This window comes from Hyperoodon ampullatus (genome assembly GCF_949752795.1).
Source record: "Hyperoodon ampullatus genome assembly, chromosome: 1".
Classification (NCBI taxonomy): domain Eukaryota; kingdom Metazoa; phylum Chordata; class Mammalia; order Artiodactyla; family Ziphiidae; genus Hyperoodon; species Hyperoodon ampullatus.
The window spans coordinates 121,835,784-121,906,998 of record NC_136914.1 but is presented as its reverse complement, the minus strand read 5'-3'; the positions used below and the strand labels follow the sequence as shown (position 1 = coordinate 121,906,998).

The following is a 71,215-nucleotide window of genomic DNA, read 5'->3' as shown; positions in this document are numbered from 1 at the left end:
ACCAGCAACAGTGATAAAATTTTTCTTAAGGGAAAAAGGAGGAAGACAGTGGTAAATCCACAAATTCCACTCTTGGTTTTGGGCAACACACTCTTCCACTTAACAGGAATTTGTCCCTTTCCTTGGAAATAAGAAGCACAAAGCATGAATCCCGAGAATGCCCTCACAGTGTGTCTTGGGGAAGGAGCGCTGGCCACAGGGAGCAAGTTATAACCTTTTCTGCAAGGGTTGCAGTCAGCACTGCTGTTAAACTGCACTTTTTATGCAGTAACCTCATAGAGAACTGAACTCCGAGAGCTGAAGTTTACTTGTGCTTTCCAACCAAAAGGCCCCAACCCCTCACTAAAGCTATAAATACCAGAATCCCTTCATCTTTGAAATACAGCCAGTTCTAGGTCTTGCTGAAATAGCCCGAAGCTGGTACACACAATGCATGTGTGTATGGTGAAAGAGGTCTTTATGAGTTTGCCTCTGCTGGAGGCCGGAGAGAAGGGTGAGCGGAATGTACTGGAATGTCTGGCAAACAGCAGAGGCAGATTTGGGGGTTAAGCTGCTTAGTGGGCCCCGCGGGGCTCTGCTCTAATCTCCGCCATGTGTGAGTCTGCAGGCTGCCTGGGTAACTCAGCCTCTGCACCATCTCCACAGCCGGGAAGCACGGCGTGGGGCAGGGGACCCATCTGCGGGCTCGGGAGGACACCGTGCCCCCCTGAAAGCTGGGCACGTGCACAGCCCTGGTGCTTGCCTGTATGAGGCTTTCCTTCCTCCCAGACCACTCCCCAGCCTCCCCCTTGTGTTCAAGAATGTAGATGACACACGCCCTGAGAAAGACCCCAGGGCCAGCACTTCATCCCACCTACTTATCTGTGGTAATGCCGGCCTCCGTCAATAACAAATGTCAAAGGGGAAGGGGGGTTGGGATGAATTGGGAGATGGGGATTGACATATACACACTACTGATACTATGTATAAAATAGATAACAAATGAGAACCTACTGTATAGCACAGGAAACTCCACTCAACTCTGCTCAGCTCTGTGGTGACCTAACTGGGAAGGAAATCCAAAAAAGAGAAGATATATGTATACGTATAGCCGATTCACTTTGCTGTACAGCAGAAACTCACACAACGTTGTAAAGCAACTCTACCCCAATAAAAATTAATATAAATAAATAAATAAAATAACAAAGGTCATTTAGGACCTACTATGTACCACACACTGTGCTAGGCTCTGCAGAGAGAACAGTAAACAAGGCAGGCGTGGTCTCTGCTCTCCAGACCATACTTTCACCCAGGAAGCAAACCACAGAAAAGTCAATAAACAGAAAGCAAGAGAATTGCAGACTGTGAAAAGTTCTTTAACTAAAAACAAAACAAGGCAAACCAAAAACCAAAAAAACAAGCCCAGGATAAATAAAGTAGGGGCTGGTCAGAAAGGCTCTCCTGGAGCAGGTGGCAGTGGAGGAAATTCCCAGCAGGGGCTCCTCCTTGCAGGGCAGGAGGTAGGAAGGGCTTGCAGGGTCCTGGGAGCTGCAAGGAGGCCGGTGGGGCAGGAGCCGGGGAGCGAAGCGGTGAAGGACAGAGATGAAATGGGAGTCAGCGGGGTCTCTGTCTTCACAGGGGTGAGGCCCTACTGGGAAGCTGAAATGTATCACAAGAGCAGGGGAGGCACCAGAAGGATTTCCAGCCGTGGTAAGAGTGCTACAGCGTGAGAGTGTGTGTGCTTTAAGTCACTATGTCTACTGAATAGTGAGGGAAGGAAGGAAGCAAGAGTAAACTAAATGAGATCAGCTAGGAAGGTACTGGAATAGTCCAGGGGAAAGACGATGGTGGCCTGGACTAGAGAAGGGAGGAGGGAGCTGGGTGAGGGAGGGCTGACTGCAGATCAGTTTTACAAGTAGAACCAACAGGACTTGGTGGTGAACTGGGATGTGAGATAAATGTGAGGAATCCAAGGCGAGCGCTGGGTTTTTCCTTAGGCAACTGGGTGTTCCTTTCCTTTTTTTTTTTTTTTTTAAATATTTATTTATTTATTTTGGCTGCCCCGGGTCTTAGCTGCGGCACACAGGATCTTTAGTTGCGGCGTGTGAACTCTTAGTTGTGGCACGTGGACTTCTTAGTTGCGGCAGGCATGCGGGATCTAGTTCCCCGGCCAGGGATGGAACCCAGGCCGCCTGTACTGGGAGCGCAGAGTCTTACCCACTGGACCACCAGGGAAGTCGCAGTGCAACTTTCTGATACGGAAAAGCTTGGGGGTAGGAATATATCTTAGCAAAGCAGTAATGGGGGACAGGACAGTTTGGAGGAGGAAAGATGAGATACAAGTCAACAGTGGCTCTCTGGGGTGGGTGTCTCTGCCCACCCCACCCCAAAGCTTCCCGTCCTCCCAGGCACCTGGCCTGAGCAGCTCCACCCCTGGGAAGCCTCTTCCCTCCCTCTTCACCACCCAGTGCTCCTTCCCAGCAAGGCTTGTCTCCAGGGTGAGGAGGGGACCCATGCGTGTTCATGTCACCTTTACTTGCTTCTTGACCCTCAGCTGTCAGCACATAAGACAGACTAAACCATTCAGAGATCTGGCAGTGCGGGATGGAAAAGGAGGGAAACAAACAGGGCCAGCGGAGCTCATCCTGTACAGGAAAGGCCTCCAAATGTACAGCCTCCAACAGACTCCAACAGGCCTCAAGATGTGTGGAAAAGCCCAGCCTTGGAACTGAGGGATATAAACCAGCAATGGAGCAAGGCCAAGGTGCAGCTTCCTTGTGGTTCTGAGCAATGGTCTTACTGGAAGAAGAACATTGGTGAGCAGCCACAAGGACAAGGGATGGGGTCCAACCCGCAACAGGAGAGGAAAGGAGAATAGCAAGAGTTGGGCAGGGAAGAAAGTCCCGATATGCAGACTGGGTCAACCCAGCAGAGGACAGGTATGTGGTCTCTCTCATCTCCAAAAGGCACCGCACCCCCAGGCCACCGTAACACCAGGCCTCTCCATCAGGTGGAACCAAGCTCCCGTTCACTGAATGCCCACCACTTGCCAGGTGTTGAGGCAGACAGCAACTTCGTGTCATGCTCACCACCCCCTGAGCCCCATTCCGTAGATGTGGACACAGCCTCAGAGCAGTGGTGCCTCTGCTGGGAGCTCAAAGCTGGGAAGCCGTGGAATCAGGAAGGGACCTCAGGTGAGTCTCCCTCCAGAATCCTTGGCCCTTCCACCACGGTGCCTCACCTGAGCTGGCTTAGCTCAGGACTGCACTGGGCTCACTGTATGTGCCAAGGCCTTAGTGCTGGGGGCCCCTTGGGGACAGTGGCCAGGCAACAGCCACAGCAGGCAGCTCATCATTCAACCTGCTCCCCAGTCAGCTCGCAGAGCCTGTCCTGTTCCTTCGTCTGTGGTCTGCGGTGGGGGAATCATATCAATAACCCTTGGTCCTCCAACGCCTAAATCCCAGACCTTTCTGCTGTCTTATAGCTTAGAAAAGATGTGCCAGCACTTCGGTGGGATTGAAGGACAGGTCCCCACCCCAGAACCCTTCCTTACGCAGCATGATTCTGTTTTGCCTAGGTCCTCTGTGTTCTTTCTCACTTCTACAGGAAACTTGTCTTCTACCCCAGACCAGCTCTTCTCAAGCTTTTTTTTACCTGGTAGCACATTTTAAAAAGGACGACATTGGTACAGCTTGCAGGGTAAACAGAGGACACTGCTCTGGCTTCCCCAGCTCCTAACACCTGTAACCCATTCAAGACCCTCCACTGGGAAGCATAAAATGTCTAGCATGTGTCTGGCACATGGTAGGCATTCAAAATATGTTAGCTTAGTCCCCCTCTGTCCTATCCTAAGGTATGCAGCAGGAAAGTAACTAGATCATATGGCAGCAATATATACCAGATTTTCTGGGACAGTCCCAAATGTAAATCGTTTTATCATTTTCAAAAAGGTAATATTTTAAATGTATAATTACATGAAATTTAATTTTTAAAGAAAGATTTATTCAGGTATTGTGGCAGGCAGAATTCTATGATGGCCCCCAGGAATTCCTTAAACTAGGGATCTTATCCAGGTGGGCCTTTTTACAAAGCCTTTTCTTAAAAAATATTTATTGATTTATCTATTTATTCTTGGCTGTGTCAGCACGCAGGCTCACTAGTTGCAGCGCGCGGGCTTTGTTGCTTTACGGCATGTGGGATCTTAGTTCCCCGACCAGGGGTGGAACCCACGTCCCCTGCATTGGAAGGCAGATTCTTAACCCCTGGACCAGCAGGGAAGTCCCAGAAGTCCCCTCACATAAGCCTTTTAAAGTGGAGAGTTTTCTCTGGCTGGCGGCAGAGGAGGAAGTCAGAGGTCTGACCTGCCTCTGCTGGCTTTAAGATGGAGAGGCCACTGGCAAGGAGAACAGGTGGCCTCTAGGACCCGAGAGGTGACCTGCCAGACAGCCAGCAAGGAAATAGGGACCTTATTCCTACAGCTGCAAGGAATTAAATTCTGTCAATGACAAGAATTAGCTTGGAAACAGATTTTTCTCCAGAGCATCCAGACGAGAACTCGGCTGGCTGACTCCTTGGTTTCAGCCTTGTGTTTCCCTGAACGGGGGACCCAGCCACAGCACACCCGACTTCAACACATGGAACTGTGAGCTCAGTGGGAGAGTTTATGGTGATTTGTTAGCAGTAGAAAACTAACAGATATAACTTGCATAAAATAAATTCACTTTTAAGTGGTCAGCTCAGTGAGTTTTGATAAATTTTTTTTTTTTTTTTTGGTGGTATGCGGGCCTCTCACCGTTGTGGCCTCTCCCGTTGCGGAGCACAGGCTCCAGACGCGCAGGCTCAGCGGCCATGGCTCACGGGCCCAGCCGCTCCGCGGCATGTGAGATCTTCCCGGACCGGGGCACGAACCTGTCCCCCTTGCAGGCGGACTCTCAACCACTGCGCCACCAGGGAAGCCCTTGATAAATATTTTGATGCACCTACCATCATAATCAACATACAGAACATTTCCATCACTCCAAAAGCTCCCTCTGCATTCAGTTCTCTTCCTCAGTCCCCAGTCCCTGAACTGTGTTTCTGTTCCTATCTTTTTTTTTTTTCCTTTTCTGGAATGTCATATAAATGGAACATAAAGTAGATAGCCTTTTGTGTTTGATTTATTTCACTTAATGCAATGCTTTTGAGATTCCTCTGTGTTGTTGCATGTATCAGGTCAGTCGTTTATTGCTGAGTAATATTCCCTTGTATGTATCATAATTTATCTCTTCACCTGTAATGTAGGTTTGGATTGTTTTCAGTTGTTGGCCATTATGAATAAAGCTTCTCTGAATATTTGCATGAAATACGTCTTTGTGTAGACAATGTATTTTTATTTCTCTTGGTAAATATCTGTGTGGACTGTATGATATATTTGTGTTTTTCGAAGTGGCTGTTCCATTTCACATTGTTACCAGAGATGGATGCAGGTTTCAGTTATTCCACATCTTCATCAACGCTTCCTATTGTCAGACTTTTAAATGTTAACCATTCATGTGGGTATGCAGTAGTATCTCATGAGATTTTTTTTTTAATTTATTTATTGGCTGCGTTGGGTCTTCGTTGCTGCGCACGGGCTTTCTCTAGTTGTGGCGAGCGGGGGCTACTCCTCATTGCGGTGTGAGGGCTTCTGATCACGGTGGCTTCTCTTGTTGCGAAGCACAGGGCTCTAGGCACACAGGCTTCAGTAGTTGTGGCACGCAGGCTCAGTAGCTGTGGCTCGCGGGCTCTAGAGCACAGGCTCAGTAGTTGTGGCACACAGGCTTAGTTGCTCCGCGGCATGTGGGATCTTCCCAGACCAGGGCTGGAACCCGTGTCCCCTGCATTGGCAATCAGATTCTTAACCACTGCACCATCAGGAAAGCCCCATGAGATTTTAATTTGTATTTCCCTAATCACTAATGTTGTGAAGCTTCTTTTCATGTGCTTATTTGCCATCTATGTATGTTCCTGGGTAAAGGGTCTGTGCAAATCATTCACCCATATATATATTTTTTAATGTTCTGGATACAAGTCCTCTATCAGCTATGCATTTTGCAAATATTTTCTTCCAGTCTGTGGCTTGTCTTTTCATTTCCTTAACAGTGTCATTTGAAGGGCAGAAAATTTTAATTTCAAAGAAGCCCAATGTATCAACTTTTTAAATGGTTTGTGCCTTTTCTGTCGTATCTAAAAAGCTTTGCCTAAATAAAGGTCACAAAGCTTTTCTTCTAATAGTTTTATCACAGTAGCTCTTATATTTAAGTTTATGATCAATTTGAAATTAATGTATTGTATATGATATATGGTAATGGTAAGGGCTTGGTTTTTGCTTATGAATATCCAGTTGTTCCAGAATCACTTAGTAAGAGCATCCTTCCTCCATTGAACTGCCTTTGCATCTTTGTAAAAAAAATCAATTGACCATGTACGTGTGAATCTATTCTGTTCTATTTGCCCATAGATAGATATATATATATCTTTTTTTTTAAGCCATACTTATTGTCTTGGTTACTGTAGTATTATAGTAAGTCTTGAAATCATGTAGTGTGAGTCTTTCAACTGTTTTTTTTGTTTGTTTTCTAAAATCCTTTTGGCTATTCTAGATCCTTTGCATTTCTATGTAAAAAACCTTCACGGATTTTTATTGGAATTGCACTGAACCTATGCTCTAATTTGGGAAGAAATGAAACCTTAACAATATTGAGTTTTCCAATCCATGAACACAGCATATCTCTCCATTTATTTAGGTCTTCCTTAATTCCTGATAACAACGTTTTATATGTTTCAGTGCATAAGCCTTACACATATTTTGCTAATATTTTTCCTAAATATTTAATTTGTTGATGCTTATACAATGGTATTTAAATTTTTATGTCCAATTATTCATTGTTAACATATATAAATACAATTAATTTTTGTAATCTTGACCTTTTCAACATTGGTAAACCCACTTATTAGTTCTAGTACCTTTTTGGTAAATTCTCTGGGATTTTCTATGCTGAAAATTATGTCATATGCAAATACGGTTTTACTTTTTCCTTTCTAATCTGTAGGACTTTAATTTCTTTTTCCTGACTTATTGCACTGACTAGAACCACAAGCAAAATATTGAATAGAAGTAGTAGAAGGCATTCCTTGCAGTGTTCTTGAGCTTAAGGGGAAAGCATTCAGTTTTTCACCACTAAGTACGCTGTTAGCTATAGGTTTTCAGTAAATGCTCTTTATCAGGTTAAGGAAGTTCCTGCTATTCTTAGTCTGTGCAGAATTTTTAATAAAGAATCAATCTTAAATTTTTTCTCATGCTATTTCTTCATCTATTGACATGATCATATCATAGGTATATTTTTTTCTTTTTTAGTATATCAATAGACTGAATTATATTAATTAATTCTCTAATGCTGAAACAGACTTGCATTTTTGGGAAAAACCCCACTTGGTCATGAAGTACTGTCCTTTTTATGTACTGAAGGATTTGAGTTGTTAAAATTTTGTTAAGGATTTTGGCTGCTGTGTTCATAAGGGACATTGGTCTGTAGCTTTCTTTTCTTGTAAGATCTTTGCCTTGTTTTGGCATCAGGGTAATGCAGGTAATACAAGTTGAAAAGTGTTGCCTTCTCATATTTTCTGGAAAAGCTTATGTAAAATAGCTATTTTTTTAAAGGTCCATATCCCTATTTGAACTCTTTTTATTTTATTTTATTTTATTTTTGGCTGCACCATGCGGCTTGCAGAATCTTAGTTCCCTGACCAGGGATTGAACTCAGGCCCGCAGCAGTGAAAGCGTGGAGTCCTCACCACTGGACCGCCAGGGAATTCCGCAAAATTGCTATTATTTTTTAAATTTTTGGTAAAATTTCTTAAATTTTTGGTGGAATTTACCAGTGAAGCCACCTGGGCCTGGAGTAGTCTTTGTGAGATGGTTTTTAACTATGAGTTCATTTTATTTAACAGATGAAGGACTAATCAGATTATCTATTTCTTCTTGAGTAGCTTGTGTCTTTTAAAGAATTAATCCATTTCATCTAAGTTATAAAATTTGCTGGCATAAAATTGCTCATAATAATCTCTTATTATTTTTTATTTTTTAGTGACTAGGGCTCTAGAGTGATGTCCCCTCTCTAATTCTGGCTATTGGTAATTTGTTTCTTCTCTTTTTTTGCTGATTAGTTTTGCTAGGAGTTTATCAACTTTATTGATCTTTAAAGAACCAACTTTTGGATTTATTTATTAATTTCCTCTGTCATTTTTCTGTTTTCTATATCACTGATTTCTGCCCTGATCTTCATTATTTCCTTTCTTATGCTTACTTTTGTTATGCTTCACTCTTTCATTGTGGTCAGAAGACATAGTTTTAATGATGAGAATCCTTTTAAATTTATTGAGAGTTTTTTTGTTTTTGTTTGTTTGTTTGTAGCCCACAGTATGGACTACTTTAGTAAATGTTTTATGTGCAATTGAAAAGACTGTGTATTCTGCTGATGTTGGATGGAATGTTCTATAACTGTCGATTAGATCAAGTTGGTTAATGATGTTGTTCAGGTCTTATATAGCATCTCTCATTTTTTTGTCTATTTGCCTTATCCATTGGAGGGAAGTGTTGAAGCTTCCAACTATAATTATAGACTTGGCTTTTTCTTTTTCAGTGCTTTCCATTTTTTCCTTTATATATTTCAAAGCTCTGTTAATACACTCTGCATTCACATTTAGGATCGTTATGTTTTCTTAAATTTACCCCTTTCTGGGACTTCCCTGGTGGTCCAGTGGTTAAGACTCCATGCTCCCAATGCAGGGGGCACAGGTTCAATCCCTGGTCGAGGATCTAAGATCCCCCATGCTGCAAGGTGTGGCCAAAAAAAAAAAAGTACCCCTTTCTAATTATATAATATTCCTCTTTATTTCTGCCAACATTTCTCATTTTGAATGTACTTTGAATGTATAGTCCCTCTAGCTTTCTTTTGATAAGTATTAACACAGAATATCTTTTTACATAATTTTACATTTTCACCTATTTGTGTGTCTTTAAATTTAAAATAGATTTCTTGCTTTTAAAAATCCAATCTAGGACTTCCCTGGTGGTGCGGTGGTTAAGAATCCGCCCGCCAATGCAGGGGACACGGGTTCGAGCGCTGGTCCAGGAAGATCCCACGTGCTGCGGAGCAACTAAGCCAGTGAGCCACAGCTACTGAAGCCCACGTGCCTAGAGCTCGCCGCAACTAGAGAAAGCCCAGGCACAGCAATGAAGACCCAATGCAGCCAAAAATAAATAAATAAAATTGAAAAATAAATAAATAAATAATAAAATCCAATCTGACAATCTTTGCTTTTTAACTGAAGTGATTAGAACATTGACATTTAATATAATTGTTAATATGACTGGGGTTAAATCTACCATCTTTCTACTTGTTTTTTATTTATCACATCTGCTCTTTAATCCTTTTTCCTCTTTCACTGTCTTCTTCTGAATTGAGAATTTTTAAAATAATTCCATTGACCTCCACTATTGACTTAGTCATTCCACTTTATTTTATTTTTAATGATTGCCCTAGGTTTTACAATATATACCTTTAAGGTATCACACTCTGTCCTGTTCTCTCTCTCTCTTCCTCCCATAACTCAATTACCTGTATGTTAGATCATTTGAATTTATCCCACAGCTCTTAGGGCCACATCACCTGCTTCTAGACTCATTGGCAAGCTTGTTCACATGAAGATGGAGTGGACAAGGATGAAAAGAGTAGTCCAGCCATAGTAGCACCAGGATTTGACCCCTTTGGGCAGGTCAGAAGTTCAGAGTAGATGTTCAGCCAGACTGCAAAGCACATGTCCAAAGGACTCAAGTCTTTGATCAAACTCTTAGCTCGAGTTGGAGAGAGAGGAGGATGAGCATTTAGAAAACTCAAGAAGTTTTAGAGTCTCTCTGAGTGAATTCAGTTTTTATTTCAGCCACGGTTCTGCTGGCGATGGAAATTTGTTGTCTATTAGGTGTTCTCACAGTCATTTCCAGGCAAACACCTTCCCCCACCTCCTCTCCTCCCTGGGGTGAACTTGAGTCCTGGAGGGCTTTCCATCATGAGAGTGTGTGTCTGCACTGGGGCACTAAGCAACTAGTCTCACGTAACTGTCATCCTCACACACATTGACATCTGCTGAGACAGCAGATATCCAGCTTGGCTTCTGGTCATACGGTTCTTGTTGATTCTGCCTACTGGGTCGCTTTAGCTTTGCCAGGGCTCTGGGGTGGATGTGACCCGCAATAAACCACACACGAAAAAAACATTCTAGTGCCTCTGGAGCACTTGCGGGGAGTGCAGGACCCAGCTGGGCTGCCTTGGCCTGTCTGTCTAGACACATTTCAGCTCCACTGCCTTTTCACCCACCAGGCCCGCTGCAAAGCTTGCAGCGTTCTGTCTTCTCCCAGGAATCAACGCGCTGACTCGCTCTGCTCTCAGGTCCCCTGATATGTGTGAAGTGCCTGTGATCCCTTATCCCTTCCTGCAGGGCCAGTATGAGAGCAGGGATCTGTGGCGCCCTGCTGGTGACAAGCCAGTATCTCAGCTCTCCTTCTAACACTGTCCCCTCCTCCCCTAAGGGGTGCTTTCTTTGATTGGTTTCTGTTTTATCCTGAGGCGGGAAAAACTAACCGATCTTACAGTCTTCTAAAACTATTATTTATGACATAAAGTATGTGTCCTGCATTATTTAGAACTCAGAATTTTTTTTTGTATTCAAAATTTGAAATTTAGTTTTTTTCTCTTAAAATATCGTCTTTGCCCTGAGTTCAAAAACCTTACTTGGGAGTCACAGGCCAAGAACCTGACTCTTCTTACTCTCTGGTTCTACTATGAGAATCATCCCTTGGCAGCGGGTACAGAGTTTCAAAAAGAGGACCTGGAGATAAAGAGAAATGACTGAAGAAAAAATTATTGAGACTATTTTGATGAGTGTCTTGAAATACTATCCAGTTACATGTATATAAAAGATGGACAAGTATAAAAGTTGGTCACAATTTCTTTATTTAGCATTGTTTCACAAAAAGTTTTAAAATCAACGTTCAACCCTTAACCTATGAATAGTGTAAATACTTAAAAGTCTCTCCTTGTTTCTTTTGTATTTTAAAAAACCTTTGTTGTCTATTTTTAGCAAGCTTACTACTTCTATGTTTTCTTTGCCGTGACTGTGACATCTGCCTTAGGTATTAGGCTCCTCTGGAGCAGAGGCTGTATTTTTCCCAGGAACTACACTCATTTCCTGATAGGTTGGTTCTGGCAGCTCTCCCATCTCCTCCTCGAACTCCTGCAAGATATGCGGCTCCCTTTTCCCATTATCCCCAAATACAATCCTAGACTCCAGCCAAAATCGTCTACTTGCAGTTCATTTATTCATGAATATCTATGGGGAATCAACCATATGACATTTGCTGGGAGGCAGAAAATTAGTAGAGTAGTAATATGTCATGTTTGCTGAGCACTAAGCATTACCCATTTTTCTTAGTGTTTTATATGTATTTCACTAAGTTGTCCCAACTCTTTAAGGCATATACTGTTATTATTTCCATTTTACAGCTGAGGAGTACAAGTCTCTGAGAGGTTAGGCATCTTGCCAAAGTTACCCTGGCCAGAGCCATGATTCCAGCCCATTCAGTCCAGCTCCAAAACCCACACTCCTAATCTCCACATTGCCTCAGACCCCAGGAGGTTTGTCAAATTTCTACCAAAACTCGAGGGATTCTTAGGTAGAACTAAGTCAAATATGACTGATGTGAGGAAGCTACTGTCTACTTAAGTGTGTAGTGACTTCCCTGACAAAAGTAATGCTTTGGGCGAGTGAGTTGGACAGCAATATTGTTTTGGCTGGTCTTCAGCACTCTGCCATAGGGAAGCAGCCCTTCCTGGAAGCTTATGAGTTCCTTCTCCTTGGTGGTGTGTCCTTGAAGAGACGTTGGGAAAATAAAGTTATCAGAGTTTGAAATCACTTCCCCACAATATTCCACAACTTTTTCTGATCTCTCTTATTCCCACCAAGTAACCAACTTATTATTCCACGCGCAGCACTTTACCATTTACCAACCTAAGGGTCTGCCCTCTGTCTCACTATGGGAGGCTATTGGACTTACAGGTACCACCAAGTACATTCTAACATCCCATTGAGTCTGAGAATATCAAGTGGAGAGAGTAATGACATCACGGAGCCATGGCTCCTGTCATGGTCAGGCAGAGGAAGCTGGGGGCCCCCCAAAGAGAAAGCAATGGCCCAGTACAGTGGTAGTCAGGGTGAGGGCAAAGGGGGAGCGGAAGCTTAGCAGACTGGACAGGTCAAGCTGTGGGAAGAAAACAGCATGCAGGAATGAAAAGAGCAAAACCAATGAACAGTCAAGGCCAGAATCCAATAGAATGAGAGCAGGACAATTTCAACACCCAAAAAGAGGTGACTGAAGTATCCAATTAAACAAGGGCATTACCTCAGTCCTTTGAATAGGTACATGGGTCAACCCAATCTTTTGTTTCTGAACTCCTTTCGGAACCCCTATCTTTTCTGAAAGGAAAATACGGTATCATAATATCATTAGGGTAGAGGGGTGTTTTATGGAACCCAAGAGCATGAGTATAGCTGGGTCTCAGAAGCGTGCAAGGATGTGGGACCCTCAGAGGCCCTCTCTCTTTGCTGTCTCTGCATTTCTGCTTTATTCTTCACTCTCTGTTTCTATTGCTTTTTCTAGGACCGCAACGCTCCTTAACTTGGGTGTTAGAGGCCCATCCAGATTCTCTCTCTGGATTTCAGTTTTACATTTCAGGAAGAAAAGATTCTCGGATTGGCCTAGTCTGGTCAGGTACTACACTTAGACTAAACAATTGTGCCTAGGTTTGGGGTCAAGTTGTAGTAGCATGGCTGGTGAGAACCTACTATGGGGGTTGGGCCCCTCCTTCAGTTTTACCATCTCCCAGGCCAGTCTGTGTTGCTGTAAGGATCAGATTAGAGAATATATATGAAAAGCTGCCATGAAAATGGAAAGTACTGTTACAATTTTCATGGCTGAAATGTGTAACCATAAGGACATATTTGAAGCTTAAATTGCTTTTGTGGTAATAATATTCATTTCCATGCATTATAAAGATACCCTAGATATATAGAGTCCTGTAAATTGGAATCAGTTTGCTCCTTCTGAGATTTTATTCTAAACCTTTTGCTTGCAAAGGATGCAGTGAGAGAAGGACAGGCTTTCCAAGAACAGGTCTCCTGATTTATAGAGAAGAAAAGTCTAGAATTGGAGGGGGCAGGGAGAGACACAGAGACAGTCACTATTTGGCATCCAAAAAGTTAACAGAGGAAACTGTTAAGCACCACTCAAGAATGTGTGAAGGGGAAAGTGGCTGGATTTTAAGTTTCCTCTATAGAATCTATCTTCCAGTTGTACACCCTGGAGAGGATGCTTTGTGTTGCTAGTGATCATTGTTCCTCATTAACTTGGCCATAAAGAAGCGGTGTGCTGTGCATAGAGGTAGATGTGGCTGCTTTCTTCTAGTTAAATGCTAATTATTTTAGACCATATGGTTCTTGGGCTGTAGATTTTTATTATTAAATTTCCTGACTCCTCTTCCATTGTAAAAAGCAAACAAATAAACAAACAAAAGGTAACTCAAAAGAAAAATATCATAAGCTTTCATTTTAAAACGTGTTTCAGGGATTCTTACGCTTGAGATTACAGCATCTATTTTTAGCTGATAAAGCTTTAAATTCCATTCTATTTTACACTTAAAATTCAAAGGGCAAAGTAGATTGATTGTTTTACTTGTAACTTGCTGTGTTGCCCAGAGTAAATTGTTTAACTTCTTTGTACTTTTTGAGGAGGAGAGGTAACATCTTATGTCTTGAGTGTTTCTGGGACTTTAAGCATTAAAACCACGCTAGAGCATAAAGTAACTCATGACACAGTGTTTTTCTCTGCCTTGATGACAGTGCATCACAGAATTTTAATTATTAATATGTTGTTCAGATGTGTCCAAATGCTTCCCTTTTAAAAGAAAAAAGGCAATGGAAAGTGGAGTAACTGGGATGACACTAGAAATTAAAGATAGGGCCACCTTTCTGAGATCTCTAAGTAGTTCAGAATAGAGATGGAGGTGATCAAGGAGGAAAGAACCAAGTAGGAATAATCAGGTTAAACAGTAAGATCGAGAATAAATAAAAGGGACTTCCCTGGTGGCACAGTGGATAAGAATCAGCCGGCCAATGCAGGGGACGTGGGTTCGATCTTTGGTCCGGGAAGATCTCACATGTCACGGAACAACTAAGCCCATGAGCCACAACTCCTGAGCCCATGTGCCACAACTACTGAAGCCCGCACAGCTAGAGTCCATGCTCTGCAACAAGAGAAGCCACCACAATGAGAAGCCCACGCACCGCAATGAAGAGTAGCCCCAACTCACCGCAACTAGAGAAAGCCTGCGCGCAGCAAAAAAGACCCAACACAGCCCAAAATAAATAAAATTAAATCTAAAAAAAAAAAAATACATAAAGGATGTTAAGAGAAGACGCGCAGGGGTGTGTGTGCATGTGTACACACACACACATCCCAAAGAACAAAAACTAAATAACATATTTCAACCTCAGAATTAAACAGAGAAAATTTCCCTGTGGATCTGTTGACATCTTCTACAGGAAAAAAAAAATTACTTCCACCAGAATTTTTCAAGGAAGTGTATGGGGATATCCATGTTCTTGAACTGACAACCAGTCAGTTGGTCCACAAAAATGGATAACTTAGTCAGAGCCAGACAATGGCGGAGGAAATACACCCAGGAAACAAGATAGACATGATCCCAACCCTTGAGGAGCTTCTTGTCTAAAGGAGAGAGACACATAAACAAAAATAGCAGTCAATGATAGGGCTACAGAGGAATAACACAGGGTACTTCCAGGAGCTTATTAGAGGTGCACCTAACCTGGAGGGTGGGGGAGCCTGGGAAGGCAGAGAATTGCATGTTCAATGGCCCTGGAATTGCATGTTCAATGGCCCTGGGTGAGGAAATGTTACCCAATCCAAGCTCACTCTGCTCACCACATGACAGGCCAATAATCGGAGATGAGGTGTTGAGGCAAGGAATACTACTTTATTCGGAAAGCTGGCAGACTGAGAAGATGGCAGACTAGTGTCTCAAAAGAACCATCTCATTGCGGTCTGGATGCCAGTTTCTTTTATAAAATAGAGAGGGGGAGGAAGTGAGGAAGTAAAGTAAAAAGGCCATTAGTCTTGCAAAGTATCTCCTGGAATGGCCACCCTCCGGGAGAGGATATGTTAATTTCTTCTTTCCTGCAGGCATCCACAGGTGGACAGGGTCTGATTGTCTCCCTGTGAGCTGAACAGAGGCACTTTAGTTTAATATTCAGGTGGAGGGGCAGGGTTCCCTGAGGCAGGCCATTATGTATGCCAATAGCTATAGACAATACCCTTTTAGTGATTCTAGTAACAAAAAGCAATGAAGAGCAAAGGTTAAAGTAAAAGAAACAGATCCAACATGGAGTCAGATTTTGTTCTTCCCTGTTACAGAAAGGGAGCATGGACTTCTGCATTCCTGAGCTCCCCTAGACTGTCCACCAGTAACTGTGAGGGAAGTCCTCATTAGCAACTGTGGTTTAAAGGAAAATGTTTTGAACTTGAAGTCAGACCAGTTCTAGATCCACCATTAAAAGTTGTAAGATCTTGGGGCTTCCCTGGTGGCGCAGTGGTTGGGAGTCCGCCTGCCGATGCAGGGGACACGGGTTCGTGCCCTGGTCTGGGAAGATCCCACATGCCGTGGAGCGGCTGGGCCCGTGAGCCATGGCCGCTGAGCCTGCGCGTCCAGAGCCCGTGCTCCACAACAGGAGAGGCCACAACACTGAGAGGCCCGCATATAGCAAAAAAAAAAAAAAAAAAAAAAAAAAAAAAAAGTTGTAAGATCTTGAGCTTCCTCATCTCAGTTTCCTTGTCTGTAAATTGGAAATAATAAAATATTTCCATGATTCTAAGTGACTGGAAGCTGCATTATCAATTTAATAAGAAATTTTCAAGGTAAGCATGGAGAGAGAAGTATGTGTCAATTGTAGTATACGTCCTGATTTCAGCAACATTAAAATGTAAAAATACATACATCATAAAATTAAGAAAATGTGGTGATCTTCCAGAGTTGTGAGGATTAAATGAGATTATATACAAGAATATAATTTCACACTGTGCTGTGGACTGAATGTCTGCATCCCCCAAAATTCATATATAGAAATCCTAACCACAGATGTAATATATTAGGAAGGGGGGCCTTTGGGAGGTCCTTAGGTCATATGGGTGGCTCCCTTGTGAGTTGGATTAGTGCCCTTGTACGGAAAGACAGGAGAGCTTGCTCCGCCTTCCCTTTCTCCATGTGAGGATACATAAAGAAGGCAGCTGTCTGGCATCGAGGAAGTGCGTTCTCACCAGACACCAGATCTGCCAGTGCCTGATCATAGACATCTCAGCCTCTAGAACTGTGAGAAGTAAATTCAGTTGTTTAAGCCACCCAGTCTATGACATTTTTGTTATAGCAGCCTGAACAGACAAGGACACACTGTCAAGTCCTACAGAGGAAGTATTAATTACTTGCCTCACCATCTGCATGAGGCCCAGACTTTAATAAAATACTAATGACTTGAAAAAATGGATATGCCGTTCAATCTTGGGATCAAATTTCTTCGTGAGAGTCATTTTTATTAAGGAGGTTATATCATTCTTAACAACTAATATGCAGAGGCTTTTAGAACTAAAAGGAAATTTAAAGTTCAATGAATTCTATCCTTAAATTTTATAATAGAAAAAACCTGAGGATCAGAGAAGTAAGATTGCTTTTCTGTATACATATGGTACATGACTCAGTTGGGACAGAAAGAGGACTTTTAATAGACAATGTTGACAACCGTTAGTGATTATGGCTATGGTGAACTCTCTCGGAACCGCTGTGTAACCTCAGCTCCTACACAGCAGCTGAAGGATGCCAATCCCCCCCAGTGAGCAATGCCTTAGCAACAGTGCGGTACAAGGTTAAGCTGATTTAGGGGGATTGGGAATGATTTAGAGGGATGGGATTGGGGGGGATGGGATGGGGGCAGGTGGGAAAGGCATAGGTGGAGAATTCTGAAGTATTAGATGAGCTTCCTCCCCATGGAAAACAAAATCATGCTCAGTCTGAGGGACAGAGTTGCTGGAATTGTCGGTCCTTCTGTACAGGGGTGTTTCCATACCCCTCCAGGAGCTCTTCCCCACCCTCACAGCCCCCCCGCCCCACCAAGCAGTCTGAAAATGACAAAGCAGAGGAGGTCTCTCAGACACATGACCACTGGTTGGGGTGGGGAGTGAGGCATGTCTGTTCACACTAGAACCATAAGAGGTTATTATTTTCTTTGTAGTCACCAGGCAGGCTGAGTTGGGCTGGGGTGAGTGATGACACTGCTAGCATCACAAGAAGTGCATTTGTGAATGATTCAATCACATACCTACCTACACCCATGTCCCCCCCGCCCCGGCCCCCCTCAGCAGTGTAGCAACGCTATAGCAACTCTCTTGAAGGCTTATCAAAGCATTGCAGGCAGGATGCAGCACATTGTGGCTTTATCTACAGAAGGCAGATTAGGACGGGGTTGTCACCATCCCCCATCTGGGGATACTGACGCCTGGTTACATCATTGTTCTAAGCTCCCTGCAGATGACGAGAAGTCCGGTCAGTTCTTTTAACTCTGTGTTGCTCTATCTGGCACGCGGTTGGCCTGCTCTTCAACTTCAAGACAAACTGGAAACAGGCTGCCCAACAGTGGGCAAAGCTGAACTGAAGAGTCACAGGATTTTAGAGCAGGAAGTCGGGTATGCAATCTGTGTTTACGTACGACGACTTCGTTGAGTTCTCAACACAGAAGTATCTTGCAACCCTCGCTGACAGACGCAGGATCAGAGACTAGGAAAGCGTAGTCAGACCGCTCAGGGTGGGGGGACTGGTTCGTAAAGGGGCTGAGATTCCCACCCGGGATCCTGACTCGCAGAGTTCTGTCAGGGCCGCGTCAGCACGCCTGTTCCCCAGGGGTCCCCCTGCGCGCGGCCCCGTCCCCAGGCACCGGGCCTGCCCAGGGCTTCGGCTCCGCGCCCGGCGCTGCGGCGCCTCCCCGGCCTTTGTTTGAGTGCCGGAGAGCCCGAGAACAGAGAGGGGCGTGACTTCAATATTCCTGTGGTTTTTAAGCAAGCGATTGCCTAACCTGTCTCAGGCCGGCGTGAAGCATCCGTAGGCAGAACCGGCTGCGCGGCGAGCGCTTCCCTGGGCGCGCGCGGCCTCCCCACCCATCCTTCCCCGCACACCAAGCAGCCAGGGCCGCGGGTGGGAGGCTCTTCTCGTGGCTGGCGTGGCGGAGCGTGGAGATCTCTTTCATTCATAAAATGAACATCCCCGCTCGCTGCCTTCCCGCCGGCCTCACGCCGCGCCATCCGCGGCCGGGCAGGCCTGGGTCCCGGGGAATCTGCTCCGAGGGCCAAGGGGCCTCAAGTGGCCCGTTTTCGCGTTCCGCCGGGAAGCCCCATTTTAAAACCCCGTGTCGTGTCCTCCCTCTGCAGAGACGACTGACATGGATCGCGGAGAAGCACTCGCGACTGAAGAGACCAGATGGCTTGTGGTTCAACCCGCAAGTAAAACCTCACCCTTTGACTTCAGGCTGTCCGACATTTTGTGGCTTGCATTTTTTGGAGCGACGGTCAACTGGGCTACCTCTCCATTTGTAAACAACCGGCTTTCTAGGTCCCCGTTGTCCCCCTTTTATGGCGGCAGGTGGGATCAGGGGAGTGGGCGGGAGGGATGCTGGCAGGGGCGGGGCGGTACAGGTCGCTGCGCTAATTCAAGATGCGACCTCCATCCAGATGAGAGCTTGCTGTTAACAGCGGTCCTCTCTGCGAGCCCTTGAAATTGCCCCAGGACTCCCCTAGCAGCGAGAGGCGAGCCCTCATTCGCCGAGCGGGCCCCCCTCGCCCCTCCTTGCCCCCTCCCTGCCGCTCCTCTCGGCCCTGGAAATTACAACTCCTCGGCGCGCGGCGCCGGCAGGAGGCGGCGGCTGCACGGAGACCGGAGGGGGTTCCCGAGCCAGCCGGGCGCTCGCCCTCCACCCGCGGGCCGCCGCGTCGCGCGGCCAAGGTCACAGGCGCCGCAGGAGCGGCGGCGGCGAACCGGAGCAGCGGGGCCGTGCTGGCCGCGGAAAGAAGGCCCCAAGGGCGCGTTCGGCCCGCGTCGGCTGCGGCCGGAGAGGGAGGCGAGAGAAGGTCTCCGGGCCGGCGAGAGCGGAGCTCGGGCTCCAGCGTCGGCTCCCGGGCGCTGTCCGCCGCCTCGTGGTGCTGACCCCAGCCCCGCGGCCAAGAGGCCTGCTCGCCCGCCTTCTCACCTACAGATCGCCCGGACCGGCGGTGGCCATCGGCCAGGGCAAAAGGGGCCCCTGGGCAGCTGCCCACTGCACCCGAGGGGCTGAAACAGGAGAGCCAGCGAACCTCAGCCCGGCAGCCGGTCCTCATGTGGAGAGGAGACGCGCGCAGCCGCCGGCGGCGGCGCTGGTGCTGATTCATCCCCTAGAGCATCTCGCAGGCCACCGCGAGGGCAGCCGACCAGCTCCGGACTCCGGCCGCAGGTTGCAGCCGCTGGTGCAGGAGCCTCGCGGGCAGCAGGTGAGGACCCGCTCTCCGTCCTCTTGCCCCCAGTCGCCCGTGGGCGGTGGCCCCAGGACTGAGAGAGGGGCGTGCCCCCGGCTTGCGAAGCAGTCGTGCCCGTGTGACGCGCCCGCCTCCCCCTCACTGGTGCTAGCCACGCTCGCTCGCCTCTGCCCGTCTCCGGGGCTTGGGCCGTTCCACCCTCCGCGCCGAGCCGCTCTCTCCGCCGGCGCAGCGATGGAGGAGGAGCTGAAGTGCCCCGTGTGCGGCTCGCTGTTTCGGGAGCCCATCATCTTGCCATGTTCCCACAACGTCTGCCTGCCTTGCGCCCGAACCATCGCGGTGCAGACCCCGGACGGCGAGCAGCACCTGCCCCCTCCGCTCCTGCACTCCCGGGGCTCAGGGCTGCCCGCCGGCGCCGCCGCCGCCGCCGCCGCCGCGCCCCCTCCGGACCACGAGACGCCGGCTGGCCCGGCCTGCGGCGGCGGCGGCGGCGGCGGCGACCACGCGGACAAGCTGAGCTTGTACAGTGAGACAGACAGCGGTTACGGCTCTTACACCCCGAGCCTCAAGTCCCCCAACGGGGTTCGCGTGCTGCCCACGGTGCCCGCGCCGCCCGGTTCCTCGGCCGCCGCCGCCCGGGGCGCCGCCTGCTGCTCGCTGCCCTCGGCCTCCATCACGTGCCCGCAGTGCCACCGCAGCGCCTCCCTGGACCACCGCGGCCTGCGCGGCTTCCGGCGCAACCGACTGCTCGAGGCTATCGTGCAGCGCCATCAGCAGGGCCGCGGGGCCGCGCAGGGGGCGTCCGCAGCCGCTGCCGTGGCCGTGTGCCAGTTGTGCGACCGCACCCCGCCCGAGCCTGCCGCCACGCTCTGCGAGCAGTGCGACGTGCTCTACTGCGCTGCCTGCCAGCTCAAGTGCCATCCATCCCGGGGACCCTTCGCCAAGCACCGCCTGGTGCCGCCGCCGCCGCCGCCGCCGCGCGCGCCCGCCGAGGCCGCCTCTGCGTCTCCAGGCGCCGCCCAGGGCGCCCCCAGCGCAGGCGGAAGCTGCAAGAGCCCGGGTGCCACCGGCGCCGGAGCGGCGGGGGGCGGCGCGGCCCGCAAGTACCCTACGTGCCCTGACCACGAAATGGAGAACTACAGCATGTACTGCGTGAGCTGCCGAGCCCCGGTGTGCTATCTGTGCCTGGAGGAGGGCCGGCACGGCAAGCACGAGGTGAAGCCGCTGGGGGCCATGTGGAAACAGCACAAGGTGAGCGCCCGCTGGGCAGGGCATGGGGCACGGACGCAAAGAAAAGTGCGCTCCCCTTCGTTAAATAAGCTCCAAGTACTCTGAGCTGAGTGTTGGAGATGGGAAGGGCATGGAAGGACGACCCCCTAGGTCCCCTCCCGCCTGAGGCTTTATGATTCCACCCAAAAGTCGTCTAGAATGCAGAAGCAGGACTCGTTCACTCCCAAACTTGACTAATAAATTACCTTGATGGACCCTCTGGGTTTATGACACCTAGGGCCCCCTTCCTCCCTCCAAAAAGTTCATATATCTTTTTCTTTTCTTTTTTCTCTTTTTTAAAGTACAAGTGTTACCACCTGCTTGCAGGAAAATGTCTGATGCCACCCGTGCTTGGTTAATCTTCTCTGAAGGCAGGAAGGATTCTATCCCAACCCTCAGTGAAGGGATACACTATCTCCCTTAGAGCAGAATTCCCATCAGCTTCTAGAGCAGAAAGTTTCCTACTCTCTCAGCTAGTCTCCAGCACTTTATAACCCCAGAATGCCTCTCAGCTTAAAGGGAAGATGTAATTCTTCATGCGCCTTATTTGAGACTTCGGGCGTGTGCCCTGTTAAGAAGGGAACATCATTCCCCACTGAGAGACCTTCTCTTACTGGGACTCCAGGTGGCAGGAGTGTGGTGGAGTAAGCACTTAGTAAGGCAGCCAGGCACACTCATCTGCAGGCTGCTGCGGGCCATCTTTCCAGGGACTTGCCTGCAGGTGCCACCTCCCAAGTGGGAAGGAACAGCCGCTACAGGCAACTCGCACACACTTGTGGCGGCCAGTGTATCCTCATAGCTGACACAGAACGAGAGAAGCTTTCAAAATCAGGTCAGGCCCTCGATCAGACCCCAAGGCAAGAGTGGGGTCAGCTTTTCTAACATTCACCTTAATTTCCTACTCAAAGGCCAGGCCGTGCAACTGGACTCAGTGCTGAGGTCAGTGATCCGGGTCCCTTGTTCAAGGACTCCAACTGCAAATTTGGACGCTTATCATTCAGTATCCTCTTTCCAGTAAACTCTTACCCCACAAAGAGGCAGGAGATCTCCAAATAGCCCAACAGGAAGTATGTATTCTGACTTTTTGAGGAGGAAAGACATGGGAAAATAAGGCAACTTGCCATGGTCCTCTCATATCATCCAACTGGAAATGGACAAAAAGGGGAGCATAGATGGGAGGAGAAGAAGGGACCAACCATTCATACTATAGATTTATTACATACAGTTACTGTATAATTTCTGCTACAACATGCCTGTTGTTACTGTAACTCAACATTTTCAAACAAAAAAATTAAGAAAGAACAAATGAGGAACACTTCAGAAATCCACCTCGGAAAGGGAAATTTGCATAGTAGTTCAGAAAAGGGCGATCTGGAGTCAAATCCCTAATTCTAGAGCAGTGGTTCTCATTTGGGAACAGTTTCACTCCCCCTCCAGGACATTGCCAATGTCTGGAGACAACTTTGGTTAGCCCACTTAGGAGTTGCTACTGGCATCTAGGGGTAGAGGCCAAGGAGGCTGCTAAACAGCCTACAGGGCACAGAAAACCTGCAAAACAATAACCCAGAAAAATATCAACAGTGCCTCTGAGAGAAACCCTGTTGTAAGTTACACAGACCTGGATCCAAATCTCAGCATTTGTAATTTACTTGCTGTAAGCGTTTAGGCACAGTTTGAAGTCCACTGAATAATATCTAACTCAGATAATTGTTGTTGGGAGTAAGTATAATGCTGTATGTTTAGCCTCTAGCACAGTACCCAACTCACAGTAACCAATATATTTTATTTATCATTATTATTATTATAGTGCTAATACTTAACACCACCAAACTTGCAGAAAGCTATAGGGCAGCAGCAAAGGGTACTTATTTGACCTCAGTGACTTGGTAACGTGGAGAACACACGAGCTGGTAGTGTTTATGTTGAGTCCTAAAATAGCTTGGAGCTAAATGAGAACATCTGCTGAGTGAGTTATCATTCCAATGACATTTTGTTGCATATTGCTTCAGGGTAATTGTAGCTGCCTTGCTTATTTCATCTTTCAAGTGAAGAGAGTCATTTTACACATAAAGAACTCTTTGGCAAAGAGGCTGTGATCAATTACCAAGACAAGGTTTTACATTCAGATTTTCGGAGCTGGTAAATTTTCACAGCCTAGAAGGCTAGAACTAATTCTGGGTGTTGCCACCCAAACTTTTAGACTTAGTGAAGAGTGGAAACCAAAACGAGTTGAGATGAGTTTGCAGTCTTAAAAGAGATTAAGCCTCTTACCTGGAAAAGTGAGTTGGATAATGACCAAATGGTTTTAAGAACCAAGATCATGCAGGGACAACATTGGTCATCCTTGATTTGGTGTCCACAGCAGTTTTATAACATTTCTATCTGAGGAAATCTGGAAAGAATATGTGATATTTGCTCAATAGAGTGGGACAATTATCTGTGGGAAACACAGCTATGCAGAATCTAAATGTCTCAATTTAATGCCACGTCTTCAGGGAACTAGGACATCCTCCTAAGTCCAGAAGGAATTCTCTGAGATACTTTTGTGAAAAGCTGTTTTCAAGAATGAGAAGAAGTTCTGCTGTTCTCTTTCAGCAGGTGCTGTTTTTCTACAGAAAGGGAAATCATTCAGTGCTTCTTATGAGCATCTCAACTAGGGGCTGGAGATCAAAAGATAACAGAGGGAGCCTTGATGGACCGATTGGTCTTGCTTTGTGGGCAGGCATCTAGACCACCATTGTGAGCTGTGAAGGTGACTACTTTTGAAAGATAAACTAGAGCACTCAATTTCACACTCCCACCAGGGCAGTTTAAGTTCTTTAGTAAAACTTAAAAGTCTCTGGATTTTGTTGTTGTTGTCATCGTTGTCGTCTAAAAATCCCAGGAGCCATGACAAAGCTTGGTACACTACCAGAATGAGAATCAGGACAGAAATATTTCCCTAACATCCCTATGACTGGAGAAGCCTTAAACAAGGCTTTAATTCCTCTCTAGCATGACTGGAGCTTGCCATCTAATTAGTGATTCTTAGGGAGAGAGACATGTAAGTGACACTGAAATCTACTTTGAAACAAGATTGGTTATCACTTTTCAAAAATAGTGTAAACGCACTGCTATATTTAAAATGGATAACCAACAAGGACCTACTGTACAGCACAGGGAACTCTGCTCAATGTTATGTGGCAGCCTGGATGGGAGGGGAGTTTGGGGGAGAATGGATACATGTATATGTATGGCTGAGTCCCTTCCTTGTGCACCTGAAACTATCACAACATTGTTAATTAGCTATACTCCAATATAAAATAAAAAGTTAAAAGAAAAAACAACAGTGTAAACACTTTAGGTCTTGGCCAAACACATTTTTATTTATTTATTTATTTATTTATTTATTTATTTATTTATTTATTTATTTTGTGGTACGCGGGCCTCTCACTGTTGTGGCCTCTCCCGTTGCGGAGCACAGGCTCCGGATGCGCAGGCTCAGCAGCCATGGCTCACGGGCCCAGCCGCTCCGCGGCATATGGGATCCTCCCAGACCGGGGCACGAACCCGTATCCCCTGCATCGGCAGGCGGACTCTCAACCACTGCGCCACCAGGGAGGCCCCAAACACATTTTTAGATGATTCTCCTGGAAGAGGATTTATAATTTCAATGAACTTCTGATGTGAAGAAACTATACGTTGTGAAAGATAGGACAGGGAAGGGAAGCTTTCCATGAGTGCTTTTGTCCTTTGCCTATTGATTGTGGAATTCCAGTTTTCCTGAAACCAGAAGGAGAGGGTCACTGTGGGATGTACCTCTTCCTAGTGTGACATGTCACAGAATGTCAGCAACCACTGTAATTCCTGCTGGGTGCAGGACTCTGAATTAAAAATGGTTAAAAGTTGATTCTTGAACTGAGGAAGGGACCGCTGGATCAGCCCTTCCTCACAAGTCTTTTGAGAACTATGGACAATAGAGTAGAATCAAAACAAAAATCTCATTGTACCCCAGGATTACTGTTCCCAATGAGTCAGCACTTCACAAGCGCAAAGGAGATAGTGAGGTCTAGAAATCACAGGAAAGCCAGGACTTCAGGTTACTCCCATACCCCAAGGATCTGCCAAAGGACACTTGGCTTTTCAGAAGCCTGGTCCTACCTTATTTTATCAAAGAGATAAAGAAAGGCTTTTAGCCTTTAAAGCCTTAGAGGAAAGACTTCCTCCATTAAAAGAGATAACACATAAATGCCCAAAGCAGAACGTGTAATCATAACTGTATACGATCATAAGTATACGTATTTGAATATCTGTAGTAGATTATAACACAGGGAATAGATGCTCTTTGTTAAGAATTAGAATTACAGAGGTAGAGATGTAGAAATTAAATATCAACCCCAAATTCCAGTTTGCAGGGAAAAAACATTTCTAACATTTTGGAGTTTTTTCTTCTAGAATTCTATTGTATATTTATTTTGTAACTGTCTTTCTTTTTTTCCTCTAATAATACAGTACACATATCTTTCCTGTCAATTAATGAACATCATTTTGGATGGCTGCATGCCATTCCATTGTAAGGATTTATTATTTTACTTGATCCACACCCTGATGCTGGACTTCATCTAGATGTTTTCAGTCTTTTGCTGTTACGAACATTTTTCAAGTTAAATCTATGCCTTTATTCTTAATAATCTCCTCAGGTTAAGTTTCTAAATATGGAGTTGATGTATCAAAGGAGAACTGTCTTCCAGACATCTGATTAACGTTGCCAAATTGCCTTCCAAAACGTTTATACCTATTTTTTCTCCCAACAGCAAAATTATATAAAAAATTAAAAATTCATGTAAACAGGGACCATTGGGGAAAACAATAAGGTGGATTGCCTTGTTTCTAGTAATAACTGCTTGCTACTTTCATTACATTATTGTTAGAACTATTTTTAAAAAGAGGATCACAAGTATCTAGATTTTTATTTTATTTTATTTTATTTTATTTTATTTATTTATTTTTTTGCGGTACGCGGGCCTCTCACTGCTGTGGCCTCTCCCATTGCAGAGCACAGGCTCCGGATGCGCAGGCTCAGCGGCCATGGCTCACGGGCCCAGCCGCTCCGCAGCACGTGGGATTCTCCCGGACTGGGGCACGAACCCACGTCCCCTGCATCGGCAGGTGGACTCTCAACCACTGCACCACCAGGGAAGCCCTAGGTTTTTATATTTTTAACTACCAGTTAGTGATCTGCCTTCCCTCAAAAACTGGTTTAATAGGCATAACTAGTGCCTAAATAGCCCCTTTTGGATTTTAAGGCCCCTGAAAAGACCAAGCCTTCAGGGCCCATCTAAGGCACTTTAAAAAAATTTTTTTTATTTCTTTATTTTTATTTTTGACTGCATTGGATCTTCATTGCTGCACACAGGCTGTCTCTAGTTGCGTCGAGCAGGGGTGCGCGGGCTTCTCATTGCGGTGGCTTCTCTTGTTGCGGAGCACGGGCTCTAGGAGCACGGGCTTCAGTAGCTGTGGCACATGGGCTCAGTAGTGGTGTCTCGCAGGCTCTAGAGTGCAGGCTCAGTAGTTGTGGGCTTAGTTGCTCCTCGGAATGTGGGGTCTTCCCAGACCAGGGCTCGAACCCGTGTGCCCTGCATTGGCAGGCGGATTCGTAATCACTGCGCCGCCAGGGAAGGCCCTAAGGCACTTTTGAGTGGGGTTTGAACAAGGAAAAAGAGGGTTAGGTAGAGAGAAATGTTTGGCAAAAATCTTCTGGGAGGTCTGAAGTCTCCATCTCTGTGGCTAATCGCTGCAAGCTGAGAGTTGCTGAACAAATCCATCAGGGCCCTCAGAGCATGTGGCATGGAAATATGCACAGTCTGAGTGGAAGCCTGGATTTTTTGAGATGTTGAATCCTTCACCAACTCTGAAGCTCTGGGAAATGAAGTGCATAGGCTGGCTTCTGTTCCATCTGCCCCAGACTGACTGAGAACCAATGGTAAGTCTGCTTAGACCCCTGGAAACGTGAGCTGACTCCAATAAGTAGAGGCTGCTGCGTCTTCTGAAACCACCCTCTGTGTTAACATCACCACTGTCTTTAAAGCCACCGGGGCTGTAGCCTGCCTTGTGCTTGGATTTAATTCCAAGGAGCTCAGTAATTCAGGAACAACTATTAGAAAGAACCCCTATGGGGCTTCCCTGGTGGCACAGTGGTTGAGAGTCCGCCTGCCGATGCAGGGGACACGGGTTCGTGCCCCGGTCCGGGAAGATCCCACATGCCGCAGAGAGGCTGGGCCCGTGAGCCATGGCCGCTGAGCCTGCACATCCGGAGCCTGTGCTCCACAACAGGAGAGGCCACAACAGTGAGAGGCCCGCGTATCGCAAAAAAAAAAAAAAAATGAAAGAACCCCTATGTTACAAGCTTTGAAGTACATGCTTTCCACATCATTCCACACATCTGGAAAGCAAAAAGTGGGTTGGACAGAAGGCAAGAACCCATAACTTGAATTGCTTTTCTCTTTGAAGATTATTTATGGAGTATCAGGATTCAGAATTGAGGAGGACCTTAGAGATTGTGAAAGGACAACCCCATGTTACTACTGAAGAATGTGTTTCCTAGTGTACGCTCTGGTGGTCACTCCATGGCTAAGCTGTTCTATTTTTAGCCTGCAGTGGGAGGTCCTTTATCTGGGTCGAGATTCTTGGTGGATGGGACCTTACTTGTGGATGTCAATGAAATGGACTCTTCTAGAGGAGAGGGATCTCTCAATCTCTGAGACTGCTTAGAGGGGTCAACAAGCTGGCACACCGCCTGTTTCTGTAAATAAAGTTTTACTGGAACACAGCCATCCTTCTTCGTTTACATTTTGCCCATGGCTGCTTTTGGCTATGGTTGCTTTTGGTAGAGTTGAGTAGTTGTGACCAGAGATCGGCAGCCTGCAAAGCCGAAAATATTTACTGTCTGGTTCTTTATGGGGGAAAAAATAAAAATAAAAGTGCCGACTTCTAGACTAGGACCTGGTGACTCAAAGTGTGGTCCGAAGAGCAACAGCAGCAGTGGTGGGAGGTCGCTGCAAATGCGGATTCTTGAGACCTGCCACAGTCCTACCGACTCGTGATTTGAATTTAGCAAGATCCCTAGTTGATTCAGATGGACGTTAAAGTTTGAGAAACCTTGACGGGAATGCTTTGGGGGCTCCAGGACGCTGGACCCAGCACTGTAACTGTGCCAGTCATCTACAGCAGTGTGAAGTGGACTCTAGGGGGTCCCGGGGTCTTAATTACTCTGGGAATCTTCAGGTTCACCAAATTCTGGGTGCTGGGAGGCAGTATGGTGCTCAAAGACCACCTGACCCAGAGATGGGCAGGAACCTCTGAGGGGTGGTGGTGCTGTCTGAGCCCTTCTGGGCCAGAGCGTAGGTGACTCATGAGAAGGGAATTCTGGATAGATGTTCTATGCTGCTTCCCTCGGTTTGAACAGAAACGTATATACTGCTGTTCGTCTCTCTGGGTTTCCTCTGGGTTTGTGTCTTCGTCGTTGTATAAAGAAGCAAAGTCGGTGCTCTGTCCGCTCTTCAGGCAGTTTTAAAGCTCCTGGCCAGAGGGTGGAGGAGATTGGAACTCTCAGAGCCGTGAGGCCTAAAGGAGCAGGAGAGAAGCAGGCAGATCCTGCGGGGCTCTCACGAATTCACCCCTCCCTGCTCGGCATTTCCCCTGCCTAGGGTAGCCTGTTTCCTAACAGAGATCATAAATCCCAGCATCCTCCTTTTGCAGATGAGGAACGTGAGGCCGAGGGGCTCGCTACAGTTGCACAGCAGTTTGTGAAATGATTCTGTAAAAACGTGATCGATGCCTCCCTTGTACATTTTGATGAACTATAAAAATAACAGAAGGCTCTGTGTATCTGAACAAAAACAGGTGCCTAGAGCATTCCCTAAAGAGTAATGAGGTATGGAAAAAATATAGGGTTAGTGGACACCTAGACCAGAAGGTGGGGACAGAGAGTGTGGCAACAACCCCTCCCTTATTCAACTGATATGGGCAGCAGAAAAGGGAGGTGAAAGGATGAGTAGGACACAGTTCATCCTGTTTGGAGCAAATAGGGTAAAAGAACTTGAGTGCTGGAGGGAACCTAAAAGAGCACATAGCTCTGTCTCTTCATTTTTCATGTGGCTGCAGAGGGAAGAAGTGGTTTGCAGCGAAGAGTAGGCAAGGATCCACAAGGGACAGAAACAGGTGAGGGAGTTGGAAGGGGTCTAAATGACAGATGTAACAGACTGGAATCTGGACCCCTCCAGCAGGAGGGTCTGGGCCTTGGTCACATGTCATCTGAAAAGTCTATCCAGACTGTGCATAGTTTAAAAAAAATAGGTCAAGTTTGTGTTAGGAAATTTTGGCAAATATTTGTACTTATCCGATGTCCCAATTCTTCCTTATCGTTTGATTCTGGGTGATATCTATAAAACCAAGAAACCAATAAAATATGAATAATCATCAATGACAGTCCTCTTTAAAGCAGAGAGTTGTGGCTTACGTCACTCCATAAATAACGTGTTACCAAATGTCTGGCTACCTATCGGCTGAGCTGTGTACCCACATGACTAAAAGGTAGCTCTAGCACTCACTGGGGATAACTTAAAAACTGATGATGCCTCTTGACCTGTAAGTTGTTTCCCTGAGCTTATGCCGCTAATGAGTATTTATTCTTCAATCGACCTAATTCCTTATTCAGTCAACACTTAAATCTTCAATGCCGGTATCCTACCAGGCACCACTGTAAGCATCAAGGCCATGGAAGGGCATGCTCTTTTCCCTCAAAGAACAGAGATTTCGTCACAGGAGAGAGAAAATCAACACATGCATAAACAAGTAAATAAATTGGAGAATTTCTGATAGTAATGGAAGTAAAATACGATGGAAGTAAAATAATGTGATAAAAAGCAGTTGGGCAGACTTCTTCAGGGGGAAGGTTGGAAAAACAAGACTGGAAGATAGGCTGAGAAGTAACCAGCCCAGCATAGTTCTGAAGGCAGCTCGCTTCACAGGGAGAGCAAGAACCAAGAACGAGAGTTGGGGGACACCCACTGTGTTTGAAGGATAGAAACGTGCCTTTGCAGTACAATGAAAAAGGTGGATAAGGTACAGGAGCAGAGACACAGGCAGGGTCCAGAGGACGCAGGGCCTGGCAGGCCACAGGGAACAGATGGGATTTTATGGTAAATGCAAAGAGAGGTGACTAGAGGACTTAAAGCTTGGGAGTGATGTTTATTTTTTTTAATATATGTATATATTTTAAAAATTTATTTATTTGGTTGCACTGGGTCTTAGTTGTGGCACATGGGCTCCTTAGTTGTGGCACACAAACTCTTCGTTGCAGCACACATGTGGAATCTAGTTCCCTGACCAGGGATCGAACCTGGGCCCCCAGCATTGGGAGCGCAGAGTCTTAACCACTGTGCAACTAGGGAAGTCCCCTATTTTTTAAAAGATCTTTCTGACTGCAGTTGGAAAATGTGTGGTAGGGGGACAAGAGTAGGGGAAGGAAGACCACTTCCTAGGCTATGAGAGTCACTTGGACTATAAATATGGGCACTTGAACTCGGAGAGAAGCAGAAGAAATGGAGAGAAGTGTATGCATTCACATGCTGCTTGGGGTTCTCTGAGCTTCTTGGACTCGTGGTCTGATGTCTTTTATTATTTTTGGAAACTTTTTGTGTGTTATCTCTTCCGACGATTCTTTTGCTCTACCCTCTCTCTCTCATACTTCTGGGATTCCAATTACATGTATGTTACATTGTTTGATATTGTTCCACCGTTCTTGGATGCTCTGTTCTTTTTCCTGTAGTCGTTCTTTTTGTCTCTGTTACAGTTTCATTCATTTCTATTGACCTCTCTTTAAGTTCACTGATTCTTTCCTAGGCTGTGTCAAGTCAACAGATTAGTCCCTTTCCATCTTCTCAGTTGTCCTGCCCCTTCCCCAGCAATAGGAAGCCTTGAATGGTCTGGACCCATGCCTGTTTCCTGCATCTTCTCCAGGAAGATTGGGTTTTTTCTTTTCCCTATCTCCAGCCACGCAGAGTCTTCACTTTGCTCAGGGGGGTGGGGAGGAGGGACAGGATTTGCTGCTTGTCCCCAGTGGCTTAAGGCTTTTGTTCTGGAGGGGATAAGGGTCCTGGTAGGGCTTCGTACTTTCCTGTGGTGACTGTCACATCTCTCCTTCAAGCCAGCTCTGGGGTGCAAATGTTTCCCTTTTTTAATCTAATAGGCACTTTAGATTGTGCAAATGGTCAGGTTCCACTTTTCTCTTTGGCTGCTAAAATGCTTAGAGCCAAATATTTTGTGTGTACACGATGGATGTAATTATGTTATAAATTTTGAGCCTCATTTCTGGCTCCATTTTATGCTCCCACCCTTGTTTTTCTTTCTTTTAAGTTATGCAATCTTGAATTCTATAGACCCGTGCAAGCTGCCTTAAATCCCTTTTGAACTAACTAGGTTAATAAATAAATGAGTCGCCTGCTTGAATAAAACCACAGGGAACAAGAAACTTCTGGAAAACCTCATTAAAATAGTCCCCTACTGGGACTTCCATGTTGGTCCAGTGGGTAGGACTCTGCACTCCCAATGCAGGGGGCCTGGGTTTGATCCCTGGTTGAGGAACTAGATCCCACATGTATGCCGCAACTAAGAGTCCGCGTGCTGCAACGAAAATCCTGAGTGCCGCAACTAAGACCCGGCGCAGCCAAAATAAATAAATAAATATTAAAAAAGGAAAAAAAAAAAGATAGTCCCCTACTTCTGAGCAGTGCCCAGTCACTGTTACAAAAGCTAAATACTCTTTGAAGTGTTCAGGTCAAGAAACAGGGACTTTCCAGTCACTGGGACACATGACTGCTCCCTTCTCCCTTTTAGTCCCTTGTAATAAACTCCAAAATGACTGTGCCTGGTCTTGACAGCAGCATCATGTGTCCTGGTTCACATCTTTCATGTGAATATCACCACATACCTCAGTTTGTTTTGAGGGTGTGATTATCACCTCTCACACTGGCTTCCTGTACACGTATTTGCAGCTTATCACTGATGAATATTTGTCCTCCACACAGTCAGGCAGGGTTCCACCCCTCTAGCTTGTTGGGAATATGAAGATGTTTAGAGGGGAAGTCAGGGCACCTTAAGGCCAGAAGACCCTGCTGAGGGGTGTCAGGAACCACAAGAGCGTTGAGATTTTTGCCTGTGTACAAGCTAACACGTGCTCTTGCCACAGTTCATGGATGTGGGCAGGAGACGTGAGACTCCTGGGTCAGAGCTGGAGAACAGTTTTATCACTCACAGCAGCAGCAGCAGTCAGAGAATCAGCATGTGTGTGCCATTTCCCTGAGCCCAGTTCCCCCAGGGTGATATGAAGAGAGCTCTCTTGTAAAAACCCAAGAGAGCAAAGTTATCTTCCAACAGGAAGATTAAATCAAAATGCAGGTAGTTCCTCAAGTGATTTCTGCTTGTATACATTATGGGTAACTTCTCCAAGCTCCTCTGGTTCTCTGAACTCCTTGCTTCGGTTGGGGTACACAGACCTCGGGGCTTTTCTGGATGGTGTGATGGTGATGGTGGTGAGGATGGTGGTGGAATGTCTGTGGTGTGGGCCACAGGAAGTATGAGGACAGCTAAGGTGGCTCCCATTCCTGAGTCCATTTGTGTCTCCTCTGGCACGTGAAGGACAAACAGCATCTCATGACTCTGTAGGATGCAACTGAAATATTCCACTGGACAAGCATGCCTTGGGCACCTCCTGTAACTCACAGGCTGTGCCAAGGGCTGTGGATACACTTGAAACAGGCTGCAGGGAGCTCACAGACGACTGGAAGAGAGGATGATTTTACTCCAACCTAATGTTTGTACAAACAATATAAAAAAGTGGAATAAGTGCCATATTTGCCATGTGAATAAACAGATGAGGGATGGGACAGGAGAAGGCAGTTAATTCCGCCTGGAGATTTGGAAGGGGAAGGGGAAAGGGTAGTGAGCGGGAGATTAAGGAGAAGATGGTTTTTGTTTTTTTGTTGTTGTTGTTGCGGTACGCGGGCCTCTCACTGTTGTGGCCTCTCCCATTGCGGAGCACAGGCTCCGGACGCGCAGGCTCAGCAGCCATGGCTCACGGGCCCAGCCGCTCCGCGGCATGTGGGATCCTCCCAGACCAGGGCACGAACCCGTGTCCCCTGCATCGGCAGGCGGACTCTCAACCACTGCGCCACCAGGGAAGCCCCCTAGAAGATGGTTTTTGAGCTGGGGTCGAGAATGATGGGTAGGAGTTTGATTAGTTGGGAAAGAAAGGAGAGACTTAAATGTACAGCATTGTGTGAGATGTTAAAAAAGATATTGAAAATCGAGTTCCTACTTTCAAACAGCTTATTATCTATCTGCTGGTCGAGCACCAGGGATGACCGTATATTCACACGAAGCAGAGGGACCTTGAGAACTACAACACCACTTCTGATAAAAGTGAGGGAACTTGAATTACCCATCCTTTAGCATCTGAGACTCACAGAAAACATTTCGGGATCTGGAGAGAGTGGTGAGAGAACGATGGGAGAAATGGATTCCAGAAGCCACATTTAAAGGGACAGCTAGCTTGAGAGCCTAAGAAGGATTAAACGTTGGCTTCATTAAAATTTCAGTGAAGAACAGGGATAGCCTGGCTATAATCCTTTTGAAGGTTCTTGTAAATTTGGCTGCCCGGACCAACCTTCTGGTCACCACTGACTGATATCATGGGAAGGATTTGGATTGAAATTCTTTTCCCAGGTTGTTATATTTATCCTGTTTGCCAGTAAAACCTGGCAGCAAAACCCTTTTGAACATCTCGATTTGCTTTGCTAAGTTAAGAGGAGAAGGGGGCCGAAAAAGAAGTGAGGAAACTGTATGGGAAAAGAAGGAGCAAGGCAGCGGTGGAAGGAACTTGGGAAAAGGTTGATAAAGAAGGCGATTTTGCACTGGTCGTTAGCTCTAGCCTTTTAGATGGACAGGAGGGCCTGTCTCTCCATTTCCTCACAAGAAATAAAGAACAGTACCAGAGCGCAGTTAACTGGGGCTAAACCCTAAGTGTAAATGGGCTCAGAGCAGAGTCAGATCGATGGCAGACTGCAGGGAAGGCTGTACGGAGGGGATTGGAGCTGAGTTGGGTTTCAAAGTGCTGGGAGGATTTGGAGAGGTGAAAGGAAGGAGGTATCCAAACAGAAAAGGAGAGTGTCCTTTTTTTGTAATTTGATCATGGATAGAAAGCTCTAAGACACGTCCTCATGATTGTCACAAAAACCATCCTATTATGGTTGCCAGTGACTGGAGTTGGCCTGATCCCAATGAAGAGGCAGTTTGGGTTACGGGTGATAAAACAACATCACCTGGCTCTGCCCCGTGAATGGCCTTTGTACAAGGACAAAGTCAGGATTCTGGTCCGGAGGCTTTGTGCGCCCACCATCCTATCCCAGGCTGGTTTGCTACCACTGGAACAAGATCTGAATGACTCTTTTGTTTTGCAAATACCTCTTTGAGATCCTGCTTTCAGTTTCTTTCTTTTTATAAACGTATTTTATTTATTTATTTTTGGCTGCGTTGGGTCTTCGTTGCTGCGTGCAGGCTTCTCATTGCGGTGGCTTCTCTTGTTGTGGAGCACGGGCTCTAGGCGTGCGGGCTTCAGTAGTTGTGGCTCACGGGCTCAGTAGTTGTCGCTCACGGGCTCTAGGGTGCAGGCTCAGTAGTTGTGGCACACAAGCTTATTTGCTCCGTGGCATGTGGGATCCTCCCAGAGCAGGGCTCCAACCCATGTCCCCTGCATCGGCACCAAGGAAGCCTTTGTACTGTGCCACCAAGGAAGCCTTTGTACTCCCAGTACCCAGCAGAGCAGCTGGCACCCAGTAAGCCACAAGAAGCATCTATTTAATAAGTGAATGGTGACAACACCAGAATGTATTCTAATATCAACACTGTAAATGACTATTCCAGTGGGGTCCCTTTTAGCTTCATGGAACAGAGTCATTCATGCAGGAGGGGGCACTCCAGGGAACAGTGTGGAAAATGAGGGCAGGAGGAATTATGCATTTTTCTGGGCCCCTTATTGAAGAGAGCCATTCACACTCATTAGCATGGCACACCCCTCCCCCATTAGATGAGCTAACGGTTTTGGAAACAATCAGCTGATCTAGTGGGATGACAGAAGCCAGCTGGAAATATTGGTGGGATTTTTCCCAGATGTTAGCTGTTACATCTTGTCCAGAGAACAAACTGAGTCTCAGTTTACTAGACTGCCATTCCCGAACTCCTTAGTGCTCCAGAGGTAGCAGAATGCGCCGAATAAGAAAGTTCGTTTTAGAGACAACTCTCCTAAACCTCTACCACTTACCAGGGAATGAGATCATGCATTTTAAGAACTCATGGCAGGGGACTTCCCGGTGGCACAGTGGTTAAGACTCCGCGCTCCCAATGCAGGGGGCCTGGGTTTGATCCCTGGTCAGGGAACTAGATTCCACATGCATGCCGCAACTAAGAGTTTGCGTGACTAAGAAGCCCGTGAGCTGCAGCTAAGGAGCCCACCTGCCGCAACTAAGACCCAGCGCAACCAAATAAATACATAAAAAGAACTCATGGCAGCACACACCACATAGTAAGTGCTCGGTGAAAGAAAGCCAGAATCATAATCAGCCCCATCATCGTGATGATTGTGAGTGTCAAGGCCAAGCACGGTAGGAAAGAAGAGGCGACTGTTTCAGGGTCTGAGGTTGTTCCCAAGAGCCCTCTTGTGGGAGGGCTGAGACGCAGCCATCACCCTAATGACGCAGTTGTCCCTTGGTGGGGCCTCTTCACCACACCACATGAACAGGTGCTAGAGAGATCTATTCTAGGACTGCCCGGACCAACCTTCTGGTCACCACTGACTGATATCATGGGAAGGATTTGGATTGAAATCAAAAGCTCTGGGTTCAGTTTGGAGCTATGTCTTGAGATAGGTCACTTAATGTCTCTCAGCCTCAGTTTCCACACTGAAAGGTATGAGGACGAAGCGAGATGAAGTAAAGGTACGCATGGTAGCTGCAGGGCACTCAGTTTATTGTAACACCCGACTTCTTTCCTGAAGGTACAAGCAGTTTGGCCGTATCCCCTCTTCTCTAAAGAACCCAAAGCCCATTTTATGGTGTAGAGAAAGACTATGTGTAATATGATTCCATTCAGTGAATATATATGAAAGAACATGTGTTAGAATAGGAATAAAAACTGTGCATAGGGTACTAGTTTCCTGGGGCTGCTGTAACAAATTATCACAAACTGGGTGGCTTAAAACAACCAAAATGTATTGTCTCACAGCTCTGGAGGCTGGAAGTCAGAGATCAAGATGTCACAGGGCCATGCTCCCTCTGAAGGCTCTGGGAAGCATGAATCCAGGCCTCTCTCCTGGCTTCAGGTGGTGCCTTGGCTTGTGGCTACATAACTCCAGTCTTCCCCCTGTGCGTGTGTGTCTGTGTCCAAATTTCCCTTTTTCTAAAAACATCAGTCATGCTGGCTGAGTGGCCAGTCTCCCCCACTATGACCTCATCTTCGCTACCTACACCTGCAGTGACCCTGTAAGTCACATTCGGAGGCACTGAGGATCAGGACAGTGAAAGACAATTGCAAGTTACCAACCAGGCAGAGGAAGCTGGTTGTCTCCTCGTACCTGTGAAAATGTTTGGCTGGATTGAATTTGAATTGTTTTTGAGCAGAGACTAGGCACCCTAAGGCGAGTGGGAGTTCAGATTCCGGTCGTGGGTCGGGGAGAATGAAGGCTTTGAGGTGGGAGAGGGGCTGTGGTATTGGGTGGGCAGCGAGGGCCCTGGAGACTCTGGGTGGAGAGCAGGAGAGGGGACGGAGGAGAGAGGGGGCTCTCAAAGGGAGCCTTGTCATCCTTGCGACTTTTCCCTGAGCCCTCATGAAGATCACCACAATCAATTATGTTGAAACATTAGCCATCCAGGGTTATAATAAGAGACGGTATTTTTGCATCAAGACATTGTTCTGAAGTTCAAATGTCCTGGATCAGAGGGCATTTGGAGAAAGAGCATGGGACTGTTTTCAGTTGTAAAATTGCTTAGCTGCCCAGGGTAGAAATCTCAAATGAGATCTTAGTAACATGAATTTTTTTAATGAAAGTAACTTTATTGTTTTTTCTAATTATAAAAGAATAATATACATTATTTTTAAACATTCAGACAATACAGAGGAGATGCAAAGAAAAATGTGAAAAATCACCTATACTCTTAAAATTCTTACATGTATGATACACACACACATTTATATAATTACCTTAATAGCGATCATATATATGCCACAATATATATGTATATAATTTTTAAATAAATGAGCTCTTCTTACATGTGCTTTTGGTATAATGTTTTTCTTTCCATTGAACAATCTATTATGGAGATTGTTCTACATCAATATAGAAACACCTTGCCATTTTAATGGATGCTGGGTATTCATTTATGTGGATAAAACATCACTGATTTAATCATTATTCCTGAACATTTAAGATCATGTACAAATTTTTACTTTTTTTTTTTTTTTTTGCGGTACGCGGACCTCTCACTGCTGTGGCCTCTCCCGTTGTGGAGCACGGGCTCTGGACGCGCAGGTTCAGCGGCCATGACTCACGGGCCCAGCCACTCCACGGCATGTGGCATCTTCCCGGACCGGGGCACGAACCCGTGTCCCCTGCATCGTCAGGCGGACTCTCAACCACTGCACCACCAGGGAAGCCCAAAATTTCTACTATTTTTAATAATGCGATGACCGCTCTTGTACATACATCTTTGGATGCTTATCCTATTATAGGATAAAGTCCTATACAAACATTAAAACATTTTAGGGATTTATTTCTTACCTCTCCCTGAAATATGAAGCCAGGATCTTGTCTTTAAGAAGCAATTCTTGGGACTTCCCTGGTGGTCCAGTGGCCAGGACTCCATGCTCCCAATGCAGGGGGCCTGGGTTCAATCCCTGGTCAGGGAACTAGATCCCACATGCTGCAACTAAGAGTCCACAAGTCGCAACTAAGAGTTCACATGCCGCAACTGAAGATCCCAAGTGCTGCAACTAAAGACCCAGCTCAGCCAAATGAATAAATAAGAAGCAATTCTCAATCACTCCATGTCTCCCCGGGTGCCATCTTCCTCTCCTGCCCCTCTCGCAAACACTCTCCTGCCAAACCTATTGCACTGGCGTCGGCAGCAGGACGGAGAGAGAAGGCAGTGGTAGAAGGAGGGGCTGGGTGACCCAGGGGAAGGAAGAAAAAAGTCACGTGTTTTAATGTGTTATTTGATTTTAATTGTCACAACTAAGTAGGTAGTATAATCCCCAGCATGTAAATTCTAATAAGAGAGTAAGAACTTTCCCAAGAGCACATGGCTAGTAAAGGAAAGCCAAAGTCTGCCTGACTCCAGAGACCGTTTTGCTAGATTTAATTATTTGTTCAAAATATTTTCTGCTCTCCTTGTGGGAAAGCTGTACTTCTTTCTCCGTTGATATAAGGCTGGGCCGTGTAACTTGCTCGGGCAAATGAATGATAGAGGAAGTGATGTGTGCTACCTCCCAGGAGAAGCTTTAAGAGCCAAGGTGTGTTTCTGCCATAGCTCCTTTTCCTCTGCTATCAGGCTAGGATGTCTCAAATATGGGATATGCTCCTTTAGCTTGGATCCTGAAACAAAGAGGGCATGTGACCTGCAATGGGCATCCAGTGTGAGCAAGAAGTAAACCTTTGTTGTTGGAAGCTTCTGAGTTGGTGGGGGATGTTTGTTACTGCAGCTTACCAAGCTGAGGCTATCTAATACAACCACACTCTTTCCATTTCACTTTCTTGTGTCTCTTGCCCGAGCCATGCCCTGGTTATTGGTCAAAATATTTATGTCTTTTCCTTTGGTTGTAGAAGAATGAGGAAACAGTTTGGTTTTTTTAAAAATTTATTTATCTTTGGCTGCTTTGGGTCTTTGTTGCTGCACGCGGGCTTTTGCTAGTTGCAGCGAGCGGGGGCTACTCTTTGTTGTGGTGCATGGGCTTCTCATTGTGGTGGCTTCTCTTGTTGCGGAGCCACAAGAGAAGGAGAGGAGGCTGCAAAGGCTTCTGGGGATGCCATCATAGGGAGATTTCTGCAGACAGAGACAAGCAGAGGGAGCTGTGGGTCCCATGGAGCAGCCTTCTCCTTGTAAATATCCAGGAGAAAGCAACACCTAGAGAACAGCGATTTATAAGAAATAAAAGACCAGTGTGTCTTCTCTTTTTACAATCAGACCAACACTGCTGGCCTTGCTTTATACAACTTCCAGGAACCAAATAAATAGCTTTTGCATTTTTGGCCTCTTCATGGAGATTAAAGCCGACTGTCCCAGCCCTGATAGAAGATGGAGGCCAGGGCTGTGAGCTGAAGGAAGTAGCCCATCTGGAGGCAGGGAGAGGAGTGTCCTCCTGGGAACTGGGTAGGGGATAGGCATGGGGTGCGGTGCTTGTGGGCCGTGTTGTGGAGCCAAAGAATACTGGTTGGGAAGGACACCAAGTTCCTTTAGAGGATGCTGAAGGTCTCTGGGTCTCTTGGTCCATGGAGCAGACTTTTGGGAGGAATGTCTCAAGGCACCTGGAGCAGCCATGCCTGACAGACAGAGGAGGACTAGCCCTCACCATAAGTGCACAGGCTTCAGTAGTTGCAGCATGCAGGCTCAGTAGTTGTGGCTCACAGGCTTAGTTGCTCTGCGGCATGTGGGATCTTCCCAGACCAGGGATCGAACCCGTGTCCCCTGCATCGGCAGGCGATTCTTAACCACTGCACCACCAGGGAAGTCCCAAAACACTTTTTTAAATTTAGCAGTGTTCTCTACTAGATCCATACCTAGACTTCTTTCATACTTGATTTTTATTTTTTAATGTGGGCTTTTTTCCATGATCCCTCAACCATAGAGAGACAGGTGTTCCCTGTCACACATACAGCTCCTGGAATCGGGCATGCTGTCTGGAGGTGACTAAAGGATGCCTTTTTGATTACTTGGGTCTTCTCTGAACTTCTTGTCTTTACCCTGAACCTTTTTCTGGATAGTTTCATTTTGCTTAAAATCCATGTGTTCTCTTTTGAGAGAAACATAAATCTAGCACTTCCTGAGCAAGTTTGAAATGACAGTGTGAGACACGTAGTGTACCTCACAAGCTTGTTTTCCTCCTAATGTCTCTACATGGTTAGTGACAAATGAGGGCTATATAATCCTTTTTGATAGTAAGTTACCCCCAAAGCATAAGAAGTGAAATTCCATGACCAGCCTAACGTTACGTTGCATGTCGGATGCAAAGCAGAAATGGAGCTCTGGTCCTTGCTTCTGATCCTTGGTTCATTTTATAAACTTCTCTGCCATATTGTCCAATAAAAAAATAACTAATTAATGCATCTGTTCAGCAAATACTTATTGACTATACACCGGTAACTCATACAGAGATGAAGCAGACCAGGGTACCCATCCTGTAAGACCACACAACTGAGCAGAAGAAAGGGTAAATGCATGATGACAGTCCAGTATAATGAGGTGTGGGGGTGGCACGGGGGCCCAGAAAAGGAGCATCTCCACCAGCCTTGAGGGGGTGGCAGGGAGGGGAAGCAGCATGAGGGAGGGACATCGGAGCTGAGTTTTGAATGATGACTATGGGTGCTGGGAAAGCAAGGGGGAGACCACATCAGGCAGGTGAACAGAGATGCAAGGGTGTCGAGGGATGGAGCAGCCTGGCAGGTCGTGCTGAGGTGGCTTGTGTCTTGAAGGTGGTACAGGCTGCTGCCCTTGCCTGTTCATTCCGACAGGAACTGACAAGCCCACGCCCTGGGGGAGGACATGGAATTTCCAATTATTCTGGGTCTGGTTCCTGCACATGTGAGCTCTTGAGGGTCATTTGTAAATTTATTTATTTATTTATTTATTTATGTATGTATGTATGTATGGCCGCGTTGGGTCTTCACTGCTGCACGGGGGCTTCTCATTGACGGGCTCTAGGAGCACAGGCTCAGTAGCTGTGGCACACGGGCTTAGTTGCTCCGCGACATGTGGGATCTTCCCGGTCCAGGGCTCGAACCCGTGTCCCCTGCATTGGCAGGCAGATTCTTAACCACTGTGCCACCAGGGAAGTCCCTCTTGAGGGTCATTTGGCACTAACTGACCCTCTTATCAGAATGGGATGCAACCATGTGCCCATGGGTACATGCAGTGATGTAGCCAGTTCCCTTCAGGCCTGCCTCATTTTTGACCTCAGCGCTAAGTCCTAACTAAGGAAGTTTGGTTGGTGGCTCTGAAAGATCAATACTGGCAGCTTAAAGGTCCCTGTTGACAAGCTGAACTGCTCCCCCTGCACACCTGGGGCAGGAGCTCACCGAGAACTCCTGAGCTGTCAGCATTTTGGGAAATCGGAGTCTGAAGCTGAGCTGTGGTCAGGGCGGAGGAGAGGCCTCTCGCCATCAACCGTGTCCAGAGGGACTGAGCTTATGCAGCTGCAGCATGAATCACTAATTACAACATAGATATCTTTGTGTTTGTTTAGGCTCCTAGTCAGTTAGAGCAAAGGAAACCAACTGTGGTTCACTTGAATTGAAGAAAATTTACTGGCAAAATAAAATGCTTGTTTCTAAGCATTTACAGAATCCGAGGGAGCTTTGAGAGCCATGTTCAAAATTACAACAGGGATCACATACAGCCCTGCATTCTTGCTAGCCTCTGTTCTCAGCACCTCACATGCAGCAACTCACTTAATCCCACGATAACACCGCAAGGTACCTCCTGCAGGAAGAGATTAAACAATTCACCAAAGGACACAGAGGATGTGAGTTGGGGTCCAAACCTGGCATTCAGGTTCCAAAGGCCTTCTCGAGCCCTAAGAAGCAGGAGCTACAAGAATGGTCTACTCCCAGGAGTCTGGTCAGGGACCTATAGAACAAATGCCTGTATTTCTGCATTTCTTTGCCCCTTTCTCAGTTTTGAGTCCCAAGGAGCTGGCATACTCCCAGCTAGAGCAGGGCATGTGCCTGCCCCTTGTTGGGTGATGACAGTGGTACTGGGGCCATGATCCCAGTCCTACCAGATGGTACCTGGAGGGAAAGAGGCAATTTCTCAAGGCAAAACAAAAGTACCGTTAGGAAGGTTAATGGACGGCCAACAGCAGGGAAGCAGCGGTGCCTGCGATGGTCTGGAGAAGCCCTCTCTGGGATCTCATTGTGCTCAGAACCCCCGTCACTAGAGTGCCAGCCCCTGAACCCAGGGCTCTCCACGCAGGCTCTCTTTTCAACCTTGGAATAGCCCTTGGGGTGCATATCATTGCCCCCATTTTCAGTGAGGACACAAAGGCTCACAGAGAAACTTGGTCACATAGAATCAGGCTTTGAGTTCCGCCCTTGACTCCATAGTCCACTCCACACATGGGAAGGCTTCTGGGCACATGGCTGACAGGTCCAGGAGCTTAGTCCACTCTCCGGCCTGGTTAGTGCAAGGCTGAGCTGAGCTTCTGGGGAGCTTTGCCCCCGTCACCACCTCCCGTCCGCCAAAGCCTGAGTGGCTGGCTCGGCAGTGGGAACGGGGGATGTCAAACCAGCCACCGTGTAGTCACACCTCATCCACTCCTGGCTCTCTTCCCCCGTTGTCAGGATTCACAACTCTGTGATCTCAAACCTCTGTGAGGAAGGACCCCTCCATCCCCTGGGCCACCCTGCATCCCACCCTCCACTTTGGGGGGACCGAGGGAGGAAAGTCAGAGGGTACCCAGCTCTATTTTTACTCAAGTCAAGTGGGGGAGGAGTGGTGCTCAGGAGATCCCACCAGGGCAGGCCCCCAGGGAGAAGCCCCGGGAAGAGACCCCGGGCCCAGCAGGATGGGCCGGACGGGCCAGGTGGTGAGGCGGGGTCGCCACAGGCGCCAGGCGTCAGAGCCCCCAGAAGTCAAGCTAGATGCCTCCAGCTGTACCCCGGGACCCCGCCCAAGGGAGCCAAGACTCACCCCTGGTTCTCTGCTGCCCCAGAGCACACGGCACTAAACTCAGTCAATTCACAAGCCACGCGAGCGAGCGAGCGCCTTTTGTGTGCAGGCCCCGCGCTGGGCACACGGATGAATTCACGCCTCACTGGAGGAGCCTCGCTCCAGTGAGGGCCAGTGGACAAGTAACTAGATACCAGACAGACGGTGACAGGGACTAAAATTGGGGGTAAGCAAGAGGCTAAGGGGCAGCAGAGGAGAGGAGGATCCCACAGACTCATGGAGTCCGGGAAGACTTCATGGAAAAGGAGAAGTGCACCTGGCCTTGGGCAGGCTGATCCAGGGCTCCAGGTGGGCGTTGTGAGGGCAAGTGACGGCTGGGACAAGGCTCACAATGCAGGGGGCGAAGCGAGGGGAGCGGATCTGCCAGAAGCCGGGGTCTGGGTTCAAAAGCCCCAGGGAGGGCGGAGGTGCTGACCCCCCTGGCACACCACTGGGCCTCCTCAGCAGTAGGTGGCCAACGGGTGCCTGTTGACAAATCACCCAGTGACTGGGTGAAGGTCTTGACGGCCAGGCTGAAGGGTTCCCACCTTGTTCAGAAAGAGCCACAGGAGAGGAGACCTTGAGCCCCAAGGGCCAGGACGAGAGAGATTCCAGCAAGGACACAATTTCTTACTGAAGGAGGAGTGCATTTCCAGGCAGGACAGAACAGATCAGGGTCTACCCTGGTTTATGATGTAAGCAGGGCAGCTGTGAACCTCCCACTTTAAACCCTTTTGTATTAGTGTGTGATATGAGTGTATCAAGGTACAGTTGCCCCGCTGTATGCGAGGATTCAACCATCTGTGGATCAAAATTAGTGAGGAAAAAAATTCCAGAAAGTTCCAAAAAGCAAAATTTGAATTAGCCACGTTGGCAGCTCTTTTCATAGCATTTACGTGGTATTAGGTATTTTAAGTAATCTAGAGATGATTTAAAGTATGTGAGAGGGTGTGTGTGGGTTACATGCAAATACTACACCATTTTATGAGGGACAGTTCTGGAGGCCAAGTCTGAGATCAAGGTGTCACAGGGCCCTGAAGTCTCTAGGGAAGGATCTATTCCAGGCCTCTCTCCCAGGCTCTGGCAGTTCCTTGGTTTGTGGTAGCATAACTCCAATCTCCACGTGGTGTTTTCCCTCTGTGTACATCTGTCTCTGTGTCCACATTTCCCCTTTTTATAAGGACACCAGCCACGTTGGATTAGGACCCACCCTAATGACCAAATTTTAACTTGTGTACCTCTGTAAAGACAGTGTCTCCAAATAAGGTCACATTCTGAGGTCCTAAGAGTTGGGACTCTGACGCATCTTTTTGGGCGGCCATAATTCAACCCATAACACCTCCCCTTGAGGCTGCCCAGGGTGCAGCCTTGAGTTGGGAAGGGCTGGATGATGGAGAGGTAGCGCTCTGGCCGTTCTGCTTCTCTCCTACTGCCAGAGGCCTGTACCTACACACGCCCATGAGGTCCACATCTGCCGAATCAGCAAGGCCAATTGGGCTGCTCGTCTTAACGGGCATATGAGTCTTAAACAGAAGTTAAACCTAAGAGAGGAAAGCTCAGAAGCTCCCCGGGCAAGTGACAAGGCCAGGAGGTCACCACTATGTTAGCTGTTGGTGTCCCAGGGGCTGGGTCCTTGGGACCCCTTGGCAGGAGGGAGCATTTGAGAAGATGCAGGGAAAATATCTGCCTCCATCGATTCAGACTTCCCCAGTGGGGAGGGGGACTTATCATGGGAGGATGCAGTGGCCACCTGCTTGGGTGGAAAGTGAGTGGTCGCAGTGCTCAGGCCTCTCAGGAGGGTGCTTCAAAGGTAGTTTCTCTGCTTATCCGGAAGCCCCTGACTTTTGATTTTCTTAAACGAGTTCTCCACATCACTCTTTTATTACTGCTGTTCTGTCAAAGGATTAGGACATTTTTAACTCATTTTAGGGATTATCATCAGCCACGAATTTAAAAAGCCAACACCTGTTAGTGAGTGGAGGAGGAAGAGGGGAGAGGAAATGCCCCTTGGCCCCATTTCACAGCCTCTTCCTCTGTGCTGAGTGAGTGTGCCAGACACTCGGTGAAAATTCGGCTGTCCTTGACCGTGTGCCCCAGAAGCGCGGGAGCAGGGTGGCTAGCTCTCCCGGCGGGCTGATGCGCAGAGGCTCCTAATCGCTCCCCCCGGAGCCCTGGGAAGGCAGTTAGGCTGAGGGACAGGGAATCTAGCTTTAGGGACAGCAGAGTGAATCGCTGGGCGTACCCTCCGCAGATAAAAGCAAATCCTCCTTTTATTCTCCCCCAGGGTGTAGCTGCTTACATGTTCCCCCGACCTCTCCATTCTTGCATTACACAGCCTCCCAGTGTAATAGTGTCATACTGTGATTTATAATCAAATATATATTTGGTCTTCATCTCGGTTCCTGGCACAGAGCTCCTAAACCTCTAGGAATTTCCCAAATGATGAGTGATAAAATATCTTTTATGATGAGGTGATTGTTGGAAAGCCTCAGGTAACCAAAGGATGGACTGGTTGCCAGGGGAACAACCGTGTGGGTAGGGGCTGGAGCTTTCAGTACCCCCACTCACCCTTCCTCCCAAAGAAGGGGGATCCTGTAGGGCTGGGGTCTCATGCACCCTGTATGGGTCCTCTCCTCACCCCCTCCAGAGCCTCCATGTGCCCGTCTCACCCACCTTCTTCTGTCCCCAGGTGTGGTCCCTGTGGGTGGGATAGTACTCTCTCATGCAGTCTCCAGCTTTGTCACTGCATCTGCTTCAGTAGTAAGGGCACCCAAGGCCCTCTGCCGTGTCGCTGCACCTCAGTTTAGGCTGACCACCAGGGCAGTCATATTTATCTTGGTTGCTGGCCTCTTGGCGAAGGGCTTTTCCAGCGCTTCAGCGGGGCTTTTGCAGCCATTGGCAGGTGGATCAGGAAAGGGGAAGCAGGCCTAGGTGGAGGAACCCTCTGGTCTTCCAGCAGAGGCAGGGAGAGGGAGGGCGTCGGAAGTTCTGTCGAGTAGGACTAAACTGGAGCAGGATCCGTGCCAACGGTTAACTAGAAACAGTTAATACCCAGAAGTCGTGAAAAGAGTTTTGATCCGCAGGGTAGGGTTGGACTGCCAGTGCCCAGGACCAGATGGGGCTTCATGCCCTAGAAATGGCAGGTCCAGAGTGGTCACATGGCCATTTTAATTAAGCCCAGCGTGTAAGAGGATTGAGACGTGACTAGCTCAGGGCAGCTAGTCAGACAAAATCTAGAACAGAATCCATCCACTGACTGGATCTCTGCAGAGCACATTCTAGGTGTGAGGCCCGTGCTGCCTGCACAGAGGTGCACAGGACAGGCTTGCAGGGCGGCCGACAGGACAGGGGAGCAGATGCATTTCCCCTGGGCTGCCCATCTCAAGGAGAGTGAGACACGCCCTGGAAGGAGTGCCAAGGGCACGTTCCATTTGGGGAGGGGAGCAAAGCATCAAGAGGAGGTGGCATTTGGCAGCCATCTCTAGATCCTTGGTGCCTAATTTCTGCACTTCTACTGGGTAATCCTGATGTCAGAGAACAAAGACCAAGTTTAAAAGGAGGCAACTTGGGACTTCCCTGGTGGCGCAGTGGTTAAGAATCCGCCTGCCAATGCAGGGGACACGGGTTCGATCCCCGGTCTGGGAAGATCCCACATGCCGTGGAGCAACTAAACCCGAGCGCCACAACTACTGAGCCCACATGCTGCAACTACTGAAGCCCGCGCACCTAGAGCCTGTGCTCCACAACAAGAGAAGCTACCGCAGAGAGAAGCCCACTCACTGCAACAAAGAGCAGACCCCGCTCGCCACAACTAGAGAAAGCCTGCACGCAGCAACAAAGACCCAACGCAGCCACAAATTAATTAATTAATTAATTTAAAAAAATAAATAAAAGGAGACAACTTGGGGGCTTCTCCACAGAGTCTGTGGCAAACATGAGAATTATCTCTGAAAGGTCCTAGTTGGGTAATTTAGATAATTCATGTCTTGGTCTGTTTGGGCTGCTATAAGCAAATCCCATAAAACAACAGAGATTTATTTCTCACAGTTCTGAAAGCTGGACATCCAAGATCCAGCTGCCGGCCTAGTTCCTGGTGAGGCTCTCTTCAGGCCTTGCGGACAGCCACCTTCTCACTGTGTCCTCAGGTGGCCTTTCCTCAGTGCAGTGGGAGGAGAGAGGGAAAGTGCTCTCCCATGTCTTTTCTTTAAGGGCACTGATCCCATCATGGGGGCCCCATCTACGTGACCTAATTGCCTCCCAAAGGTCCCATCTCCTAATACCTCATACTGCAGGTTAAGGCTTCAACATATGGATTTTGGGAGGACACATTCAGTCGGTAACAACCCATATATGATAGACCCAGACTGAACAATTAAGAGGATTTCGGGAAAGCTTGGGCTCTATTTCTAAGCATAATAGTAAGAACTCGTATGAGGTAGGGGTTGTTATTCCCACCTTACAGGGGAGGACCCTATAGAACAAAGAGATGAAGCATCTTCCCAAGATGCACAGCTAATGAATGACAGAGCCAAGATTTGACTATACTGGCCCAGAGTTCTCTTGCTTAATGCAGTATGAGGCCCTATAACACCATCCAGAATGGGAGGGAAAAGGCAGAAAGCTACCCCATGTACCTAGAAGCTACTCTTTTGGGATGCAGGCAAAGTGTGATGCTAGGCCAGGAAGCAGGTGGTTTGGCCCACTTGGAAATACATTTTTAAGCTGTCTGTCTAAACTTAGAGACTCTGCAGCAATGTAGTTCTAACCTTAGAGGAATAAAAAGGCATAAAATACAATGTTTGATTCAAGTTAAAATCCATTCAGTCATTTAAAAAATTTTATCTTCAGTCTGGATATTTCCTTTCTTTCCAAGAGGATAGTATAACCAACATCCACAGAGACATTCTCATTTCTCAGATGGCAGGCTCTTCTCTCAGACCAGAAAGACACAATTTTCAGTGTCCCCTGCTGGCCCCTAGGTAGTCCCTGTGGAAAAGAGGAAGAGCATGTTTCAAAAAACTGAAGCCAAATACAATATGCTGTGAACCCATAACACGTTGCCAATAAGTGAACCACTTGCCCCTTGAGAAATGGGTTCCACCTTCGCTGCCCAAACCCTGACTCCTTTGCTACTAGAATAACCAGGTCCGGTTTCCACAGTGCTGTCACCTGGGCAAGGAGAGGTGTCTCGTGGCCACATCACACAGGAAGGAACTGGGGTCAAGAAAGGTTCAAGTGTGTGCTTGTCGGGACATCCCTCGATGGCGACCGGACCTCACATGGGTGTCCGGGCTCTTCCCGGAGACCAGCAGACCGGGCACAGGTCTTTGTGCAGGCGAGCATCCTGCTGGGCCGGGGCCGGACGGCGTCAAGAGAAAGCAGAGGGCAAGATCAAGGGCAAGTCTGGTGGGCCTGGAGCCGTGTCTACTGAGCTGTGAGATCATTCCCCTTTCAGCTGGGTGTTTGCCTAAGGTCCCTGGAGGCCTTCAAAGATCACTCTGTTCTGGGCTCCTTGCCAAGGTCCTGGGTCTACTTGCCAAGCAGGAAGCAGGTCCACAGGCCCTGGGGTGGGACGGGCCGCAGGGAGGCCAGGGCTGGCGGGGACAGAGCCCTGCTGGCTCCAGTTCCCCGGATGAAGGGAAGGGGACTCTCACTAATGCAGCCTCTTGCCGGAAAAGGTGGTCACCGTGGTGATGGATCTACAGGGACCTGTCTTAGCTTAGCATTCGCTTCTAGTGGAGTAATTGCTTTGCTTTTTTTTCAGCCAGTGAGCAGTTTTTGAGCCCCTGCTTTGTGCCAGTGCCTGGCTAGAAAGGAAAAGACAAAAAACAAAGTCCCCGCCATGAAGGATTGTATAGGTTCCTGGGAATCGGGCCCTCCTTGGGGAGGGAAGGGGTGCAGCCTCAGTGGGCCCTCTGCTCTGGGTGATTGTGGTGGGGAGGGAGGTGCCATTCTTTTCTGGGCGCTGACGATGGGCCTGAGTGATGCTGACCTCTCCGGCTCCTGCTGGGCATGGAGCAGGCTGAGCTGCCCGAGGACCTGGACCCCTCTAAGGACAGATGCAAAGATCTGTGCTACCCAGGGACTTCCCTGGTGGTCCAGTGGTTGAGAATCTGTCTCCCAGTGCAGGGGACGGGGGTTTGATCCCTAGTTGGGGAACTAAGATCCCACATGCCACGGGGCAACTGATCCCACGCGCCGCAAATAAGACCCAACGCGGCCAAATAAATAAATAAATATTAAAAATAAAAATTAAAAAAAAAGATCTGTGCTGCCCAGAACAGCAACCACTGGCCAAACGTGGTGGCTGAAAACTTTAAATAAAATTTAAATCCAGTCCTTCAGTTACATTAGCCACCTTTCCAGTGCTCAGAGCCACCCATGCTGGTGGCAGCTGTATTAGAGCAGACACAGAACCCTCTGCTGTTCCTGTAAGGTCTACTGGATATTCTTCCTGCGTGGATGATTGCAACAGAAAGTGGTCCACGCCGGGTGCCTGTGGAGGGAGGGGCCTACACCAGCTGAGGTGGGGGGCATGGGGAAGCCAGTAGAAGAAGGAAGGGCTTCTCCGGAAGCCGCATCTCTGCTGAGCCACACCTGAGGCTCCCAGCCATCTCCCAGCAGGACAGAGCCCAGACCTCACCTTGACCTCACCTTGAATGTTGGTGACCCTGGTCTGAGGCCCCTTCCTTCTCCCTGTGTCTCCTCATCCACTCCATGGCTATGTTTGTACCATCCAGTGGATTGCAAACTGCATCAGAACCCCCTGGAGAGCTTGTTAAAAGACAGGTTCTTGGGCTTCACCCCCAGTTTCTGATCAGTAAGACTGGGGTGAGGCCAGAGAATTTGCGTTTCTAACAAATTCCTGGATAACGCTGATGTTGTCAGTCCAAGAACCACACTTTGAAAACCATGGATATGGTCCAAAGAGTCACATTCATTGATTCATTCATTCAACAGATATTTGTTTCATGCTGCCAGGGGCATGGTGCTCTTCCTACATGTGAGCAACCAGGCAAGGTCCCTATTCTGGGGAGCCTACATTTTCGGGAAGAGAGACAGACAGGAAACAAACCTGTGTTGGGTGGTGATGAACATTATGAAGAAGAATAAAGCAGGGCAAAGGAAGAGGCCTCACTGACAGATCATATCTGAGCAGAGACCTAATGGAATATTACTCAGCCATGAAAAGGAACGAAATGGGGTCATTTGTAGAGATGTCAATGGACCTAGAGTCTGTCATACAGCGTGAGGTAAGTCAGAAAGAGAAAAACAAATATTGTATATTAACGCATATATGTGGGATCTAGAAAAAGCGGTACAGATGAACCTATTTGCAGGGCAGGAAGAGAAATGCAGACGTAGTGAACGGATGTGTGGACACAGCGGGGGAAGGGGAGGGTGGGACGAATTGGGAGATTAGGTTTGACATAAATACACCACCATGTGTAAAACAGATGGCTAGTGGGAACCTGCTGTATAGCACGGGAGGCTCAGCTCGGTGCTCTGTGATGACCCAGATGGGTGGGATGTGGGGTGGGAGGGAGGGAAGTCCCTGAGGGAGGGGATATATGTATACATAGAGCTGATTCACTTCATTGTACAGCAGAAACAACATTGTAAAGCTATTACACTCCAATTAAAAAAAAAAAAAGAAAAAGTGGAGAACAGGTATGACCCAGCCTTTCTGGCCCCGTTTTTGCTCTGCCCTCAGCTTTTTACTCTGAAACGTGAGAGTCGTGTTAAAAATCAAGGGCACCAGTCTATTCAATAGCAAGATTTTGAAGACAAATTCGATGGTGTGTGTATGTGTTTCATTCAAAAGAAGCCTGAGGCTAAAGGCCGTAGATTTGATCCCAGCCTGCAGCTCTGCCTTTGGGTCCCAGCAGCTGGGCAGGGTGAGGAGTCCCTAGTGCTAAGGAGGAGGCCGTCGTCATCCCCTTCCACGTGATGCCCTGGGACCCCCAGTCCATAGGGCTCAGGCTCACTTCCAGTTCCCTTTCCCGCCCATCCTGCTCAGGCCAAAAGGCGCCTGTGCAGGGTGGCGTGGGCAGAGCGTGTCCTGGGGCCTGGGATTCCCTCGCCTAGGCGTCTGAGTTCCTACTGATGGGGGGGTACAGCTGCTACAGCGGGGAGGGGGCCAGACCCGGCCAAGGCTCTACTTGCCTTCTTGTCCTGGGTCCTGTCAGCCTGAGCCAGTTAGCTGAATGCTCCTTACTTCTACCCAGCTTTGGGGTCCAGACAGAAGAGTGTTGGTCAACCAACACTTTATCAACCATTGCTGGAAAAATAAGCACATGCAATAGAGTGCGGGAGTCAATAGCGGTCCCTTCCTACGTGAGGACGGTTCCTGGGTTCTACCCTCTTATAACACAAGCCTTTATGATGAAGTGCAGACCAAGTGCCTTTAACACCTAATTTTCCTTTTCAACCTGTGATATCTTTTAGGCCCAACTGTCTCAGGCCTTAAATGGAGTTTCCGATAAGGCAAAAGAAGCCAAGGAATTTCTAGTTCAGTTGAAGAACATTCTGCAGCAGATCCAGGTGAGCATAGCTCCCGCTGGGAGGGGAGTCCCTGCAGGAGGTATGTGAAGCTGAGCAGAGGAAAGGAAAGGCCCCGTGGCAGGTGCTTTTCAGTGCTGAATGTGAGAAGGCCTAATTGTCCCACTGCACACCCTCAGAGTTGCGGACATCACCCACTCAATCCACTGACACCCCCATGACATCTGATAGGAAAGGGATTTTGCATAACTCAGAGAGAATCCTAGAAAGAGAGCCGGGCAGAAATAATGCAGCACTCTGCGTGGCCACGTAGCCCTAGGCGGTATCTGTATACGGTGCTTTTGTACCAACGCATCAAAATATAAAAGCATCATTTACTAAACAAATGTATTTACTGAGCACCCATGCTTTGTCACATACAAGCCCGATGCAGATCAATAAGGCACAGCCTCTGTCCCCAGGAGCTCTGTCTGTCGGGGAGAGAGCGTATAAATACATGCACGCGTGGAGGAACTTTCACACAGATCACAAACCGTAGAGCATTCCGGTGTCTGGATGGGAAAAAGGACTGAGGGCACTGAATTCCTAACCAGCCAATAAAAACCATCCTTCCTAATAAGTGAAAGCCCAGAATTCAGCTGCCAGGCATTTCCTGTCCTGGTTCTGATGTTTCAGGGACACCGGAGGTATCCGTTTGATGGGGCTGCTGTAACAAGGTACCATCGATTGAGTGGCTTCAACAACAGTCACTTATTTTCTCATAGTTCTGGAGGCTGGAAGTCCAAGATCAAGGTGTCAGCAGGAATGGCTCCTCCCAGGGCCTCTCTCCTTGGTCTACAGACAGCCATCTTCTCCCTGTGTCCTCACACTGTCCTCCCTCTGTGTCTGTGTCGTGATCTCCTCTTGTAAGGACACCAGTCAGACTGGATCAGGGCCCAGCCTGATGACATCATTTAACTTACTTCTTTCAAGGTCCTGTCTCCAAACACAGTCCCATTCTGAGGTCATGGGGGTTAGGACTTAAAATAGGAACTTGGGGCAGGGGTGAGAGAGAACACCATCAGCCCATGACACGAGGTCTGAATCCAGGCTGACCTGAGTGATGCTGAAAGTTTTTGGGTTTTTTTTTTTTTTTTTTTAGAATTGAGAGAGACAGATCCTACAGCGAGAACAGTGGGTTTTGTTTGTTTTACTGTTTTCTGATTAGAGAAAGCAAAAGTATGTTATAGAAATTTTGAAAAGTAGAGAATAACAGACAGAAGTAAGAAAAGTTCACCAATATCTCAGCCCCTGAGGTGACTCCCTCACCATTCTGACATGTTGTTCCACTACCTTACACACACACGTGCACACACAGTATGCGATTATGCTGCACACACTTGCAGCTGCTCTTTTTCCCCTTAGGTCTCTCTCATGAGCTTTTCCCATGACATTGAAAACCCTCACGGTTTGGATGACTCTGAATATTCACTCCATCCTATAGATGTGCAGAGACTCACATGTGCACTGTTTCCAGTTTAGTAATGGGATAGCTCACTCCGGGACGAGCTTGCTGGTGTGCCCCTGTGTCTCTAGTGCTGGCCACGTTTCCGAGTGTCTTCTCCCTAAAGCTGTCTGCATCCCGCAGGAGAACGGCCTGGACTACGAGGCCTGCCTGGTGGCTCAGTGTGACGCGCTGGTTGATGCTCTAACCCGGCAGAAAGCCAAGCTGCTTACCAAGGTTACCAAAGAGAGGGAACACAAGCTGAAGGTGGGTCCCCAGGCGGCCGACGCCCTCGGTCCCATCACAGCCTCTGAGCCGAGCTTGGGGGAGCACGCAGTGTAGGCTCTGGGTCAGTGTTAGTTGAGTGAACGAATGAATGAATGAATGAACGAACGAACGAATGAACGAATGAATGAATGAATGAATGGGGAGAGGAAGGGCTGAGCAAGTTGGCCTGGGACCTACTTACACTCGTGTCACTTTCCCTGAAGCAATCAGCACCCCTGCTCTCTCTCCAAAGCTGGAGGGAGATGCCTGAATCCTGCTGTTTTTAGTCAGAAGGCCACCCTCTCCCATCTTCTCCCGGGCCCTGTTTTCTGTCGAAGGGACACTGCCTGTTCTCATCTTGCAGAGCAGAGGTGGCCACGGCAGGTGACAAGGCTCCAGCTCTCCCCCTTCTTCGGGCTTTCTGATGTCTGGTGCTCGCAGTGGTCAGCAGGGACACCACGGCCAGTGGCCACCGCGGCAGGGGGGAGGCTTCCCTCCAATCGGCACTGGGTCCCTGGGCCAGGCAGTTACCCCATGAACACCCTGCCTTGACAGAAACTACTCACCTCATTGTCTGGGCTCGATCTATTCTACAGACATTTCCCAACTGAATCAGGAAATGTTACTTTCAAGGAAAGAAGGAGTGAGCGTTGGGGATGATCCATGGTTTACATGCAAAGCAGCCGAGCCCCTTGAGTTTCCTCCCAACGAGTGAGACTGGGGCACAGGTCACTAGGAGGGTTTCAGAGGGTGCACGTTCTCTGCTTTTCTATCCAGAGTTCAGGAAGTTTGCTCTGTTGGGTGTGGCGACCCTGCTTGTTGGTAAGTGGGTCCGTTTACCACCCGCATAACGAGGGCACGTGGAGCTCAGGAACACAGCAGCAGCAGGAGAGGGTGCGAGGCAGCCAGGCCCCATGCCGCTTGCCGCTGCAGCCGGGCTGCTGTTCCTCGATGAGACAGTTACTAGGGATACTTCTCGTGGCAGATGGTTTGGGACCAGATCAATCACTGCACGCTGAAGCTGCGCCAGTCCACGGGGCTGATGGAGTACTGCCTGGAGGTGATCAAGGAGAACGACCCCTCCGGGTTTCTGCAGGTGAGCGGGCTAGGCATCGTTCCTCCAAATCCACTGCCATGCCCCAGACTAGCCGAGATTCTAGGAAGGTCCCTCCCAGCGGCTTGGAGTTGAGCAGAATCTCCTGTGCTCAGCGATTCCAGAAGACCTAGGTTCTCATCTTGGCTCTGCATCTCACTAGCTGTGACCCTGGCTCTGTGTCATCCATCCTTAAATGAGGAGATCAAACATCATAATCTCTAGGGCTGAAATGCCGTGCTTTCGTGCCTCGACTTGAAACCCCAATTCAACATTTTCCCCACAGATGAGAAAAGACAGTCTTTGCCAATCAAGCTGGAAAGATTGCACAGGAAGAAGTGAGTCAGAAGAATCCACATGACCCGTTCCCTCAGGGTGCGGAGTCCTGCAGGTCTGGACACGTGACTGCTGCCTGCAAAGCCAGTGCAGCCTTCCTGGGCATCCTTCCAGCAGCCAGTCTGACTCGGGGTCACGAGCACCTCTTGGGATCATGTGTGTGATTCAGACGGAAGCTCTGTCCTCCATCTCTGGGGAACATGATGAATCTCCTGGACTGGTCCCCAGGAAGGGTGCATAGGGTCATGGCTCTACAGGGACACGTGCAAATGTCTGAGTGAGCAGGACTTTCCAGCAGAGGAGAACAGAGCTGTGGGTTTGATTTGCAGTAAGAGTTTGGAGCAGAAGCTGCAGCAACAACGTGGAGGAAACACAGTGGGAGGGAGGGAGCTTCACACTCCTGGGGATGAAGGACCTGCTTTCAGACCCTGGGACAAACCACTAGTATGTTTCACTTTGCAAAGTGCTAGATCTAGCAAAAGAGGTAGAGTGAAGACTGTTCTTGTATATTTTTAAAGTACTGAACTTCCCTAGTGGTCCAGTGGTTAGAACTCCGCGCTTCCACTGCAGGGGGCGTGGTTTTGATCCCTGGTCGGGGAAGACCCCGCATGATGCGCAGTGCGGCCAAAATAAATAAATAAAGTAAAAAAATTCTTTTTAAAAGTATCATTTGCTTCACAAAAGGGTTTAGCCTAAAACAGCAAGTGCTTCTTTACATTTAACATGACTAAGCTGTTAAAAGATGATCTCTGCCAGGGCTTGAGAGGGCGTGCTTAGCCACCGCAGCCCCCTGAGCCCACAAAGTCCCTGTCCCTTCCTTACCCCCTGCTACGTTATTTTCCCTTTGCACGTGGAAACCCTAAACTCTGTGCTTCCTTTAAGATCTCGGACGCCCTGATCAAGCGTGTCCAGGTGTCTCAAGAGCAGTGGGTCAAAGGTGCCCTGGAGCCCAAGGTGTCTGCAGAGTTTGAACTGACCTTGGACAGCGAGCCACTGCTGCAGGCCATCCACCAGCTGGACTTCATTCAGATGAAATGTAGGGGTGAGCCGTGGTTGGCCCAGTTCAGTTGATGCTTCTTCTGGAAGAGGCATCCACTCTGTGGCGCAGCTTAGCGCCTTCAGAAGACTTGTGGCACTGGTGTGACACAGAGTGGGAGGGAGGGACTCCTGAGTCACAGACCTGGGTTCACATCCCAGCTCAGCGACCCTCAAGCTGGGTGACCTCTGTGGGTAGCACCCAGCCTGAGCAAAATTTTTCCCATTTGTGAAAGAGGATCATTTGTTCATTCAGAGACACCTATCGAGTGTCTACCACGTGCCAGGCACCATCCTAGGTGCTCAGGACACAGCCGTGAGCAAGTCTACAGACTCCCTCACTAGACTGAGCTGATATTTAGAGAAAGAAATAGATAACACATCGATAATACAATACAACAGATAGTATAATGTAAACTGATAGTGGCAGGTGGGAAAAACAAGGTGCCTTTTGAGAAGGGGGCATTAGTAGACATGGGTGGGGGGGAGGTATTTTGAGGTGAGGAGGAAAGAGATGTAATGTAAGGGAAGAACATTCCAGAAGGCCGAGGGGTGGTGAGTGCAAAGGCCCCGAGGCAGGTATAAGTGTTCTGTGTTCCAAGAAGAGCGAGAAGGTCAGAGGTGAGAGCAGATGGGAGAAGGTGGTGGATCCTAGCGGTGAGTTCAGAGACCCACGGGGGACACGAGCTAAGGGTTAAGTAAAGTTTGCATAACTCCCCAGGTTACAAAATTAGCAAGTGATATCACCCTGCCTCTCCAAAGACCTTAAGGGTACATTCAGGAGAGGGAATGAAGCTCTTTGGTTTTTTTTAGACCAATATATCCAAGGGCAATATATCCAAGACACCTACAGAATCTGTGAACTCAGGAAAATCCTTACTTGCAAAATGCATGGCCATTTTTAAACCAGAGACACCCAGTCTCTTGTGCATCTCTGTGCTTTCTCCCATACTCAGCTTGCACCTCCCAATCTCACCTTAATAGAACTTATGAGACACTTGACTCAAATCCCTAATTCCACGGGTTGACTGCCCGATACTGTAAGATCGCCTCTCCTTCCAGGATCTAGTTCCCGGGGCCTTTAAAATGCTTCCAGACAAAGGTTTCAGTGGGTCTTTGCATTTTGCCCTTCCCCACCCCTGAGAGCACCTTCCGGGCCCCAGGTGTGAGCTGCTCGCTGCCCTGTGCAGAGGGTCCACAGAGGCCGGGCTGCAAGTCCTCGCCAGCTGCTCATGGGGCCGAGTTAAAACCAGTGATTCTCAGTGGGCAGGTGGGCAGGGGGCAGCTCTTCCTCAGGGCTCCAGACCCAGAGGGGTGGAGGCACCTGCCAGGCCTCTCCCTGTCCCAGATCCCAGGACCCCTGTCCAGGGTTGAGAAGCACACCGAGCTGTGCCCACGAGCAGCCAGGAGTGACGCAGGGGGGCCACCTTTTGCTCCTGGGGTGCGGCCGGGTCCACGCAGCCGCCCTGTGCCCTGCAGGTGTTTGTGCACTAAAGCCCACCTGTCCCCGTCACAGTGCCACCCGTGCCCCTGCTGCAGCTGGAGAAGTGCTGCACCCGGAACAACAGCGTCACGCTGGCCTGGAGGACACCGCCCTTCACCCACAGCACCGTGGACGGCTACATCCTGGAGCTGGACGACGGAGACGGGGGCCAGTTCCGGGTGAGGCCCCGCTGCTTGCCGGGGGGAGCTCGCACTGTCCCAGCCTCTGCACCAGCCCGGGGGGCTGCCCTTAGCTCTGATGCCACCAGCGAGGGCATCGGCCCCCAGGACCCAGAGCCAGTGGGCCTGGGCTCACGGGACGTGGGGCTTCTCTACCGAGGGCTGGGTCTGAGCAGGCAGAGGTGGCAGCCACAGAAAGTTCTGGATGGTTTTTCTGTGAAGACTGACACAGGTCGGAGGCCGAGGTAGAGCTCCGAAAAGGTGTCCCCTGTGGTACCCACTTCCCAGTCGGCCCAGCAGCGCAGTGGTATCTGGTCAGCACCCTCCCACCCAGCACCCCGAAGCCGCTCCCCATCCCCTCGAGGTTCCTTCACACCTGCCTTACCCGGTTCAGTGATTAGTTCACCTGGCAAGGTGGGAAGACACCTGAGAAATGTTTGTTGTGTTGGGGTGACCGTCTACATCCATGTCCCAGATGATGAAGTCTGTGCAGACAGTGAATACCCTTAGCAAGTCACAAGCGCATCTTCTAGTCTCGGCCGGTGGTAGCAAACCTGGACGGCTCCCCACCCCAAGCCAGCACCCTAACACATCTCTACCGTGAGACGTCACACAGTGAAGTTCAGGACCCCGTCCAGTTGTTGTGTTGACAGGAACACCAGGGAGTACAAACTCTGGGTCTGCTGAGAGCTCCACCTTTCTGTCCCCGAGAGACTAAATAAAGACTCGTTCTAACAAACCAGCGCAGTCATAACAATTCTCATACTTCTCCTGGGAAGTGGCACCCATTCAACGTCTCTTGCCAACAGTCAATATTCTCTTTGTTTCCCTCAACTGGATTGATGCCTATGTCTTCTCTTTTCTTTGTTTCAAGAATTTCAGAGTTGGGGAAAATCACTGCAGTACTCCCTTGGGAATAATTGAGTCCCTGGGGATATGGGCTCTTTAGTGAGAAGCTGAGGTTGCTTTGGCCAGGAATAGTGGGTCATACACTGGGTCCAGAACTTCAGCCGTTCTGGTCGTGCAAATGAGCTAGGAACTGACAGAGCTCCCTGACTAACCAGAAACCAGGAGGAGAGCTTATGGTTTTGAAACGGGAAGAAAGAGGAGACTCTTTGAGATGTTAAAAGAAGCAGCCAGGACTTCTCTGGTGGCGCGGTGGTTAAGAATCCGCCTGCCAATGCAGGGGACATGGGTTCGAGCCCTGATCTGGGAAGATCCCACATGCTGTGGAGCAACTAAGCCCTCTAGAGCCCACGAGCCACAACTGCTGAGCCTGCGTGCCACAGCTACTGAAGCCCGTATGCCTAGAGCCCGTGCTCCACAACAAGAGAAGCCACCGCAGTGAGAAGCCCGTGCACCGCAACGAAGAGTAGCCCCCGCGCACTGCAACAAAGACCCAACACAGCCAAAACTAAATATAAAATAAATAAATAAATCTTTAAAAAATAAAAATAAAAGAAGCAGCCACAGGGCTCAACTGAAGATGGCTTCTCCCCTTTGAAGCATGACCACTAACAAAAGCTCCACCCAAGGGCTAGAATTTATGAGAAACCATGTGTTATAGTGGGAAAAGTGTGGACGCTGAATGCAGACAGACCTGGATTTGAACACTGGCTTCTAAATGGATTAACTGTGATCTTGGGCAAGTTGCCTACCTTCTCTGAGTATCCTTGTGAATAAAATAACGAAAATAATAGCAATGTCCCAGGGTTGTATGAGGATTAAGATGTCTTATACAGGGACTTTCCTGGCGGTCCAGTGGGTAAGACTCCGTGCTCCCAGTGCAGGGGTCCCGGGTTCAATCCTTAGATCCTGCATGCATGCCGCAACTAAGAATTCTGCAGGCCGCAACGAAGATCCTGCGTGCCGCAACTAAGACCCTGGTGCAACCAAAATAATAATAACATAAATAAACACTTTTTTAAAAGATGCCTTATACAATGCCTGGCACACAGCTACTATTATCAATAACTTAGAAAAACAAATGAAGTGAAACACCCCTGAGTAACCAAGCAGGAAAGATGTTTTAGACAAACTAAGCTGAATGTAATGACATAGGTGAGGTGTACAGCTATGCATTTGGGGGAAGTTAATAGGACAGAGTAAGTTTGAAGTAAACGGGAAACAAAGTAAATGTTCTAGAAAAGGATCTTTGGGGTCCAATGCAGAAATGTCCCACCCTCTGGGGAGGCCAGGAGAAAAGCAGCTCTAGGAGTCCCAAAAGGAGTAGGAAGATGGCAGCCTCGGCGGTGGGAGAAGCGGGGAAGGAGGTGGCGTGCCCATCTTACTCCGGAAATGGCCAAATCAACTTGAACCACCTGCGCCTGGCCACGCCCTTCCTCCATCTGCCTTTTCCCATCATGTGTGATGACCCTTCCCTTTCAAATATCTTTCGTTTTGTTTATTTAGATGCTTAGCCCATGTTTTTTTCTAAGTTAATTTTCCCACTGGAAACCAATAATCCCCTCTTGTTCCAACCGAGAAGGAAGTGGAGTTTTCTGCAGCCCCACTCCCGGGCTCCGGAGTCCTGTCCGTCCGGTCTCTCCTCTGCAGAGGCAGGACGGCCTTGGGCAGCATCCAGGCTACCGCGCCTCATACCTTCACAGGAGAGGGCCCATCCATCAGCCAATAGGAAGAGTTTGTGTCCAATTTGGACGTGGCCTGAGACTCGGCCACCACGTGTCCAAAATCTCCTTATTAATAACTCTGTTGGGATGCTAGCACTCTTGACGTCACCATGCGGCTAAGAGAAATTTTCCACATAACGGAGGCGCCTGACGAGCCGTCTGGGTCTCTTCCAGGAGGTATACGTCGGCAAGGAGACCCTGTGCACCATCGACGGCCTTCACTTCAACAGCACCTACAATGCCAGGGTCAAGGCTTTCAACTCCTCTGGCGTCGGGCCCTACAGTAAGACCGTCGTCCTGCAGACGTCCGACGGTGAGCCCTGGGGTGTCTTGGGGGAAACAGATTCAGGCCCAACCCACATTTCATCCCACAGACAGGCAGACAGACAAGGGAAATCTGTGAGCTGCTCATGAGGGAGTGGAGGAAACAGGTGAGTCTGTCTCTTCCAGCCCCGCCCCTGCTCCGCTCACCTGGCTCCATGCCTCACCTCCCTGCCCTCCAGCCACGAAGGAAAGAGACACTCCTTCACCCCATTTGCTGGAGCTGGGAAGGGAGGCTAAACTCCCGCTTCCGAGGGGCCGAGAGCAGGTAGGATGGTCCCAGAGAAGAGAAGGCACGCGGCTGCCAGGGAGAAACCCACCCCTCGAATACCCAGCGCGAGAGCTCAGATCTGAGGCGCGCCCACCGCGCTTCAGCCTTTCAGGTTTCAGGCAACGAGCACGTCGGCGTTCCGCGGGATTTTGATCGCCTGAGTCCTTAGCGTCGAGGGATGATGTAGGGGTCCCAGGACGGTGCTGGCCCTGTGTTTAGTGTCATTGTTTATCCCAGCACATCCTCTGACCGCCCTGAGGAACACGTGACAGCCTGGACTGTCTCCCAGGGACAGGAGCAGATGACGGTTTTCCCCCCGGGATGGGTTCACCAGCTGTGCGCCCATGGGGGCCCTCGCCTGCCAGGGGGCTGTGAAGCGGAGCCTGGAGCTCTGGGGCTTTGGTGACTTTGCTTCACCTCTCTGCATCTCAAATTCCCCTCCCATGAGGTGGGGTCTGGATATCTACTCCCCCCTCACTCATAACAGTGCCCAAAGCGTGCAGAAGGGGCTCAGAAACCAAGATTCCACGAAAGCATTTAGATTGGAGGCCTGAATGTCTGTGTTCCTTGGCGAGGTTGGGTTCATGGGATTGGGATCTTGGATGAACAGAGAGGAGGGAACGTGAGTGTGAGTGTCTGTGTGTGTGTGTGTGTGTGAATCGCACAGGGAAGAACATTAGACACCGGGTGCCCGCTTCCTGAGAGATGCCAGTGAGTCTGTGTCTCCGAGCCCAGGTCACAGGCTGCCACTCACCCTGCACCTCTTGCCCCTTCCTTTCCAGTGGCCTGGTTCACGTTTGACCCCAACTCTGGGCACCGGGACATCATTTTATCCAATGACAACCAGACGGCCACCTGCAGCAGCTACGATGACCGGGTGGTGCTGGGCACGGCGGCCTTCTCCAAGGGCGTGCATTACTGGGAGCTGCACGTGGACCGCTACGACAGCCACCCGGACCCCGCCTTCGGGGTGGCCAGGGCCAGCGTGGGCAAGGACATGATGCTGGGCAAGGACGACAAGGCCTGGGCCATGTACGTGGACAACAACCGCAGCTGGTTCATGCACTGCAGCTCCCACACCAACAGGTGCGTGAGCCCCCAGCCTCCCCGTCGCGGGGCTTAGGGATGAGAGTCCTCCTGCTGTTCCCACGTTCCGGGGTCGGGAATGGCAGGCAGTGTTTTCTGCCACTTTGGCGTCCAGCTTCCAGGGAGAAGCGAGCGCTGGCCCGCAGCGCAGAGGGAGGAATCGGACAGGGTCTAGAGCACAGCAGAGCCAGCGGGTGTGCAGGCCACTCAGCGAGCCCCACACCTGGGTTCCGCCGCCCCGCGGTTCTGCTTTCCTCCACACCCGTCAGCCCAGCGGGGCTGCGAATCAGCCCAGCGGGATGTGCGGCACCCTTGGGGCGCTCCTTGCTGGTGGCTCTGTCCCGGGCACCCCCAGCACTGCCTCACCCTGAGCCCGGCCCTGGCAGTGGTGTCACCAGGCTGGACACGGGAAACTCCCATGCTGGGGGGATGGGCCCTCTGGGGCTGCCCTGGCCAAGGAACCCACAAGTGGAGGGTTATGACCCTCGGAGCTGCCTCCTTGCTGTGGTGTTTCCTTCCCAGTCTCCTGAGGGCCTTCTCCTCAGCGGGCAGAGGCGAGGGGCCCTGCGAGGCCAACCTCCCTGCACGCCAGCGCTGGGCAAGGTCAGCTCTGGGGGCTCTCGGTGCTCTGGGCCCACCTGCAGCTCCTGCAAATGGCCCCAGGGGTCCTGGTCTGGGGCAGGGACTTGCCTGAGGATCCTCGGGGCGGAGTGGGGGGCGGATGGAGGCCGATCGGACCCTCCCACCTGCCTTTTCACTGGCAGTGACCGTCTCTCCAGAGGCAGCTCTGCGCGGGCGCTGCGGGGAGGTCGGGCCCACCAGCTCCGTCTCTACTTGCTTAGGCCACGCAGGCGCCCAGATACACTGGGACGGGCGTAACCAGAGAGAGCAGGTGCGGAGCTTTCTTCGTGCCCCGTGCTGTGGGAAGCCCCTGGCTCCTACGGTTCCATCTGGGCCCCGGGAACGTGCGACTGGGATCGCCATTTTGCAGATTATGAGATTGGGGTTTAAGGTTGATGCCCAAGCCACAGGGCTCATTAGAGGCGGTGTCAGGGTTGAACTCAGGATGCCCGCTCCAGTTCCGGGGGGCAGGGGCGGGGCGGAGCGGGCGGAGGTGGGCCGGGGGACCCCGGGGGAGGCGGCCGCTTGGGCGGGACTCACGCCGGTGCCACCTGGTGGTCAGCATCTGAACAGCACCAACAGGCCCGCTGCCAGTTCCCTTCCCCACCGGAGGGCTCCTGCCCTGGGCCCCGGCTCACCCTCCGGGAAACCTGCCCTCTGAAAACACCCAGCGAGCGCTCCTCGCCGTTTCCCGTGCTCCCAGCCCACCATCAGCCTCCAGCTGACCAGCTCATTCCCAGTAAGGAAAGGACAAGGATGGTTTGGTGACCCGAGCAGAGCAGCCAGTGCAAGGCCGGCCGACCTCAGCCCCAGCCAAGGGAGGGGACCGTCCGACGGCCTCGGCCCGCCCGCCCCGGTGTGCCCGCCTAAGGACCGGCCCCGCCCGGTGGAGGCGAATCCCAGCCACCACGAAATGGAGCCTCGCAGCAGGTGCCAGGAGCGTCATGACGCACGCCCTGTGCCCCGCCACGGGTCACCGTGGGATGGCCAGCGCCCTGCCCTGCCGCGGAGGCTGTGTTTTTAGGCGAGGGTACCCGCAGCATCCTTTCGGGGATCCTCCCGTCCTCACCTACGTGCCGGGCTCCTCTTCCCAGGACGGAAGGCGGCGTGTGCAAGGGGGCCACCGTGGGCGTGCTGCTGGACCTGAACGAGCACACCCTGACCTTCTTCATCAACGGGCAGCAGCAGGGCCCTACAGCCTTCAGCCACGTGGACGGGGTCTTCATGCCGGCCCTCAGCCTCAACCGCAACGTGCAGGTACCACGCACCCTCCAGGCCAGGGCCCGTCTGCCGCCCCCGGCCCCAGCCCCACTGCCCGTGGGCCTCCAAAGTGTGCCGGGCAAAGGGGGCTCTAAAGAAGACGCCCGCGGTGCCGTCCATGCAGGGAGCTTACCTACCGGCCCAACTGGGCATCCCCTGGAGACGCTCCTCTCCGGCATGATATTTGCTTGCTTGTCCGCTTGAAACAAACGAGCAGAGGCTCTAGGTGGCGGCTTCGGGGCGGTGTGTGAAGGGGGCAGGTGACAGGCAGGGTGGAGAGGGCCAGGGAGGGTGGAGGAGGGAGGCAAGTCCTGCTTCCATGTCCTGGGAGAGAGGAAGGTCGGTGTCCCTGCCCGGCGTGGGCCCCGATGGTCCGGGGTGTGCGGGGCTTCCACGTGGCTTTCCCCCGAGAGGAGAGACTGAACTGAGGCGGGACCTCTCCTAAGGGTTCCCTCTCACCCTCCCTGCTCCTCTGGCTCCTGCATGAAGCAGGCAGCCCCTCAGGGCCGGGCCCAGTCCTGGGGGCTGCGGGGGTACCGCCAGCCCAGGAGGCCGGACACACACAGAGGCAAAATGGGAGCCCGGTGAGGGTGTGAGGGAAGCTTGGAGGGCAGCGTGGAGCAGGGTGCCAGCCTTTGTTTCTGGCATGCTGCTCCTCCCCCCGGGAGGTATATGGGGTGGGGGGCAGAGGCCTGCTTTGTGGTGCCCACTGACCCTGAATATTGTCACTTATTGATTGATTTGTACCTCCAGTCCTTGCAAAAGGGCTTTGAGGCAGCCTGAAATATGGGCTGTTCTTCCACAGGGTTAATAGAACAGATGTAGGAAAGGAAAGAGGGCCATGAAGAAAGCAGAAACGAATATAAACCCAGAGCCCCAGTCCCTGGACTGTAAAAGAGCATCAGCCTTGCCGGGGCTCCTGGCAGCTGGGGCAGCATGAAAGAGGCAAAGACCAGCTCCTGGGGCAGACTCCTGGGCCTGATGTTAGTGAGGCCGAGCACGATAAACAGCAGACTCCACAGCACAGAGAAGGCGGGCTGCTGCCCGTGGGGATCCCGGAGCAGAGGGCGGCACAGCTGCTGAACTGTCTGCACTCAGGGTTCACGGGCGGCAGCTCCTGCCCTCGCTCACCACATCTTCTTTTCCAGGTCACCCTGCACACGGGATTGGAAGTGCCAACCAACCTGGGACGGCCAAAGCTGTCGGGCAACTAGCCTCCCAGGCCCTGCTCTGCACGGCTGTCCCTCACTGCACTCACATAACCCTGAGGGCAGCACAGCCACATCTTGGGTGCAACCCAGCAGTCACTGAGCATCTTAGAGACCCGCTTTCTTTGGGGGACGGAGAATGATCTGCAGGCTGTGCTCACTGAGGCCCCGTCAGTGGTGAACACGGGTGTGTGTTTCCCCTCGTTCCACCGGCTGTTACAAATACGAAGAGGGACCTTTCTCAAGGGAGCAAGGAAGTGTTCGGGGTTTCATTTTGTTTCCTGCCTTCCGATTTCAAAGCTTGTCTTTTTGTGGGGCAAGAGGAGAGCAGGCTCGGAGACGTGAATCCTAAGAGCAGGAGGCAGGGGGACGCTCGGGAATCTCGTGGCCTCAGTGTCAAGTCTTTGCTGGACTCCGCTCCTTCAGAGAACCAAGGGTGCAGGTTCCCATCTTTGCCAGGAAACGTTATCCTTTAGCTTTTCGGTTCTGGAGTCTTCAGTACGTTATGCCACTTGCAGACCTAATCCAGGATGGATAGAGAGGGATGTTAATCATTCATCGTGATCTTTGCCGCACTCGTGGAACTGTTGAGAACTTTAGAGTAGTTTCCTTAGGTCCTTCATTAATCCACCAACCTCTCTCTCTTACACACACACACACACCAGTCTGCTACAGTTCACTCAGTTCTTAAACACAAAAGAAAACACTAGAATCTGAATCACTATGTGAAGAGTCTCCACCTGGTGGTGGCTTTTTTCGGGAGCTGACTCCCCACGAAGTTAGCTGCAAACCTGAGTTCCTCTTCCGAGCTCGGAGGCTCTCAGACTCATGAGCGTATGAGCTGGGAGTCCCTGGGGAAGTCTCTTATACTCAGTCCACCTTCACTTTGAGACCATCTACTGTCAACATGAAAGCATCATGAGAGCAAGAAGTGGCCCCGATGGCAGGGGAGGCTCTGCCCTGATGGGGCGGGGAGGACTCTGCAGAAGGCAGGAAACAGATGCCAACATCATGTTCCTGGTCTCCCTGCTTGCCCGCCAGCCTGGGGGTGCGGAGTCCACGTGGCCAGGGTGGGGCTCTGGGGTGAGCCCTCCCCTGCCTGCTGGGAACACTAACCTCCCTTGAGTGCGCGGCTCGGAAAGAGCCTGCTGCAGGGTCTGAGCCCGGAGCCCGCCGCCGTCCTGGCCCCGGAGCCCCTCCCCCTCCTCCCCGGTCTCTCCTTCCTTGACCTCCACCGCCTCCATCTCCAACTGGTAGTACGCCTTTCTCTCTCCTTTTTAAAAGAATATATTTTATCAAGCATTATATTTGAGGTCGAGGGGTAACTTGTCTATTTGCTGGATTGGATTTTTATAAAACTTAGCCCGGAAACCGGCCCCAACTGTGTTTACTCAGTTCACTCAGTTCTACCTGCTTGTTTAGACGCTGCACTTGCTTTCTGAGTCAGCCCGGCCAGTGCTGTGCAAATCCTACCCTCTATTCAGCAGAGCCGACAATCCTACCTCAAGCCCCCGCTCCCAGACGGAAGGCTGCCTGTGTGGCCGCGCCCGCAGGGGTGGCCTGTGAGGCCGGCTGCCCCGCGTCTGCAGGAGCCGCCTGGTGCTGTGTTCAAGCCCCCGCCGCCCAGGCCCTGGCAACCACCTGCTCGGTGGAGTCGAGGTCTTGCCCCGTCCTCGGCGTCCGGCGGGTGGCTCCCAGGGCACCCCGAGGTGCTCCGCATCCCGCCCCGAAGCCCCGGCCAGAGCCCAGCAGGTGATGCGCACGGCCCGGCGCCCCGGCCGCCGGGTCCTCATCCACCCAGCCGCCTGCCCCGTCTCCGCTTCCACTGCCCTTCCGTCTCACTCCTGGGCCCCGGCCCTGGCGGCCTCGGCTTGGAGGGTGTGGAAGGTTCCTGAAGGTTGGAGGAACCAGAGGAGGCACAGCCTTCCCGGGGCTGAGGGAGCCGTGGCCGGCAGGGCCAGAGGCTCGGCTTTGGGAAGTGTCTTTTGCGAAAGATGAGCTCGTTGGTCCCGAGGCGGGCCGGGCCGGTGGAAGTGGCTCTTTTCAGTGGAGTCTGGGTGAAAGGCTGCGGAGCTCCCAGAATCATGGAAGCCGGGTGACCATGTGGTCCTGGCCCTACGTCTTCGGGGAGGAGCTCCTGGGCATCAGCCTGGACTTGGTACCAGTCTTCGGAGAGCCAGCACCTGTGTCAGAGGGAGATGAGAAAGGGAGAAGGGAGGCCTCTTTAGGGAGAACATGACCTGCGGCTCAGAGAGAAGCCACCGGGACTCTCTCCCCACGGCCGCAGCGGCCCAGAGGGGCTGTGAGTGCGGAGCCGGTGAGCACGTGCCTTTCCCAGCTCCTCCAGGGGCCCAGAAGCAATACGGCGGATACTGGGGACCGCGTCAGGCTGTCCTCCAGCCACCTCTCCTGTCCTCAGCACAAAACACCTTCTAGGAACCAGAACGGACCTCAGGGAGAAGGCAGGTCCGTGCGGCACGCTCGTGTTCTCAAGGAACCAGCAGACTGAAGAAGGGACTCGTCAACAACTCATGGCCTTGGGTCACCCTCTTGAGAAGCCTGGGATTCAGAGTAGAAGCGACAGGTCACGGGCTTCTCATCTGCCATCGAATTCCCTGTTCCTTTACAATGCGGTGACATGTTTGTACATAAAAATGATATCAAGATGATGCTTTGGTCAGGCTGACTGACGGATAACTTGGTATTCGTCTATCAAGCAGTTTCGGTGAGAAAGGAATTCAAAGTAATTTAAAGTGGCAAGTTCCATTACATTGTAAATAACACACCCCCCCACCCCACCCCCCAGCAACGTAGTTCTGCAGTTTGTTCTTTGCTAGTGAGCCCGTTTGGTCCAAGTGTATGCCTTTCCTTTTAGAATTAATCTCTTTAAAAATTGTCCAATAGCATTTCACTGCATAGCATCCTAGCTCCTAATTCAAAGCAAGGTAAGACATTACACACAGCCCGGCTTTCCCCTCTGTCCTGTTTGGGAAAATAACGATTCCAATTAAAGCGGGCATCAGTCATCCTGACCCACAAAGGGACTCACCTAAAAACTATAAAACTGTAGATAGTTATAGGCTGAGTCTTCAGCCCTATACGTACGTATCTGTAGTTTCGACAGCAACCTCAGGCGCCCTGTGGCCCACCGACACTAGGGAGGGTCATGCTTACAGCGCGAGCCTGGGCAGAACAGGGGTTCAGAGGGTGATGGGGACAGGCCCATCCTCCTTGCTTTTAGCGCCCAGGACTGCCCCGTCTCTGGTGCCCCTGCCCTCTGCCTACCAGAGCGCTCTCAGGAAAGGACCAGGATGCAGGATCTATGTGTACTTCTTCCAGGGATATTTGCTTTTAAGCCTTAATTCTAGTTGCAACTGAAAGGCTTGGTCCCCTGAGGAGGCGGGTTTCAGAGCAGGTGAGCAGGCCGCTCGTACAGGAAGCTGCCGCTGGTCCCAGGGCGCCTGCTGGCTGTGAGGTCGGGAGGGTGGATACAGCCCCAGGGGACTCAGCCTGTGAATGCTGAAAAACACTTATCACAAGACCCTGGGCGATGCCAGTTCTCAGCCTCAGCACGATTGACATTTGGCAGGGTGGGCGAGAGTGGGAGGGATATTTCTGTTGTGGGATCCTGCCCTGTGCACTACAGGATGTTGAGAAGCGTCCCTGACTCACTAGATGCCAGTAGCGCCCTAAATTAGTTGTGACAGGTATATAGAAGTGTCTGCAGACTGCCTGGCCAAGAACCACCGGCTTATGCTGGCAGTCTGTCACGTGTCCATATGTAGAGTGACGCATGAGGTGTCCACGCTGTGGTCCCCGGAAAGCCTGTACAGCGAGGCTGCGGACTTCATCTCGACACCCACGAGCAGGCTTTCCCAGGTGTGCAGTGTCCTGCCAGATGGGGCAGGTCGGTAAAATGAGGGGAGCCTCTCACAGAAGCCAATCCGTCAGGTCTCACTCTGTATTCCCCAAATGTCCCCAACCCACCCCCATTCCTAGAAAGCAAAACTCCTTACCCGTGTTTTTGCCTGCCAGCTTTTTGCCTTCCACTTTTGACTGGAAGCAACAGGAACTTCTTCGGCCTTCAGCTGGTCAAAGAAATCTAATCAGGTATCATCAAAAAGCTATTCGAGGCCTATGCGGATCCTGGGAAATCTCGGCTTTTCTTTTGCAAGTGAGCCAGGAGCTATTCACTGGTCACATTCCTTGATCCACAGCTTTAACTTTACATGGACTGTAAGACAGTGAAGTGTAGGTGTGGGGCAGGAGACCAGGCTCAGGCCTCAGAAACGCCTCTCCTTTAACCTGGTGCCGGTGCGGCCAAATCTCTTCAGTGTTTCTGTGCCTCAGTCTCCCCGCCTGAACGTGGGAGCGGCCACACTAACCTACCTCGTCTGGTGTGCTGTGAGGAACACAGGATCACGCTCCTTAGAGAAGAAAGTGGCGCATTTCATCTATGGAGTTCAGGCTAACAGTTCACATTCAGAGGACGTGCGGTGACTTTCCCGAGCCTTCTCTGACCAGTCTTCCATCCAAGCCTCTTGCGACCAGGAGAACGGGTTGATTACACAGCTGCCTGGCCGCGAGGGGGTAAAACCGGCTTCACGGGAGCACAGAGAGCAACACAACAGCTGTTCCCACTGTTCAGAGCAGAAGAGCCGTCAGCAGGCTACGCGTCAGTGTTCCCAAAGGCGTCTGCAGGCAGAAACCCCCTTGAAACATGGAGAGTGACCGCCTTCCCGCCTCCTTGGTTATCTTAGTTCTAGTATCTAAGGGGTCCCCCGGCCGATGATGTGTCTCCTATGTTTCCAAAGATCTCAGCAGAGGGAGCGGCTTTGAAAACCAGCGTCGAAGCGTGGAAGGCCGGTTAGGCGGAGGGGCTGCTCTCATCACAAGCTGGGACTCACTTGCACTACCTGGTAAGGGGGTGCTCCTGGCTTTCGCGATGAACCATGCCGACTTGAGTCAGGAGGCGGGAGCTGAGAGTGCAGGCAAATCTCTAAGCGGCGGGAGGCATCGCCTTCTCTCAAAGGGCGCGGCTCCCACAGGGCGGGGGCTGCCTGGCCGGGTCCCAGGAGACCCAGGGGACTCTTGGGCCAGCAAGGTGGGCACTGGTCCCCAGGCCAGGCCCTCAGGAGGCCTCCGAGGAGAGTCCAAGACAGGCTTCAGGTGTGGAAAAGTGACTGCTTGCGGCTGTGGACGCAGGAGCGTGGCGGATGCTTCCTGGGGGACGCTGCAGCCTGGGGAGGGCTTTTCCGACTCCTCACCTGGTGGCTGGACGGCCCAGACCCCGGGACTGCTCAACACCAAGAGGAAGTGCAGAGTGAGCAAAGCAGAAAACGTGAAATGCATGATGTAGAATTGCTGCTTTCACACTCAACTGTTGTATCAAGCATGAGAGATGTGTGTTTACCGTTGGCAAAGGAATTTTAAGAGTAACAAAAAGCTTTGTGTCCTTGTTTCGGCTGTCGACAGAACCTCCATCTTCCTGTCTTTCTTTACCCCGCTTTCTCTCTCCCCCCATCCCTCCCCCACCGCATCCACTTTCTGTTGGGAGCTGTTGGCATTTGGTGGCAGCTCTTGGTCCTGTCGGTGTTCACGTTCCACTGGAAACACGGAGGAGGGAAGTGGGGGGAAGGTATGCAACTTTTTTCTAATTTTTGTATTGGTATCCCAAGCGTTTGTATTTTTTGAATTGCAGACACTGTGTTTTCTGGTCCTTGGGGGTTGTTGAACTTTGTGTATTGCCTTTTGGAAAACCTGAGTTTTACCACAGTCTTAAGCAGATTTGAAATAAATTCTTTTGACACTGCCAACAGCTGAAAGACAAGGTATGGTCTGTGATTACTGCTCAGCGGCAAGGTCTGCCTCTCTCCAAAGAGGCCTAAGTGCCAGCCGGATGGGGCAGAGATTGTGGGGCGGGGTGGAGGGACCCCAAGGTCAATGTGCTTCTGCGGCGTGCGCCCAGGAAATTGTGAAGTGATTACATTTGACTCTCTTTTATAAGGTACCATCTCAAGCAGTCCATGGAATTCATTTTTGCAAGAGTAATAAGGCTGGAAATTGATAACAGTTAACATATGGTTAAAGATAAATTCACATATGAAAAATCGACCATGGGTTACAGTGGAAGCTAAGATTTGGGGGAAACGTCCTAAGTGACCTGGGAGCATGCAGGAGATTGACCGGCCCCTTCACCCACAGACCGGGCCTGGTGTCTGACTGAAAACTCTGTGCCTTCTTCACTTTCCTCGAATTATGCTCCTGAAGAGCGGCCATCTCCCGTGCCCCCCGCCCCCAGCCCAGGACCTGGCCTCAGCCTTCAGTCACCTGCCAGACCACCGAGTGGTTCAGCAGGGTCGGGGCAGCTGCAGACTCTGAGAGCAGAGGGCAGGACGTCCCTTAGAGAGAGCTCTTGGCATCAACACAAAGAGAAGGAAGCAGAATCAGGCCAAGGGAGACTCAGCAAGGGCCTCACACCTCAACTGGAGT

General features: G+C 49.8%; 1 protein-coding gene across 2 annotated transcripts; it reads left to right on the top strand.

The window, feature by feature from the left end:
* Positions 1 to 19,906: 19,906 nt before the first annotated feature.
* Positions 19,907 to 64,729, top strand: TRIM67 (tripartite motif containing 67; the record flags this gene model as incomplete). 2 transcript variants are annotated; one of them, XM_079713766.1, is made up of 10 exons in its annotated part: positions 19,907 to 20,923; positions 51,397 to 51,492; positions 53,078 to 53,200; positions 54,186 to 54,296; positions 55,512 to 55,665; positions 57,181 to 57,326; positions 60,131 to 60,269; positions 61,331 to 61,634; positions 63,350 to 63,512; positions 64,664 to 64,729. In XM_079713766.1, 10 exons carry the CDS (start codon positions 19,907 to 19,909, stop codon positions 64,727 to 64,729), a joined length of 2,319 nt encoding a protein of 772 aa, XP_079569892.1. The 2 variants fall into 2 exon arrangements, with proteins under 2 accessions (XP_079569892.1, XP_079569891.1); XM_079713765.1 differs by having other exon boundaries at positions 55,512 to 55,671.
* Positions 64,730 to 71,215: the final 6,486 nt, after the last annotated feature.